Source organism: Oncorhynchus mykiss, chromosome 29 (genome assembly GCF_057628025.1).
Source record: "Oncorhynchus mykiss isolate SJ-2025 chromosome 29, ASM5762802v1, whole genome shotgun sequence".
In the NCBI taxonomy this organism is placed as follows: domain Eukaryota; kingdom Metazoa; phylum Chordata; class Actinopteri; order Salmoniformes; family Salmonidae; genus Oncorhynchus; species Oncorhynchus mykiss.
The window spans coordinates 41,293,951-41,354,898 of NC_143050.1; the positions used below are offsets into that span (position 1 = coordinate 41,293,951).

General features: G+C 42.0%; 2 protein-coding genes and 1 non-coding gene across 5 annotated transcripts in view; 2 read left to right on the top strand and 1 right to left on the bottom strand.

Moving 5' to 3' along the window:
- Positions 1-14,276, bottom strand: part of LOC110509567 (SWI/SNF-related matrix-associated actin-dependent regulator of chromatin subfamily A member 2) — a 19,381-nt gene extending 5,105 nt beyond the window's left edge. The window contains exons 1-3 of one of the 3 annotated variants that reach the window (XM_090227207.1): positions 14,013-14,276; positions 13,757-13,824; positions 218-453 (exon numbers count right to left, since the gene is read on the bottom strand). In XM_090227207.1, the coding sequence (XP_090083333.1) occupies positions 218-453; positions 13,757-13,824; positions 14,013-14,142 (434 nt within the window). In that variant the 5' untranslated portion in view covers positions 14,143-14,276. Of the gene's footprint in view, positions 1-217; positions 454-2,403; positions 2,498-13,756 lie in introns of those variants that run through there. The other 2 variants (XM_036968116.2, XM_021590524.3) reach the window with 2 other exon arrangements.
- Positions 14,277-39,371: 25,095 nt separating this feature from the next.
- LOC110509566 (dnaJ homolog subfamily B member 5-like) lies at positions 39,372-43,676 on the top strand. The gene is made up of 4 exons (XM_021590520.3): positions 39,372-39,838; positions 40,828-41,080; positions 41,390-41,952; positions 42,779-43,676. Exons 1-4 carry the CDS (start codon positions 39,740-39,742, stop codon positions 43,010-43,012), a joined length of 1,149 nt encoding a protein of 382 aa, XP_021446195.1. The 5' UTR covers positions 39,372-39,739; the 3' UTR covers positions 43,013-43,676.
- A 3,883-nt stretch (positions 43,677-47,559) lies between these two features.
- On the top strand, positions 47,560-54,195 carry LOC110509564 (protein huluwa). The gene is made up of 3 exons (XR_016493395.1): positions 47,560-48,163; positions 48,251-48,458; positions 53,714-54,195. It is a non-coding gene; the product is annotated as a protein huluwa (transcript).
- Positions 54,196-60,948: the final 6,753 nt, after the last annotated feature.

Genomic DNA, 60,948 nt, shown 5'->3' on the forward strand with positions numbered 1-60,948 from the left:
GATTAGATGGATAGATGGATAGATGGATAGATGGATAGATGGATGAAATATACTTGTGCGGAAAAATTCCAGAACTGAAGGTGGCAGTGTGCACCCTTCTAGTTTGTTTACCAACTCATAGAAATAGTAGAATAAGTAAATGGACTATCTCAAAATATATATATTTTTAAATATATATATATATATATATTTTTACATCTAAGTAATTTAATCTCACCCATCTTTGTAGTTGATGACCATATCCACCAGTGTGCTCAGCTGCTTGGTGAGCTCGGGGGGGTTGGGGAGCAGCTTCTCCGCCGGAGGTCGTCCCCGGCGCTTCTTGACCTTTTCTCCTTCAGCCTCCTGGCCGGAGTCTCGTGACTCTAAGTCTTTGTTGCCGTGGTGATCACCTTTCCGTTTCTTCAGGCTGATGTCCTCTTCCATGTCCTCCAAGACCCCGTTCTCCTCCACCTTGAGGAGGAGGAAGATGTTCTTCAGAAATCAAAGATGACTGCAATATACTTATACACTAAAACTGAAAATAGTTCACAAATAGTAAAATAAATCATTGGTGTATAGGTCTATTGAGGTCATCTTTGACTTCTGGGACTTTATTTTTGTCAAAATCTGTTTGTGTAAACAATTTAAATCTCATTTGGTACTTGCTCCCAGACAAACGAAACAACTTCTTTGCTTGCATTGAGGTCAATACAGTGCCACCGACATGGCCCGCTACCAAAAGCTGCGGGCTCTCCTTCACCGCAGCCAACGTGAGTAAAAAATGTAAATGTGTTAACCCTCGCAAGGCTGCCGGGCCAGATGGCATCCATACAGCATCCATACGGCATCCCTAGCCGCGTCCTCAGAGCATCCACAGACAAGCAGGCTGGTGTGTTTACGGACCTATTCAATCATTCCCTATCCCAGTCTGCTGTTCCCACATGCTTCAAGAGGGTCACCATTGTTCCTGTTCCCAAGAAAGCAAAGGTAACTGAGCTAAACGACTATCTGTAGCCCCGTAGCACTCATTTCTGTCATCATGAAGTGTTTTGAGAGACTAGTCAAGGATCATATCACCTCCACTCTACCTGACACCCTAGACCCACTCCAATTTGCTTACTGCCCCAATAGGTCAACAGACAACAAAATCTCAATCACAATGCTCACTGCCCTAACCCATCTGGACAAGAGGAATACCTATGCAAGAATGCTGTTCATCGACCACAGCTCAGCATTTAACACCATAGTACCCTCCAAACTTGTCATTAAGCTCGAGTCCCTGGGTCTCGACCCCGCCCTGTGCAACTGGGTCCTGGACTTTCTGATGGGACGCCCCCAGGTGGTAAGGGCAGGAAACAACATCTCCACCCCGCTGATCCTCAACACTGGGGCCCCACAAGGGTGCGTTCTCAGCCCTCTCCTGTACTCCCTGTTCACCCATGACTGTGTGGCCATACACACCTCCAACTCAATCATCAAGTTTGCAGACGACACTACAGTGGTAGGCTTGATTACCAACAACGACGAGACGGTCTACAGGGAGGAGGTGAGGGCTCTCGGGGTGTGGTGTCAGGAAAATAACCTCACACTCACATCTCAACAATACAAAGAAGATGATCATGGCCTTCAGGAAACAGCAGAGGGAGCACCCCCCTATTCATGTCGATGGAACAGTAGCGGAGAAGATGGAAAGTTTTAATTTCCTTGGCGTACACATCACGGACAAACTGAAATGGTCCACCCACACAGACAGCGTGGTGAATAAAGGGGAGGCTTGCAAGCCGAAGAACACCATCCCACCCGTGAAGCACGGGGGTGGCAGCAACATGCTGTGGGGGTGCTTTACTGCATAAGGGACTGGTGCACTTCACAAAACAGATGGCATCATGAAGAATTGAAAATTATGTGGATATATTGAAGCAACATCTCAAGACATCAGTTAAAGCTTGGTTGCAAATGGGTCAAATAAGTGCACCAGTCCCTCCTGCTGCAAAGCACCCACACAACATGATGCAACTACCCCCGTGCTTCACGGTTGGGATGGTGTTCTTCGGCATGCAAGCCTGCCCCTTTTTCCTCCAAACATAACGACGGTCATTATGGCCTAACAGTTCTATTTTTGTTTCATCAGACCAGAGAAAATTTCTCCAAAATGTACGATCTTTGTCCCCATGTGCAGTTCCAAACCATAGTTTGGCTTTTTTATGGTGGTTTTGGAGCAGTGGCTTCCTCATTGCTGAGCGGCCTTTCAGGTTATGTCAATATAGGACTCGTTTTACAGTGGATATAGATAATTTTGTACTTGTTTCCTCCTTCATCTCTAGGAGACAGAACGCGTCTCCTTCCTGAGCAGTATGATGGCTGCGTGGTCCCATGGTGTTTATACTTGTGTACTATTGTTTGTAAAGATGAACGTGGTACCTTCATGCATTTGGAAATTGCTCCCAAGGATGAACCAGACTTGTAGAGGTCTACAATTTTTTTTCTTAGGTCTTGGCTGATTTCTGTTGATTTTCCCATAATGTCAAGCAAAGAGGCACTGAGTTTGAAGGTAGACCTTAAAATACATCCACAGGTACACCTCCAATTGACTCAAATGATGTCAATTAGCCTATCAGAAGCTTCTAAAGCCATGCCATCACTTTCTGGAATTTTCCAAGCTATTTAAAGGCACAGTCAACATAGTGTATGTAAACTTCTGACCCACTGGAATTGTGATACAGTGAATTAAATGTGAAATTATCTGTCTGTTTATTTATTTTTTATTTCACCTTTATTTAACCAGGTAGGCAAGTTGAGAACAAGTTCTCATTTACAATTGCGACCTGGCCAAGATAAAGCAAAGCAGTTCGACACATACAACAACACAAAGTTACACATGGAGTAAAACAAACATACAGTCAATAATACAGTACAGAAATAAGTCTATATACAAAGTGAGCAAATGGGGTGAGATAAGGGAGGTAAAGGCAAAAAAACACTGTAATGTAAGTAAAGTAAAACACTGGAATGGTAGATTTGCAGTGGAAGAATATGAAAAGTAGAGATAGAAATAATGGTGTGCAAAGGAGCAAAATAAATAAATAAATAAATTCAGTAGGGGGAGAGGTAGTTTTTTGGGCTAAATTATAGATGGGCTACGTACAGGTGCAGTAATCTGTGAGCTGCTCTGACAGCTGGTGCTTAAAGCTAGTGAGGGAGATACAGTGGGACAAAAAAGTATTTAGTCAGCCACCAATTGTGCAAGTTCTCCCACTTAAAAAGATGAGAGGCCTGTAATTTTCATCATAGGTACACTTCAATTATGAAAGACACAATGACAAAAATCACATTGTAGGATTTTTAATTAATTTATTTGCAAATTATGGTGGAAAATAAGTATTTGGTCAATAACAAAAGTTTATCTCAATACTTTGTTATTTACCCTTGTTGGCAATGACAGAGGTCAAACATTTTCTGTAAGTCTTCACAAGATTTTCACACTGTTGCTGGTATTTTGGCCCATTCCTCCATGCAGATCTCCTCTAGAGCAGTGATATTTTGGGGCTGTTGCTGGGCAACACAGACTTTCAACTCCCTCCAAAGATTTTCTATGGGGTTGAGATCTGGAGACTGGCTAGGCCACTGCTATGGTGACCAGCGAGCTGATATAAGAGGGGACTTTACCTAGCAGGGTCTTGTAGATGACCCGGAGCCAGTGGGTTTGGCGACAAGTATGAAGCGAGGGCCAGCCAACGAGAGCGTACAGGTCGCAGTGGTGGGTAGTATATGGGGCTTTGGTGACAAAACGGATGGCACTGTAATAGACTGCATCCAATTTATTGAGTAGGATATTGGAAGCTATTTTGTAAATGACATTGCCGAAGTCGAGGATCGGAAGGATGGTCAATTTTACAAGGGTATATTTGGCAGCATGAGTGAAGGATGCTTTGTTGCGAAATAGGAAGCCAATTCTAGATTTAACTTTGGATTGGAGATGTTTGATGTGAGTCTGGAAGGAGGGTTTACAGTCTAACCAGACACCTAGGTAAACAATTGTTGTAATGATTACTTGTGTCATGCACAAAGTCGATGTCCTAACCGATTTGTCAAAGCTAGTTTCTTAACAAGATACTTGTGGAGTGGTTAAAAAATGAGTTTTAATGACTCCAACCTAAGTGTATGTAAACCTCCGACTTCAACTGTACATTTGCTGAAGCATTATGATAACTCAGTGACACAATGGTAAGCATTAACTGAGCTGGGCTTGTCTCAATGGAGCCTTAAAACGCTTTGAAAGGATCCATGAACCCAAATGATTCTGGTGGGTCCAATCCTCCCTATAAAACATATTTTGTTTCCAAAAGGTATCGAAATTGTCAACAAACGTTGCACACATTAAGCTGCAATAATCACATAGCCAGTTGTGAAGAGAAAGAATCCTGCAATAGCGTTCAATGCCACGATTCAGAGAGGGCACAGGGCCAGATGTGGTCTTTTATTAGTGTCTATCAGAGAATCAATCAGCTCTTTAAAATTCAGTTTCAACTGTTCAGAGCTGCCCTTCATAAGGACTTTAAAACCCACATGCACTAAGATAGAATCGATTTCCTTGTCCTGGCCTAGAACATTCGGGAGCAGCTTAGTAATGTAATTTACTCAAGCTCCAGGATAGGACATTGTTTTTGCACCAGGAACAGTGACATTTCTTACCCTTGAGCGGCCCAAAATCACGGCTGGTGAGAAGGACAAGGAAATCCACCCACTCCCACGCTTCACAGGGTTCTGAGAACCCTTTAAGGATGGGCGAGAGACAGGATAACTTGAGCCCGCGGCTTCTGGTGCAGGCCTCCGACAGATGGAGAAGCCCCGCTCGATTTTCCGCAGGGACAGATACCTCCAGAGACAAAGGTGCAGGAAGATCAGGCTCCAGGGCGGTGAAACTATTTGTTGTTTGTATCTGCTCCGGGCCTCTCGTTGTTGATGGTCGCATCCTCCTCTTGCTGTGCTCCTTCAACTCTACTATTAGATGGGGGAGGAGAGGCAAGAGATGGCTCCCCTGGCAAACAAACTCCAGGCAACACCGGCCAGTCAGACAACGACAAGGCAGAGATGCATCCAACAAGTGAGAATGGCCTCTAGCCACCACTCTGCGTTTTCCTAAGTTTCTTACGTTGCGACTTGCTTGATCAAGGAAGTTCAATCTTATAATCCTCCGCAAGCAAACAATTGCCATATTGGAACTCTGAGTGATCCAGTTTGTCCCGAAACAAAATGTAGTAGAATCAGCTTATACAGCACTGGAACCATTAATTTACTTCTCCAGACAAAAAGGAATCCATTGCAAACTCCTCTGGGACTAACTTCGTTAGCTTGTTGGCTAGTAGCTAGCTAGCTAAGGTTAGGTTAATCATGTTAAACACTCTTATTGTACACAGAGGGAGTCCATGCAATGTATTATGTGATGTGTTAAGCACATTTTTACTCTTCAACTTATTTAGGCTTGCCATAACAAAGGGGTTGAATACTTATTGACTCAAGATATTTCAGCTTTTCATTTTTTATTCATATCTAAACATTTCGAAAAACATAATTCCACTCTGACATTATGTGCAGGCCAGTGATACAAAACATCTCAATTTAACCAGTTTTAAATTCAGGCTGTAACACATCAAAATGTGCAAAACGTTCCGAAGGCACTGTATATAAAACACAGACAAATAGCATTTTTGACTGCACTGGGCCTTTAACTTACTTTGAGCTAAGGGATAGGTCAAAAGATGGCTGAGTTATTGACAACAAAAAAAAGATTTTACTTGTCCAATTAAACTACTGTAAATTCACTACACAGTGGCCTATCAACTTGAAACTAGAAGGCTTCACGGAATCACCTGTACCCAAATACCTGAGGTCCAATCCAGGACCCGGATCCAGAATTCTAAATAATGTCACGGGTCTGGGTTGGTTCTGATATGATTGTCACGGGTCTCTGGTATGTGTAATTTTAACTGACTTGTCCGGAAGGACCCATATAAATCTGAACGTGACCGCTGCCGTAGAGCGAGAGAAATTGTATAATTTATGTTGCTGCACTTTGCTTTTCACGAGTGGCGTGTGTAGCTTGTTGTTGTTGTTGGCCAATCGTAAGTCATCAAAGCGGCAATAGGCTACAGTCAAAGAGCCTCCATGTGAGGCAACAGTTAGGAGATATCAAATCAATGGAAGATGGAATTAAAATAATGGAATTAAAGTTAATTTAACCTCTTGAAGCTAGGGGGCACTATTTTTATGTTTGGAAAAATAACGTTCTCAAAGTAAACGGCCTATTTCTCAGGACTAGATGCTAGAATATGCATATAATTGACAGATTAGGATAGAAAACACTCTAAAGTTTCCAAAACTGTCAAAATATTGTCTGTGAGTATAACAGAACTGATATTGCATGCGAAACCCAATCAGGAAGTGCCTCTTATTTTGAAACCCTTCTGTTCCTTTGCATGCCTATCCTCCATTTAAAGGGATATCAACCAGATTCATTTTTCTCTGGCTTCCCTAAGGTGTCTACAGTCTTTAGACATAGTTTCAGGCTTTTATTTTTAAAAATGAGCGTGAAAGATCACATTGCGTAAGTGGTGGGGGCTCTCAAAGTGAGTCTTTGCACTACAGAGTAAAGCCGCCATTGTTCCTCCTGCTGTTATTGAAAAACCTACACACTCGGTTGATATATTATCAAATATATATTTTAAAAACTACCTGAGGAATGATTATAAAAACGTTTGACATGTTTCTGTGGACATTATGAAGACTATTTGGAATTTCCGTCTGCTTGGTCGTGACCGCTCTTTCCTGGGTATAAAAATAATCTTTATGGAACAAAAGGAACAATTGTTGTGTCTCGTGAGTGAAAACATCTGAAGATCATCAAAGGTAAACGGTTAATTTGATTGCTTTTCTGATTTTCGTGACCAAGCTTCCTGATGCTAAGTGTACATAATGCGATGCTAGGCTATCGATAAACTTACACAAACGCTTGGATTGCTTTTGCTGTAAAGCATAATTTCAAAATCTGAGACGACAGGTGGATTAACAAAAGGCTAAACTGTGTTTTGCAATATTGCACTTCTGATTTCATGAATATGAATATTTTTTAGTAATTTTATTTGACTGTTGCGCTATGCTATTCAGCGGTTGCTGACGAAAATGATCCCGCGACAGGGATTGGTAGCGTCAAGAAGTTAAAGGAGAAGGATAGGATACAGTGACCAAGAGCCAACAGGTAGGCTACTTCATATTCTGAAATAAGTTGTTGTTTGTAACTGTATAGGATGAGAAAGCGCATAAAGCCTCAATTAGCCTAGGTTGGTTGCTGTGTCTCATCTCCACTCACTCCTCCCTGTTCCCCATGTCACTCGCACGCACTAACAGTAGCCTACACACACAGCAAGGCCCCTGCTAGAGCATTACCTCTACCTCCCCTCCATCGTGCTTTATCAGCTCCGGTTATTAAAGTAGCTTAAAAATAAACTTTTATATAAAATATTTATAGTTACTCCAGATGTTGTATTTAGACTCATTAATGAGGCAGGTAGCCTAGTAGTTAGAGCGTTGGGTCAGTAACTGAAAGATCAAATCCCTAAGCTGACAAGATAGTTAACCCACTCTTCCACAGTTGGCCATCATTGTAAATAAGTGTAAATTTGTTCTTAAATGACTTGCCTAGTTAAATAAATGTAAAACTTTTTTTTTTAAATGCACTGTACCTATTTTTGCAGGTTAGCACATATGCTAATGATACAATCTTCTTCTCATGAACCATAAGTCAGATTGACTCCAGATGTGGTATTCAATGAATTCGCCTCTAATGAATTTGAGAGTGATTAGTTCCTGCATTCAAAATCGGCCATGCTACACCACTAGATGGCACCATATGACACCAAGGCTATAATAACTGAACCGATGGATATGGGGCCTTGAAATGTTGGAAATCTGACCTGTTGCCTCCAATGCTTCCCACAGTTAAAACCCAGCAACATTGCAGTTCTTGACACAAACCAGTGTGCCAAAGCACCTACTACCATACCCCAATTGAAAGGCACTTAAATATTTTGTCTTGTCCATTCTTTAGAGCATAGGTATAACTATTGCAACTAATACCTATAGAAAATAAATATTGATCAAGTGGACTTTGTCTCATGCAAATGAATGATAGCTTTTAATCATGCAGACAGACAATGTGAAATATCGCTGAAAATATTTCACAAATCTTGACATAAACCATTAGTCAAAATACCAACCCCAGAATTGGTATTTCAACTGAATACATTAAGTAATAACATTAAGAGTGATTACCAGCTGCATTCAAAGGTAACCAACCTACAACACTAGACTACAGTCATCCTTGTTGTATTGATAGATAAACATGGTAATGATTTCACTGATTGCACATAAAGACAGCTCCTAAATGATAAAGTGCTTGCTTTGTTATCCAACTGAGCTTGTGTCCTTTCTGTCATCCTGTGAACCCCGTTATTTGCTGCTTGCAGCTATATTATAAATAAAATCTGGATGTATTGAATGTTCCATGTGGTCAATATTAAAAGGGCAGTTCATTTAATATAACAGGCTTTTAAAATATAATGTTGGTGCACAATTTCCACTTAAAATATTAAAAGATATGCAAAAGGGACTCATTTTCGTGGAACAACCCAAATATCAATATCTTTAGAAGAGAAAAAGTTAAAAAAGGTTAGAATGTAAAAATAAAAGAGTGTGAGTGTGTGAGTCTTATGTGTATAAATGTGTGAGTGTTTGCGTGTGCACGCTCATATGCGTGTGGTTTCTGTGCAGCAGGGTTGCCTGTGTGTTTTTATCTCTCATAGCTGCAAATGTCTGCAGCAAGCAACTGCTGTATTTTACACAAAGGCAATTAAAGCCTAGATGTATGCATGCAGCAGCGCTTGTCTGGGCTGGAGGGGAGAGTGAGAGAAGAAGAGAGAGCGAGGAGAGAGAAAGGGGGAGTGAATATGTATTCACATTGGGGGAATTCAGACCCGAGTTCCACGTGCTTTATAATGGAACAATATTCCCTTTTTATGCACTTCTCTCTCTATGTGTATTCTCACCTTGAACACAAAAGCATGAGGAAACGCATGTGACAGCCAGCTATTCGTTTGGGGTGGAGATCATAGAAATGGAGGTGTGGCTACAGATATGCCTTATTCTGACCTCGGCTTAATTCCCTAATAATACCACAACCTTTTGACCCACTGGAATGGTGATACAGTGAATTATAAGTGAATAAACAGTCTGTAAACAATTGTTGGAAAAATTACTTGTGTCATGCACAACGAAGATGTCCTAACTGACTTGCCAAAAGTTTGTTAAAGGACATGGCAGATTTACGCCCCCTTTGGAGAAATTGGGTACCCCTAGTAAACTGAATTTTTTTTTTTCAAAAATTGCTAATATATGCATATAATTATTATTATTGGATAGAAAACACTCTAAAGCTTCTAAAACCGTTGGAATTATGTCTGTAAGTATAGCAGAACTCACAGGGCATGCATTCTTCCAAACAAGTTTTGTGGTCATGAAAGTTGGAGCAACTTTGACGTCATCGCCCCCACCCTTCCCAACCACTTATGGATCTGGGGACACTTTCCATCTCTTCCACTAGATGTCCTCATTCTGTAGAGCGTTTAATCGTTCAAATCGCGCGAGAATTGGCCCTATGGGAGTGATTTGAGTAAGTGCCGCGAGAAAAAACCTGTGCGTTAGGGCGCGAATTGGTCACAGCCATTCCTTTGTTCCAGCACTCCTGGGAAGAGCAAACGATGCCCGGTTGAATTGAAATTTGTTTTGTGTGTTAAAAACATCATAAAGCTTGCTTCTGCACTTAGTTTGACCTGTTTAGTCGACATATAATATGTAATTTTGAAGTTTTGATGCGCAACTTTTCCGGACCAGAGGACATTTTGGGTGCATTTCAGCTGATGTTATTAGCAGTAGCTAATACAAAGACGCAAGACTTGAAACCAAACGATGTATTGGGTAAGTATGAACCCTTCCAGAACATTCTGAACGAAGACCATCGAAGGTAAGGGAATATTTATGCTTAAATCTGTTTCTGTTGACTCCAACATTACGGAGAAATGTAGCTTGTATCTGAGCGCCGTCTCAGCATATTGAATAGTGTGCGATTTCTGTAACGTTAAAAATAAATGTAACAAAGCGGTTGCATAAAGAAGCAGTGTATCTTTCTAACTATATGTAGAACATGTATATTTAGCCAAAGTTTATGATGTCTATTTACGTTATCTTGCTGCGCTACCTAGATTTCCTGCGGACATTTTTGAGTAATTTCTGAACATGAGCTCATTGTAAATGGACATTTATGGATATATATGGCATATTATTGAAAAAAAAAATGTACTGTGTAACATGTCCTATTACTGTCATCTGATGAAGATTTTCAAAAGGTTAGTGAATGATTTATTTTTTAATCCTGCTTTTATAATTTTATATTTTCTGGGACAAAATGGCTGCCGCTTGTCTTGGTTTCGGTGGTGGTCTAATATAAATATGTGGTGTGTTTTCGCCGTAAAACATTTAAAAAATCTGACATGCTGGGTAGATGAACAAGGTGTTTATCTTTCATTTGAGCTATTGGACTTGTTAATGTGTGGAGGTTAAATATTTCTAAGAATATTTTTGCGTTCCATGCGCCACGGTTTGAGCTGAACGGGGGGGAGGAGTTCCTCTAGAGGAACTCCTGGCATCAACAGGTTTTAACTTCTTAGAACTACCCCTCCCGGGTTCCGGGAGATTTGTCATCAACTACACTAATTAGCATAACGCAACGAACAAAAAAATCTTACTAGAAAATATTCATATTCATGAAATCACAAGTGAAATATAGTGAAACACACTTTGTTAATCACCCTGTCATCTCAGATTTTTTAATTATGCTTTTACAGCCAAAGCAAGACAAGCATTTGTGTAAGTTTATTGATAGTCTAGCATAGCATTATGTCCAGCTAGCAGCAGGAAGCTTGTTCACGAAAATCAGAAAAGCAATCAAATTAAATCGTTTACCTTTGATGAGCTTCGGATGTTTTCACTCACGAGACTCCCAGTTAGACAGCAAATGTTCATTTTGTTCCATAAAGATTATTTTTATAGCCGAAATACCTCCTTTTCTTGTTCACGTTTTGTTGAGAAATCCACCGGAAATTGCGGTCACGGCAACGCTGAAAAAAAATACAAATTAGATCCATAATATCGACAGAAACATTGCAAACGTTTTTTATAATCAATCCTCAAGGTGTTTTTCAAATATCTATTCGATAATATATCAACCAGGACAATTGGCTTTTCACTAGGAGCGAGAGGAACAATGGCAGCCTTTGTCTATTACGCACAAATCAGAGAGAGCCATCACCTGACCACTGACGCAATGTTGTCGTTCACGCTCATTTTTCAAAATAAAAGCCTGAAACTATGTCTTGCGACTGTAGACACATTAGGGAAGCAATAGAAAAATAAATCTGGTTGATATCCCTTTCAATGGTCAATAAGGATGCACAGGAACGCAGAGGTTTCAAAATAAGAGTCACTTTCTGATTGGATTTTTCTCAGGCTTGCAGGCCTGCAATATCAGTTATGCTATACTCACAGACAATATTGTTACAGTTTTGGGAACTTTAGAGTGTTTTCTATCCTAAGCTGTCAATTATATGCATATTCTATTATCTAGTCCTGAGAAATAGCCCGTTTACTTTGGAAACGTTATTTTTCCAAAAATGAAAATAGTGCCCCCTAGCCATAAGAGGTTTTAATAAGACATTTGTGGAGTGGTTGAAAAACTAGTTTTAGTCATTCCAACCTAAATGTATGTAAACTTCTGACTTCAAATGTACATTTTCTAAGTCTGAATTAGGCCCATTCAGCAGAGAATGAGGAATGCATTGCAGGCAAGAGGAGAAAGAGTGCCCCCTCTTCTTGAAGCCACAAAGTTCAAGGCCGAATGCGGTACTGCAGGCATTGTTTGCAGAAAACAGGATCCCTATTATCGTGAATGAGAAAATGGCAATCTTTGTGGTCAATCTTCATGTAAAATAAATGCATAATCGAAGACTATGTTACCAATAATAGCTTCTATCACACCAGATGTATGTCCTTGAATCAATTTATTTTAACATCTCACACAGAATAAGTTATAATGATGATTTAGTTGTTAATGCCAGCCAGCAGTACCCAAGGTCGGCCTTCAACTTGAGATATTCAATGAGAGAGGGCAACACTAGGCTAGCCTGCAACGTAACTACAGGGACTAGCTCAAACTGCACGTTGTGTATCAGTGAGAGTATCCATGAGACGCCATCTTAACCAAATTCCTTGGCTTCAAATGCTCTATTGTAATCTTCACAGAAGGAATGAATGGTATCACGTAAGTGTACAAGCACTATGTTTTTTGACATAGACTGACCATGTGAATCCTATGATCCCTTACTGATGTCACTTGTTAAATCCCCTTCAATCAGTGTAGATGAAGGCGAGGAGACAGGTTAAAGAAGGATTGTTAAGCCTTGAGGCAATTGAGACTTGGATTGTGTATGTGTGTCATTTAGAGGGTGTATGGGCAAGACAAAATATTTAAGTGTATGGTAGTAGGTGCCAGGCACACCGATTTGTGTCAAGAAGTTTCCCATGTGTATCAAGAATGGCCAACCCCTGCTGCTTGCTTGACATCCAGCCAACTTGATCCAACTGTAGGAAGCATTGGAGTCAACATGCGCCAGCATCCCTGTGGACCGCTTTGGACACCTTGTAGAGTCCATGCACCGACAAATTGAGGTTGTTCTGAGGGGGTGCAACTCAATATTAGGAAGGTGTTCTTAATGTTTTGTACACTCAGTCATTGATGTAGGCTGGCCAATCTAACGAAAATATTGATGTATGAAATGAGTCATACAGCCACGCAGGCATGTAGACACATAGACACAGCACACCCACATGATATTATACTGTCTTAGCACATATCTACAACGACACAAAGATGAATGCGCATGTAACTGTATATTCATGCAGATATGTCGTCTGTGCTTATGAATACACATTCATATTTGGTCAACCGACACACACACACACACACACACACACACAGACGACCACAGTGGCCTAATAACCATTATCAATGGCGAAAAATCTGAATGACATTCCGACAGTGGAATATGCATGTACGTACACTGATACACATGCACACACACAGTGAAAGCGAGAAAAGCTGCATAGAACAGAAATTATAGAGAGTGTCAAGAACAGTACAAAGGACAACAAAAGACATCATGCTGATAATCTGTCAGCTTTAAATGGTCATCTTTATAAAGCCTGGCAAACATTTCTCTACCGGGCTACAGTGGAATGCACAGGGATACAGAGTAATCCTGAAAGACGGGCATAACAGCTAAACACTGCCTTTGTATGCAAGTGTGAGTGTGTGTACAGTATTTGTTGCTCCATGCCTGTACCATCATCACCAAAAAAGCCTGCCTCTTCCTTCCCCTCCTCGACTGGAAAACGATACCCCCTCATCCGTTACAGCTCACACCTACACACCCACACCCTCTACCTCTCACACACTCACACAGGCACCGTGCACACCTACACAGACGGACAGACACGCACACTCTCTCGTCTCCCTCTGTGCCGATCTGTGCGATGCAGCAGAATCCTATCCTGAGAATAAAGAGAGGGAGAGTGAAGAAAGAGAGTGAAAGAAGGAATAAATATTTACCTGGCTGCAGTCTGCAGTCTGTCTCTGTGGATCAGGATGGGTTGTAGCTGGATCGGCTGCAGCTGCAGCTGGAGGGGAGAGAATTAGCAAGCCAGCATAGCGGCGAGCTGCTAGCCTCTTCATCAGCTGATCACTCAAAGAGCAGGAACCCAGAAGGGGGGCAAGCATGCAGAAGAAAAAGAAAAGCACTAGGTTTTCATACACAAATCAATGGGTAGCTGAGCAGGGGAAATAACTATAATAGTAGTCATCTCACTCTGGCTCAGTGTGGCGGGCTGCAGTAAGCATTTCTCTCCCTGTCCTCTCGCCTCTGCTGCAGTCTCATTCCTCTCAGTAAGGCCCCAAGCTCGTCTGCCTCTGCATGTTTTAATATCGACTGTCGCCATACGCCTTTTTTTCCAGATCCTGTTAAAGTTATCGGGTCCAGTTTTTTTTTATGAATGATTTTTGCATTGCTTTTCAGCGTAGGGATAAGACTCTGTGAAGGGTGGGGTGAGGGATAGATGAGATTCTAATGTGAATGTTACACACACACACGGCTCAGACTGCACACAAATAACTCAAGCTCAGTGCTGCCACGATGATGTCATGCTAGTGGTAATTTAGGTTTTTGGTCGCGTGTCCACGTGTGTGTAGAAACTATTTATTCTGTAGCTCTAATTCCTCTGCGGAACTCCACTGAGAAACCTGATGCCAACGTAGCTACAGAAAAAAATTAAAACAAGGGCTGGTGACCATTTACATAAAACATAAATTACCTTGTGGCCATGATGCTTGCAAAAAAGGTTCAAAGTCTGTCCGAACAGAAGGACCTGTTGATATGAACTCTGCAAAGTTCAGACATGGAAATATTTTGATTTTGATCGGACTTACATTTCTCAGCAAAATCTTCATCATAATCATTGTCTTCACATTCAACAGCATGTGTCCTGATCCAGGAAGCTGCTATTCCAGACTGTCTGTGTCTGTGCTGCATAGAGCATTACATCATTTGGCCAATACGCCACTTTCAGGCTACTGGTCTTATTATTGCTCCATCTTGAAATTAGATATATATTTTTTATATATTTTTTTGTGTGGTCATAGTCCCCTTACGTGGTCCTGTCCTCACCTTGAAAACAGGGGCGATTAAACAGGAAAAAGGAATTTGATGTGAGCAAGACGATCAATATCAAATCAATGTTGTGAAGAGTTGGTTTTATATCAAATATCGATTTGTGTGTATGAGTAACGTCGTCTAGACGTGTTCATTCCAGTGAGACAGAGATATCATTTTATTTTTATCTCCCTGAGATCACCACTTGCTCAAAACAACATTTTCCACTGCTGCTTGTTACCATAGCAACATCACATTTTGATTATGGACCTCATAGGCACTAATGTATTCCATCACTGAGCTGGGGAATCACACGCTCAAGGAGGCCTGAAGACAACCATAAAAGAACCAAATGTACATGATTTCAGACAACGATAATATTACATGGTTCACACACATTTGGGATCTGAGAAGACACACACACACACACACACACACACACACACACACACACACAAGCACTCACACACACACACAAGCACTCACACACACACACAAGCACTCACACACAAGCACTCACACACACACACACACACACACACAGATACACACACAAACACAGACACACACAAGTCAATCACAACCAATTACAGATCTTCTCTCACCACACTCCCTAGACCCCCTCAAACACCTCACCCTAAAGGCTTCAAAACGTTAAGAGTTTACAAAGTCATCAAGGATCAGAGGAAGTTCACGTGAAAGTTTCATAGAGAGATTTTTTTTCTTCTGAAGGAAAACTCTACAGACAGAAGTGGATGGAATGGGGGTCTGGTCCCCCTGGAGGACGGGGAGGATTGGGTAGCATGTAGTATTAGGCGGAGATGTAGAGCTGAGTCCTAAACGGTGTGCGTCCCTATGTAGTGCACTTCTTTTAATCAGAACCGTATGGGCTACATAGTTTTGTACTATATTCCTAATACTGTATATATGGAATAGGGTGCCATTTGGGACATAGCCTAGGATGGAGATGAATGAGGAGTATCTGCTTCATCTAATTGAATCCCTCAGTTTTAACGATGGGAAACTGTATATCCCCCTCACTTATTTCCAAATGTTCAGACACATTTCACTGTTAGGGTGACACATTTCTCAGCATTTTGGAGAACAGTGGAAGGGATTGAATATGTCCTAGTGGGGGGGTCAGGCTGTCAGTTCTGGAGGAGGGATGGCGGGGCATGAGCTCACAGGCATAAGAGAATGTTTTGGAGAGGAAATTAGTCCCTGGAAATTGCGTACTGTGTCACATATGTGCAGATATGTGCACCACGTCACCGCTCTCTCGCTCTCTGCTGTGTGTGCATGATGTGCCTCTTGCTAGCTGTCACTCAATTGAAGAGGGACTGAAGCTCATTGGTTGAATTTGAATCGCTAGGGGGCTGGCCCAAGTGGGGGAAAATATAGAGAAAATGGAGCAGCGCATCCAGAAAAACTGTTGCTTTCAAACTAGGGATTTCGTGGCAAATTTGAAAAAAATACTTAGTAGTCGCCAAAGTTTCGGAGCATGTCTTTAAGAAATGCTGGAGGCCATGACTGAATTAAACCTGATTTGGTTTCGTGGGGTGTGGTTTGATGTGGGTACCTCGTGTATGTGTTCCAAGGTGGTAAGAGATGGCCAAATATTTTAGCTAATTAGCTACAGCCGGGTGATGTGCAACTGTGGCGAAGCTGGTTTGACTTTGGACAGCCTATCTCTGGGGATCGTTAGGGGCCGTCAATAAGTTACACAATGTAAATGGGACAATATTTTCATCTTAGTTGTCTCATTAAATGCTTTCAAAATTTGTATATGAATTTCTACAATTTATAGTTGTTTTTAAGATTTTTAAGTCATTGACATTTTGAGCTATTGCCCTTTTAGAATATTAGCCCATTTACATTGGGTAATTTACTGATGGTCCCTAAGTAGCTCCATAGGGATATCTAATGTCAAACCAAATTGACCATGGGCATTATGATTGGGTCAAGTGCAGCTGCACTCCGAATTGATAATTACATGTACCTGGGTGCTGCCAGCTGTGGGCAGGAATGAAAATAAACCCTGGGAAAACAGTTGCCGTACCCTTGATTCATTCATAACGTGACATACCATTATTTCCTATCATCTCACAAATCTCCATTTTGGATGAGACTGATTTTATGACCAAAATTATCCTATTTACACGTTGTAGTACATTTTTACACTAGAATAAAAGTTTGACTCATATCGATGCCACATAGGCCATTTTCAAAATTAGAAGGTGTTTTTTTTAGGGGCAGTCGCTCTTTAAAGCTAAAATCCTTAATTGAAACAATAGTAAAGCAGTCATCCCGTCTGTGTTTTGGCAAAAAGTTGAGGGATGGGCCTGATACAGAGCTATGGATGCAAGAACTGAATTGTTTTAACTATGTTTTGAGGCTATTCAGTGTTTGTTTACGAATATTGGAGTAAAACAAGCTTGTATTTTGGGTTCTGATGGCATTTATAAGTCATATTCTTCAAGAATCAATAGGTTTACAGTATATCATTAATGAGTCCAAAAATGTATGTAGCAACTAAGGATTCCAAATTTAAGCGATCCATTCGTTGTCAGGGGTATGAGAGGGTAACAAGGTAGTCTAATTGGCTCCCCTGTGTTAACCGTGATTAGTTGACGTCAATGGGAGGTTTGCTTAAAAGTTAGTGTTGCATTCTTACTTCAAGTTACATTGCTACAGAGTTGCCCTCAATCTCTATTAGCTTCTGAAGGAGAGAAACCAATTTAGACAACGACGATTAGGTGAGGGCTCCAGATTAATTGTTTGTTGTAGACAATACTACGGTACTCATTGGAAAACTTCTGTGAAAACCTACAACTGAGAGAAATGCTATGAGGAACATTCACAAAATATGATTGTTTGCTATGACTACTTCCTCACCTTCGAACCAAGGTGCATGAGCAAACGGAAGAGAAGAAAATATTCAACCTTCCTAGGAGGACAAAGGAATGGAATTCAAAAATGTGTTGGTTTTAATTAAAGAGAACCAGTTTTGAATTCCCCTGCCGTTGTACTCCAAGAGGGGCTGAAAGTTTTGCTCACGAGGACCATTCACCAGCAGGAGAAAACTTAACGGAGTTCTGTTCCTCACACAGTGTGTTCCTCTGAATATGTTCAACCAGAAAGCTCCAGCAGGTGGCGCCAGGTACAAATATATCAACTTTACCCAGACCTGTCGGTCATGATGTACTGTATGTTACAGTCTTAATCTAAAATGGATGAAATTGTTATTTTCCATCAATCTACACACAATAGCCCATAATGACCAAAGGTTTATTAAAAATAAAAAACTGAAATATCACATAAGTATTCAGACCCTTTACTCAATACTTTGTTGAAGTACCTTTGGCAGCGATTACAGCCTCGAGTACTCTTGGGTATGATGCTACAAGCTTGGCACACCTGTAGGGATGGTGCCTGGTTTCCTCCTGACGTGACTCTTGGCATTCAGGCCAAAGAGTTAAATCTTGGTTTCGTCAGACCAGAGAATCTTGTTTCTCATGGTCTGAGAGTCCTTTAGGTGCCGTTTGGCAAACTCCAAGCAGGCTGTCATGTGCCTTTTACTGAGGAATGGCTTCTGTCTGGCCACTCTACCATAAAGGCCTGATTGGTGGAGTGCTGCAGAGATGGTTGTCCTTCTGGAAAGTTCTCCCATCTCCACAGAAGAACTCTTGAGCTCTGTCAGTGAACATCGGGTTCTTGGTCACCTCCCTGACCAAGGCCCTTCTCCCACTCGATTGCTCAGTTTGGCCGGGCGGCCAGCTCTAGGAAAAGTCTTGTTGGTTCCAAAGTTCTTCCATTTAACAATGATCGAGGCCACTGTATTCTTGGGGACCTTCAATGCTGCAGACATTTTTTTGGCACCCTTCCCCAGATCTGTGCCTTGACACAATCTTGTCTCGGAGCTCTACGGACAATTCCTTCAACCTCATGGCTTGGTTTTTGCTTTGACATTCACTGTCAACTGTGGGACCTTATGTAGACAGATGTGTGCCTTTCCAAATAATGTCCATTCAATTGAATTTACTACAGGTCTATTCCAATCAAGTTGTAGAAACATCATGGATGATCAATGGAAACAGAATGCACCTGAGCTCAATTTTGAGTCTCATAGCAAAGGGTCTGAATATTTCTGTAAATAAGTTCTGTTTTTATTTTTAAGACATTTGCAAAAACGTCAACAATTATTTTTTTCACTTTGTCGTTATTGGTCATTGTTCGTAGATTGATGAGGAACATTTTTTTATTGAATGCATTTTAGAATAAAGCTGTAACGTAAGAAAATGTGAAATAAACTTAAATCAAATGTTTGTCACATGCGCCGAATACAACAGTGAAATTACAGTGAAATGCTGACTTACAAGCCGTTAACCAACAAATAAGTGTTAAGTAAAAAAATAGATAAGTAAAAAATAACAAGTAAAAGTAACAAATAATTAAAGAGCAGCAGTAAAATAACAATAGCAGGGCTATATACAGGGGTACAGAGTCAATGTGTGGGGGCACCGGTTAGTCGAGGTAATTGACGTAATATGTACATGTAGGTAGGGTTAAAGTGACTATGCATAGATAATAAATAGAGAAGCCTCTTGGACCTAGACTTGGAGCTCTGGTACCGCTTGCTGTGCAGTATCAGAGAGAACAGTCTATGACTAGGGTGACTGGAGACTTTGACAATTTATCAGGCCTTCCTCTGATACCGCCTGGTATTGAGGTCCTGGATGGCAGGAAACTTGGCCCCAGTGATGTACTGAGCCGTACGCACTACCCTCTGTAGTGCCTTGCGTTCAGAGGCCGAGCAGTTGCCATACCAGGCAGTGATGCAACCAGTCAGGATGTTCTCGAAGGTGCAGCTGTAGAACTTTTTGAGGATCTGAGGACCCATGCCAAATCTTTTCAGTCTCCTGAGGGGGAATAAGTTTTGTCGTGCCCTCTTCACAACTGTCTTGGTGTGTTTGGACCATGATAGTTTATTGGTGATGTGGACACCAAGGAACTCTCAACCTGCTCCACTATAGCCCCGTAGATGAGAATGGGAGTGTGCTCGGTCCTCCTTTTCCTGTAGTCCATAGTCATCTCCTTTGTCTTGATCAAGCTTCCTGCCACATAATTACCTCAACTATGTACATAATTACCTCAACTACATTGACACCAGTGCCCCCACACACTGACACATTGACTCTGAACCGGTATCCCCTGTACATAGCCTCGTTATTGTTATTTACTGCTGCTCTTTAATTATTTGTTTTTCTTATCTTTTTCTTATGTCTTATTTATTTGTATTATTTTAGGTATTTTCTTAAAACTGCATTGTTGGTTAAGGGCTTGTAGTAAGCATTTCACTGTAAGGTCTACCTACACCTGTTGTATTCGGCGCATGTGACAAATACAATTTGATTTGATTTAAACGGTGGTGTTTTTGCGGAAATTAATGTAGTATACTATAGAATTCCCTGTAGTGTTTTTGGGTGCTCCCTCTGCTGTTTCCTGAAGTCCACGATCAAATCCTTTGTTTTGTTGACGTTGGGTGAGAGGTTATTTTTCCGGCACCACACACCCAGGGACCTCACCTCCTCCCTGTAGGCTGTCTCGTCATTGTTGGTAATCATGCCTAATACTGTTGTGTCGTCTGCAAACTTGATGATTGAGTTGGAGGCGTGCGAGGCCACGCAGTCATGGGTGAACAGGGAGTACAGGAGGGGGCTGAGCACGCATCCTTGTGCGGCCCCAGTGTTGAGTATCAGCGAAGTGGAGGTGTTTTTCCCTACCTTCACCACCTGGGGGCAGCCTGTCAGGAAGTTCAGGACCCAGTTGCACAGGGTAGGGTTCCGACCCAGGGCCTCAAGCTTAATGATGAGCTTGGAGGGTACTATGGTGTTGAATGCTGAGCTATAGTCAATAAACAGCATTGTTACATAGGTATTCGGCCACGGTGTCTCCCAACCCTTCCTGTCTCATTCTCCAGTATTTATGCTGCAATAGTTTGTGTCGTGGGGCTAGGGTCAGTCTGTTATATCTGGAGTATTTCTCATGTCTATCCGGTGTCCTGTGTGAATTTAAGTATGCTCTCTCTAATTCTCTCTCTTTTTCTCTTTCTTTCTTTCTTTCTCTCTCTCTCTGAGAACCACCTGAGCCCTAGGACCATGCCTCAGGACTACCTGGCCTGATGACTCCTTTCTGTCCACCAGTCCACATGGTTGTGCTGCTGATCCCGTTTCAACTGTTCTGCCTGCGGCTATGGAACCCTGACCTGTTCACCGGACGGGCTGCCTGTCCCAGACCTGCTGTTTTCAACTCTCTAGAGATAGCAGGAGCGGTAGAGATACTCTGAATGATCGGCTATGAAAAGCCAACTTACATTTACTCCTGTGACGCTGACCTGTTGCACCCTCTTGCAACCACTGTGATTATTATTATTTGACCCTGCTGGTCATCTATGAACATTTGAACGTCTTGGCCATGTTCTGTTATAATCTCCAAGCCCGAAGAGGACTGGCCACCCCTCAGCCTGGTTCCTCTCTAGGTTTCTTCCTAGGTTCTGGCCTTTCTGGGGAGTTCTGTACAGCACTTTGTGACATCAGCTGATGTAAGAATGGCTTTATAGATGCATTTGATTGAAATTTGATTGATTGTCCAGATGGGATTTACTGCTAACCTACAAAGCATTGCATGGGCTTGCTTCTACCTATCTTTCCGATTTGGTCCTGCCGTACATACCTACATGTACGCTACGGTCACAGACGCAGGCCTCCTTACTGTCCCTAGAATTTCTAAGCAAACAGCTGGAGACAGGGCTTTCTCCTATAAAGCTCCAATTTTATGGAATGGTCTGCCTATCCTGCTGCTTTCATCCCTCACCATCTGCCTGCACGCTGTACTGTGCTCTACTGTTGGCGTGGTCTCCGGTAAGAGAATTCCTCTCATAGAAAAGTGTACACCTGACCTTTAACCCTAGCCCAGACGACTGTGGAAGTGGTGATTGAGATACAACAGACAAAGCTTGGTTTTAATGGCTAAACCAATGAGCAATCGCAATGGATATTCTCTTTAGTGATATAATTCATGGTCTAATAACAGTTACATCACAGAAAAACTAGGAGCTGTACTTCTAAAAGAATGTTTCCACTGTGGAGTCGAAACGTTGTCTCGTGGGCTGCACAAGCAGCCAATTCTTTTTTTTCACTAATTGGTCTTTTGACAAATCATAACAACTCTAAAAAAAAGAGCTGATGTGAAAAGATCTGATGGGATTAGTCAAAAGACCAATTAGTGGAAAAGATATCAGAATCAGAATGTAATGTACTGCTGTCACATTATGAATGCAGTGTACAGTTGAAGTTGGAAGTTTACATACACCTTAGCCAAATACATTTAAACTCAGTTTTTCACAATTCCTGACATTTAATCCCAGTAAAAATTCCCTGTTTTAGGTTAGATCACCACTTTATTTTAAGAAGTTGAAATGTCAGAATAATAGTAGACAATGTTTTAGTTCAGCTTTATTTTTGTCATCACATTCCCAGTGGGTCAGAAGTTTACATACACTCAATTAGTATTTGGTAGCATTGCCTTTAAATTGTTTAACTTGGGTCAAACGTTTCAGGTAGCCTTCCACAAGCTTCCCACAATAAGTTGGGTGAATGTTGGCCCATTCCTCCCAACAGAGCTGGTTAGCATTAACATCTGCTAACCATGTGTATGTGACAAATAAAATTTGATTTGATTTAACTGAGTCAGGTTTGGTGGCCTCCTTCCTCGCACACGCTTTTTCAGTTCTGCCCACAAATTTTCTATAGGACTGAGGTCAGAGCTTTGTGATGGCCACTCCAATACCATGACTTTGTTGTCCTTAAGCTGTTTTTCCACAACTTTGGAAGTATGCTTGGGGTCATTGTCCATTTATAAGACCCATTTGCGACCAAGCTTTCACTTCCTGACTGATGTCTTGAGATGTTGCTTCAATATATCCACATAATTTTCCTGACTCATGATGCCATCCATTTTGTGAAGTGCACCAGTCCCTCCTGCTGCAAAGCACTCCCACAACATGATGCTGTCACCCCCGTGCTTCAAGGTTGGGATAGTGTTCTTTGGCTTGCAAGCCTCCCCCTTATTCCTCCAAACATTATGTCCAAACAGTTCTATTTTTGTTTCATCAGACCAGAGAACATTTCTCCAAAAAGATAAATGCTTTTTATGGCAGTTTTGGAGCAGTGGCTTCTTCCTTGCTGGGCTGCCTTTCAGGTTTTGTCGATATAGGACTTGTTTTTCTGTGGATATAGATACTTTTGTACCAGTTTCCTCCAGCATCTTCACAAGGTCCTTTGCTGTTGTTCTGGGATTGATTTGCACTTTTCGCACCAAAGTTCGTTAATCTCTAGGAGACAGAAAAATTATCTTTTCAGAGCGGTATGATGGCTGCATGGTCCCATGGTGTTTATACTTGCATACTATTGTTTATACAGATGAATGTGGTACCTTCAGGCATTTGGAAATTGCTCCGAAGGATGAACCAGATATGTGGAGGTTTTTTCTGAGGTCTTGGCTGATTTCTGTTGATTTTCCCATGATGTCAAGCAAATAGGCACTGAGTTTGAAGGTAGGCCTTGAAATACATCCACAGGTACACCTCCAATTGAATCAAATGATGTCAATTAGCCTATCAGAAGCTTCTAAAGCCATGACATCATTTTCTGGAATTTTCCATGCTGTTTAAAGGCACAGTCAACTTAGTGTATGTAAACTTCTGATCCACTGGAATTGTGATACAGTGAATTATAAGTGAAATTATCGGTCTGTAAACAATTGTTGGAAAAATGACTTGTCAAAGTAGATGTCTTAACCGACTTGCAAAAACTATAGTTTGTTAACAATACATTTTTGGAGTGGTTGAAAAATAGTTTTAATGACTCCAACCTAGTGTATGTAAACTTCCGACTTCAACTGTAGGTGTCTACTAAGTTACAAAAAAGAGCATTTCATCCTAAACATTAGGGAATTTTAAAAAAGACAGTTGAATATTATTGATTGTTTAGTTATTCTTCTGGCATTTATTCCGAGCTTTTGGTTACATAATGCAGTACAAGCAGCCGACTCCATACCATAATTAGCTGCAGTGGTACTTCTGAATGAATCTGTGAAAACCCTTATCTAACCAGGTCCTTTTCTGAAGTGAGTCTGTTACATCACAGAGTAAAAAAAATCAACAATACCTAGGGCCGTACTCATCATGCGTCTCAAAGTAGGAATGCCAGAAAAACTGATCCTATATCATAAACTCCTATTCTGATATGCATGATGCATATGGCCCCTGATCTGGAATCTGCTCTTAACTCCCCTTTTCCATATCTGTTTTCAGTTTGGTATACCAGCATGCACCTGGCCTTTATGCCTGTCCGCTCTCACCTTCCACCACAGACACCACAGCCATCCACAGACTGCCTCGGTTGGCGGTGACCTATTCCGAGGAGAACAGGCACTTCTACAGAGAGAGGAGAGGCTGTTCGAAAGTAGCACATCAGGAAAGACTGCTGGAGGAGTGAAGATACGGTCGCATATCAAAAATTATAGGAAAATGTTAGCGATTGATAGTAAAGTCTACTCTGGAGTTTGGCATTTCAAAAACATATTGGCTTGGATATCAATAGCTATTTGGCTAGTGTTACAGTCAACGAGACCTCAGACTTCATTCATTTCAGCTTCCTCTACTGTTCTCAATAGCATACAGAAGTTTTCCCACCAGAGGGGTATCCTACGAAACAGGTTTCAGGAGTTAGAGCTAACTTTGGTCAACCGAGTACAACTCAGGATAACCGGTCATACAAAAGTGTCTCACCTTTTAGCCAGGTAAATTTCTATGGCAATGAATCCTTCTGAACTAACCTGCTCCGAGTTGAGGACCAATGACATTAGATTTCCTCCTCAGATTTCCCCCTCTTGCAAAGACAGCGTCATCATCATCTTCATTTGAGGAAGGCAACACGCAATGTATTAGTGAGAAAAAATGATTTTTCTTTGATAAGCACACTAAAGACTGCAATAACGATAAATTAATTGAAAAAATATATCCACGCAACATGCAACAATTTCAAAAGGTTTTACTGAGTTACAGTTCGTATAAGGAAATCAATCAGTGAAATAAATTAATTAGGCCCTAATCTCTGGATTTTACATGACTGGGAATACAGATATGCATCTGTTGGTCACAGATACACTACAATGCACATCATTTGAGAAAAATAAGCTTTTTGTTTGTATGGAACATTTCTGGGATCTCTTATTTCAGATCATGAAACATGGGACCAACACTTTACATGTTGAGTTTATATTTTTGTTCAGTATAAAACAATCTGTAGATTACCTTACTAGACTACCTGGCTTCGTATTATGTTTCTTAGATTAGATGAGATTTGGAGAGGAATTTACAATGCAGGAGATCATCACAGCAGTTCAGGCAGTGAGTTGTTAAAGGGTGCTCTCATATAGTCCTCTTCCAGCGAAAACAGGCTATTTTAGGTACTGTACATCACTGGCTTCTCCTCCTCTGCACTCGGCGGTAGATTCCTATCATCGGAGAAGCTGTACTTTTGTATACTTTTTAGCCATTAGATCTGAATATAGCGCCCTCGAGACAAAAATGGTCCCCAAAAATTGGGTACTATGTCACAAATGTGCACCATGCCAGCTCTCTCTCTCGCTCTCTTTCACTGAGGGGCTGAAATTCAAATTGGTAGGGGGCTGGCCCACATGGGGGTAAATGTAAGGAAAATGGCACTGCACAACTTCCAGAAAACAGTCGCTTTTAAACTAGGGATTTTGTGGCTAATTGAGGTAAAACAGTAATTCTGAACATAGATTATGGATGTATGAACTACACCTTGACACATCCGGCCGAAAGTAGAATGTTTTTAAAAAAAAATTACCAGTCTCCAAAGTACCATGTCATGCTCAGTGATTTTTTTGTTGTTATCAACATTCAGAAAGTTTGCATAGAAAATAGATGTGACAATTGCCTGCTACAGTGGGTTTCCATTTAACTATCTTGTGTTGATTAAAACCAGCTGGACGTAATGACGTCACCAAAAGAAAAACGACGTTGCAAAAACATAGTGTCAAATAAAAATAAATTGGTTGAAGTGTTTCCATTACCCATTTAGGCATTCATAAATTAGCAACAGCCTTTACTAATATTTGCCATATTATAATAATTCTCATGTGCCAAGGTATCACCATGGTCCGTGCCATGGTGAGACTTGCACTTCTGTATATCTGAACTAATCGGATGGTGAAACTTGAATCTAGCTAACCAGAAAAACTAGGCAAAGTAATTCAGGCATTTTTGAAAGTCAAGACAATCCTTGTCCTGCAATGAAAATGTTTTTAACACTTTACTTGACACCCAGCGTCATAAGACGTTATAACACAGTCATAACAATGTCATAACAGTTGACAACTTGTCATAACCTGTCATAATATGGTCATAACACTCATGACACATTTAGACCTGTTGTCACATTTATAGCATTATTTTATGGCTGGTTATGACACCTAAATAAAAGGGTCTCAAAACCCACAAAACCTACCACACAAGGCAAAACATTCCATTACGCCATAGCCTACTCGTTTGTTATAACGTTTTCTGAAATTGATCATTTTAAATTATCATTGTAACTGCACACAAATTGATGTCAGACATGCACCTGCCCCAATGCTATGTGGCTGATGAAGAGGCTGAAAGCAGGAGCAGATTTCAGGAGCAGGACAAAACATCTTCAAAACATATTTTTGACTGATGACTGACATAAGGGCATGCATGTGATAGGCCTATCAGATTGCCAAGCGTGTGCAATGCTGTCATCAACGCAAAGGGTGGCTACTTTGAAGAAACTCAAATATATTTGTATTTGTTTTAAACTTTTTTAGTTACTACATCATTCCATGTGTTATTTCATAGTTTTGATGTCTTCACTATTATTCTACAATGTATAAAATAGTAAAAATAAAGAAAAAACCCTGGAATGAGTAGGTGTCCAAACTTTTGACAGGTAGTGTAAGTATTCAGACCCTTTACTCAGTACATTGTTGAAGCACCTTTGGCATCGAATTTTCTTGGGTATGATGCTCGCTGCTTGGCACACCTGTATTTGGGTAGTTTCTCCCATTCTTCTCTGCAGATCCTCTCAAAATGTGTCAAGTTGGATGGAGAGCATCGCTGCACAGCTATTTTCAAGTTTCTCCAGAGATTTTTGATTGGGTTCAAGTTCGGGCTCTGGCTGGGCCACTCAAGGACATTCAGAGACTTGTCCCGAAGCCACTCTTGTGTTGACATCCTTCCTGTTTGGCCCTGTCCGGGGGTGTCCTCGGATGGGGCCACAGTGTCTCCTGACCCCTCCTGTCTCAGCCTCCAGTATTTATGCTGCAGTAGTTTATGTGTCGGGGGGCTAGGGTCAGGTTGTTATATCTGGAGTACTTCTCCTGTCCTATTCGGTGTCCTGTGTGAATCTAAGTGTGCGTTCTCTAATTCTCTCCTTCTCTCTTTCTTTCTCTCTCTCGGAGGACCTGAGCCCTAGGACCATACCCCAGGAATACCTGACATGATGACTCCTTGCTGTCCCCAGTCCACCTGGCCGTGCTGCTGCTCCAGTTTAAACTGTTCTGCCTTATTATTATTCGACCATGCTGGTCATTTATGAACATTTGAACATCTTGGCCATGTTCTGTTATAATCTCCACCCGGCACAGCCAGAAGAGGACTGGCCACCCCACATAGCATGGTTCCTCTCTAGGTTTCTTCCTAGGTTTTGGCCTTTCTAGGGAGTTTTTCCTAGCCACCGCGCTTCTACATCTGCATTGCTTGCTGTTTGGGGTTTTAGGCTGGGTTTCTGTACAGCACTTTGAGATATCAGCTGATGTACGAAGGGCTATATAAATAAATTTGATTTGATTTGATTTTGACTTGGCTGTGTGCTTGGGGTCATTGTCCTGCTGGAAGGTGAATCTTCGCCCCAGTCTAAGGTCCTGAGTGCTCTGGAGCAGGTTTTCATCAAGGATCTCTCTGTACTTTGCTCCGTTCATCTTTCTCTCAATCCTGACTAGTCTCCCAGTCCCTGTCGCTGAAAAACATCCCCACAGCATGATGCTTCACGGTAGTGATGGTGCCAGGTTTCCCCCAGAGATGAAGCTTGGTATTTGCTCTGACATGCACTGTCAACTGTGGGAACTTATATAGACATGTGTGTCTTTCCAAATCATGTCCAATCAATTGAATTTACCACCGGTGGACTCAAATCAAGTTATAGAAATCAAGTTGTAGATTTTTAATACATTAGCAAAAATGTCTAAAACCTGTTTTCACTTTGTCATTATGGGGTATTGTGTGTAGATTAATTAAATATAATTTTCCATCAATTTCAGAAAAAGGCTGTAACGTAACAAATTGTGGAAAAAGTCAAGGGGTTTGAATACTTTTCAAATGCACTGTATGTAAGCCATAAAATAACGCAATATGTCACAACAGGTGTAAATGGGTCATGAGTGTTAAGACCAGTGTTAAGTTATCTTATGTTATGATAAGTCTGCTGTTATGACATTGACATGGTTATGACTAACGTTCCCTCCAAGCTGCATGCAGCTCCCAGGACTGCCGTGCAGAGCAAAAAATAAATATCAGCCCATGGAGAGAAGCACGAGATTGAACTTCACAATTTCTAGAGTTTTCCCTGTTAACACTATCAACGTTTCCCTTATCAACATTTCCCATGGCAATAGTGAAAGAATCAACGCAATATTAGCCACTTTCAGTGCAACATACCGAAACAAAACGAACTATGCAAGAGATGTTGTTGTAGGCAGAACTAATTTGAGTAGGACTCTATTGTTCATAACTCAGACCAAACCATACTCTACACTGACCGGTGAGGCATAATCAATCAGAGCTGCAGTAGGCCTACATGCAAATAGACCATTGCCATTTATGGATCTGTGCCATTTATTTTGAACTGGACTGTGTTTACAGATATGGTCATGAGTAGATGACTTGTTTCGAGATCAAAGCAAGAGCTGCATGTAGCCACGTACAATTTTTGTAATATATTTTGCCAGTTAGTGAGTTATTAGCCCAGTTTTAATCATTTGTAGTCAGCAATAGAGGAGTGATTTCTTCCTACAAGAGCACAAAACATGCATTTCTAGACATCATTGAAAAGCAAGTCAGTTAAAAAGCTTTTTATTGCCTTAAAGGGGCAGTGTTGTATTTTGAGACAGGCTTGAATAAGGTAAGTAGCCAATAGGCTGAGGGTAGCATCATTTTTCAGATTCTTTGTAATAAATGCATTTTATTTTGTAAAGTGGTTTCTTGTATCAAACAACTTTTCAGTTACCTCCTTGTCTGAAGGACAAGTGGATAAACAGGTTAATGTCAAGCCCAATATAGGCCTACATTGAACACCACACAGTGGCTGCTACTGTAGGCTGAATGATAGAACAGCAGTTTCCATGTTAAAATGTTATGGGATGCATTTTCTACATTGTTTTTCATGGTAAGCCACTCTGGTAGGCCTACATTATGATCAAATAGCCACAGTAGCCTACTTGGCCACTGTTAAAACTGACTTAAAGTGGGTACAGCCTCAGTGTTCACAGTAAACGCGTTGCACAGAATTTTTACAAAGATCAAGTTTGCGCTCAGAGGACCTGAAATTTGCTCAGTGCTGAAAAAATGAGGGAACATTAGTTCTGACTGTGTCATAACCTGCTATGACACTGGGTGTCAAGTGTTACCCAATTTTCTTAGTAAATAAAAATTATTTCACAAGCAGTAGGCATTTAGAATTGAATGTGCAGTGAATCTTTATAGCCCCCAGTACCTTAATTATTTATTTATTATGAACCCCTTCAGTTTGTGCCGTGGGGGAGATCTTCCTGGGCTAAACTCGGTACGGTCTCAGGATGGTAAGTTGGTGGTTGAAGATATCCTTCTAGTGGTGTGGGGGCTGTGTTTTGGCAAAGTGGGTGGGGTTATATCCTGCCTGTTTGGCCCTGTCCGGGGGTATCGCCAGACAGCGCCACAGTGTCTCCCGACCCCTCCCATCTCAGCCTCCAGTATTTATGCTGCAATAGTTTATGTGTCGGGGGACTAGGGTCAGTCTGTTATATCTGGAGTATTTCTCCTGTCTTATCCGGTGTCCTGTGCGAATTGAAGACTTCTCTCAACCTCGACCTGAGCCCTAGGACTACTTGGCCTGTTGACTCCTTGCTGTCCCCAGTCCACCTGGCCGTGCTGCTGCTCCAGTTTCAACTGTTCTGCCTGCGGCTCTGGAACACTGACCTGTTCGCCGGACGTGCTACCTTGTCCCAGACCTGCTGTTTTCAACTCTCTAGAGACAGCAGGAACAGTAGAGATATGAAAAGCCAACTGACATTTACTCCTGAGGTGCTGACCTGTTGCACCCTCTACAACCACTGTGATTATTATTATTTGACCCTGCTGGTCCTCTATGAACATTTGAACATCGGCCACGTTCTGTTAGAAGAGAAGAGGACTGGCCACCCCTGATAGCCTGGTTCCTCTCTAGATTCCGGCCTTTCTAGGGAGTTTTTCCTAGCCACATTGCTTCTACACCTGCATTGCTTGCTGTTTGGGGTTTTAGGCTGGGTTTCTGTACAGCACTGTGTGACATCAGCTGATGTAAGACGGGCTTTATAAATACATTTGAATGAAATTTGAATAAATTATTTGGCAATCATTTATTCAAAAAAACAGTTTCCATCATCATTTATCGCAATAAAGAAAGTTAGGCAAAATAAAAATCCACCCTTCGATCGGATAAAAATGTTGTCGATCTTTAGATTTTACATTTATCTGCCATTTTCATTATGTGTCTTTTTGCTTTTGTTGAATAAACCTGGGTCCATGGAAACCTGCCTAGTGATGTAAATACACATTTGTAAGAGATTCTCTGAAACGTGTCCACAATCTTCTCTTTGTTGCACCATTTCTCCTCCCACTATCAGACGTGATGTGACTGCATGAACTATGCAAATCTGCGTGTGTCTGTGTTGAACTTTGATACATTTTCAAACGGTCCAGCTGCTGTGACAGAGTCACACTCCCAGACGTGTGAGAGCTGAAGGAGACTGGGAAAAAAGGTGAGAGATGGGAGGGGGATGGGGAGGAAAGGAGACAAGCGGTTGGACGAGGAAAGAAAAAAGGATTACTCAACAAAAAATTCACAGCCATTTCTTGCTAGTCCTCTTCCTCACATCCTCAACACTCTCCCCATTGCCTGAACTTCACACTCATTAAAAACATGCCTGGGGGACTATTTCAAACACACAGTCTCTAGGGACGGGTAGTTCTGATCTGATTCTTCAGGGAACACAGTGTCTGCTGCTTTCATTCTCACACGTGACAAACATCAGCAACTGATTTAGACTGGGAAAACCAGATGAACTCTCTGCATTCAATCTATCAAATGTATTTTATCAAGCCCTTTTTTTACATCAGCAGTTGTCACAAAGTGATTTACAGATGACCAGCCTAAAACCCCAAAGAGCAAGCAATGCAAGGCAGAAGCACAGTGACTAGGAAAAACTCAATGATATCAACTGATGAACAGGGTAAAGAGAGAACCCAGCAGATACTGCAGGATTAGTTGTCAAACCCTGCTCTACTCCATTCTACACACTACTGATCGACACCACATTACACTGGACTCTAACCTTTCAGTGACTGAATAGACTGACAGACACTCTGTGATAGTGGGATGAAGTGTCACTTCCTTTGTGAATGTACTGTCAGCAATGTGACTCTCCACCTCAAGGATCCAGCATTACCTACTACTCCCACATTAGCATGGGGGAAGGTGGTGGACTGAGCTGAACCTGTGAAGGATAGCACTTGCCACACACACACAAACAAACACACACACACACACACACACGGGACTCCCTTTAAACCTGCTATTTTGATACAGAAATGACTTTTCGTAGGATAGGAGAATTTACACAGCAGGTTAGGAGAATTAGGTTAAGGGTTGGGGTTAGCAAAAATGCTCACCTAACCTACTATGAAAAGTCACTTGTATCGAAGTACTGTGTTTTTTTAGGGGGACACGCACACACCATAATCTGTTAATCTGTCACAGGTCTAAACATTGATCAGAGGAAGAAATATTAACTCCTGGGATTTTGATATTCATATTCACGTTTTCAGTTTCTCATTAGCCATGAGTCATGATAACTGTATCTTTGTCACATGCTTCACAAACTGGTGTAGACTAAATTAAATGTTTACTTACAACAACGCAGAGGCAAATTTAAAAATAGAAAAATAATAACGCAAGGACTAAATACACAATGAGTAACAATAACTTGGCTGTATTCATAGGTACCAGTGTCGAGACGATGATCTAAAGTCAGGCATTTTAGAAAAATGTAATACGAGTGATATCATTTTGGTAGGCACCGTTAAGAGCGCTGTGGTGACTCATTCCACAGCGAGTCTGATGTAAACAACAAGCAAATAGTGTTGATTTGAGATTTTCAGAACCATGGACAGCGATCGTCTCAGGCGAAGCTGAAATATCACTGGGAAAATAAAACATTTATGGGAGAGGAGGCCTAACAGGAAACAAAAACCCTAAAGTAGGCTCCTCACCAACGCTACGCTAGACTGTTCAGCCATATTGATTTCAATTGTTAACCCTTTAGAATTGTGGTAGGCTTAATTACCAACAACGACGAGACGGCCTACAGGGAGAAGGTGAGGGCCTGCGGAGTGTGTTGTCAGGAAAATAACCTCACACTCAACGTCAACAAAACAAAGGAGATGATTGTGGACTTCAGGAAACAGCAGAGGGAGCACCCCCCCTATCCACATCGATGGGACAGTAGTGGAGAGGGTAGTAAGTTTTAAGTTCCTTGGCGTACACATCACGGACAAACTGAATTGGTCCACCCACACAGACAGCGTCGTGAAGAAGGCACAGCAGCGCCTCTTCAACCTCAGGAGGCTGGAGAAATTCAGGTTGTCACCAAAAGCACTCATAAACTTCTACAGATGCACAATCGAGAGCATCCTGTCGGGCTGTATCACCGCCTGGTACGGTAACTGCTCGGCCCACAACCATAAGGCTCTCCAGAGGGTAGTGAGGTCTGCACAACGCATCACAGGGGGCAAACTACCTGCCCTCTAGGACACCTACACCACCCGATGTCACAGGAAGGCCATAAAGATCATCAAGGACAACAACCACCCGAGCCACTGCCTGTTCACCCCGCTATCATCTAGAAGGCGAGGTCAGTACAGGTGCATCAAAGCAGGGACCGAGAGACTGAAAAACAGCTTCTATCTCAAGGCCATCAGACTGTTAAACGGCCACCACTAACATTGAGTGGCTGCTGCCAACACACTGACACACTCAACTCCAGCCACTTTAATAATGGGAATTGATGGAAATTTATGTAAAATATATCACTAGCCACTTTAAACAATGCTAATTAATATAATGTTTACATACCCTACATTACTCATCTCATATGTATTTGTATATACTGTACTCTATATCATCTACTGCATCTTTATGTAATACATGTATCACTAGCCACTTTAAACTATGCCACTTTGTTTACATACCCTACATTACTCATCTCATATGTATATACTGTACTCGATACCATCTACTGCATTTTGCCTATGCCGTTCTGTACCATCACTCATTCATATATCTTTATGTACATATTCTTTATCCCTTTACACTTGTGTGTATAAGGTAGTAGTTTTGTAATTGTTAGGTTAGATTACTCGTTGGTTATTACTGAGTTGTTGGAACTAGAAGCACAAGCATTTCGCTACACTCGCATTAACATCTGTTAACCATGTGTATGTGACAAATACATGTGGAAGGACCACCAGAGGGCAGGCTGGGCTCATGGATAGTAGCCCAACAAGGCATGGGAGACAAGGTAACCAGAGGCAATTAAGCACAGCTGCGGGTACTAATGACATACTCTCCTTCCCCTATAAGAGAGAGAATGGAACCAGCAGAGAGGGGGGGAAACTATCTCTGGAAGATGGCCACCGAGAGAGAGGAGCTATCCAGGAAGAACCACTAAGACGGTGACAATCCCGTGACTTTTTGTTGTAGTTTAAAGATAAGCCTATTGTGTTCCTGTTTCATCTGGAGAAGAAGATGTATGTTTTTCCTTGGAAGATTTTCATTGATTATGTTGGAATGTTTGTGTTAACCAAATGCCCTCAATAGAGAACTGTGTTCAATCAAGAAAACCTACTCCTGACTCGTTTATTCCACCTTCCCGCTTTAGAGTGACGCCCAATTACTTGGTCCGCTCACATTGGTGGAGGATGCGGGCATTAGGTGGACGAGTGACACAAGGATAAGTGAGTAAATCAAGATTCTTCCAGTAGACCCAGAGGAACCATCCAAGAACGATGGATAACAACAATTCATCACGGCACAGCAGACAACCATAGAACTCCTGCAACAACGGCTGAGCCGACGAGAAGAACCTAGAGTTATGCCAAGAGCGGCTGCTCACGCCATCTTACCTTGTCTCTCCAAGGAGGATGACATTGAGGCCTTCCTCATGACCTTTGAAAGAATGGGCGAGCGCATTAGCCCCTCTTTTGACCGGGGTGGCTCAGGAAGCCTACTTTGACCTGGATTCCCGCGAAGCTGCGGACTATGGGCGACTATGGGCGACGAAACAGTGGCTAGAACCTGGAAAGGGAGTAGGACATGTGATAGAGACTCTCGTAGTGGACAAGATATTGAGAGAATTACCCAGTGACTTAAAAAGGGTTGTGGGGCAAGCCAACCCGTTGTCAGCCGACGACATAGCCCAGGCGGTGGAAACATATCGGTCTACAGGGGAGTTGTTAAAAAGTGACAAGGAGGAACGGAAGGAGTCTTCCAATCCCGTACCACGACTCACCCCGGCGCGCCTGCCACCGAAACAGCAGGGTCGGTGTTATAAATGTCAGTCTCCCAACCATTATGCCTCACAATGCCCTAGCAAGGATGAGCCCATGGTTACGGATTCATCACTGCCTACCCCCACACATCCCGTTCAACATCTCCCTCACCTCTTTCTTAGTGATGACTCGGCGAGCCTCAGGAATCCTGTAAGGGCGTATATGCACCTTCTTGCCGGGTTCAGTGTGGATATGGTGGAACAGGACATCTGTTTGTCCTGGGAATGGAGAGAATATTCGACGGGGATATTGGCAAGTGCCGGTGGCTCCGGAGGATCGCCCAAAGACTGCCTTCGCCACCCCAGAGGGGCTTTTCCAGTATGTGAGGATGCCCTTCGGACTGCACGGTGCCGCTGCAACCTTCCAACGCCTCATGGATGCCATTCTACGGCCCCATCAAGAGTATGCAGCGGCGTGCATAGACGATGTGGTCATCCACAGCGAGGACTGGGATAGTCACCTCCTGCGATTACGGGCGGTGCTCGTGAGTTTGGAAGCCACAGGGTTGACAGCCAATCCAAATAAATGCTGCCTGGGCCTGTCCGAAGCAGAATACCTGGGGTACACCGTGGGGAATGGGAAAATACGCCCACAGGCAGAGAAGACCAGGGCAATTCGTGACTGGCCTCGACCCCCGACCAAGCGAGACGTTCGGGCCTTCTTAGGGATAACAGGATATTATCGCCGTTTTATCCCGGGATATGCAACCATTGCCAACCCCCTCACAACCCTCATCAGGAAAAACCTGCCAAACAAGGTAGAGTGGAAAGACGAGACGGAAGAGGCCTTTCAATTGCTAAAAGATGGCCTGTGTTCTGATCCCGTTCTACAGGCTCCGGACTTCTCACAAGAGTTCATTGTGCAGGTTGACGCCTCGGATACAGGGCTCGGGGCCGTACTAGCTCAGGGTAAAGGTGAAGGAGAGAAGCCGATTCTCTTCATTAGTAGGAAGCTCAGCGATCGGGAACAGAGGTATGCGACCGTAGAGAAAGAGGCCTTAGCCATCAAGTGGGCCCTCGATTATCTCCGGTACTACCTACTGGGTCGGAGGTTTGCATTAGTTACTAACCATGCACCCCTCACGTGGATGGCTGGTAAGAGAAACAATAACAACAGAATAGCCAGATGGTTTTTGTCTTTACAACCGTTCTCTTTCCATGTCATCCACAGGGCCGGATCGAGGAACGGGAATGCAGACGCGCTGTCCCGACGCGACCAAGACTGTCTGGCGCCCGACCCTCCGGTTCGGTCCTGGGGGGGAAGGTATGTGGAAGGACCACCAGAGGGCAGGCTGGGCTCATGGATAGTAGCCCAACAAGGCATGGGAGACAAGGTAACCAGAGGCAATTAAGCACAGCTGACGGTACTAATGACATACTCTCCTTCCCCTATAAGAGAGAGAATGGAACCAGCAGAGAGGGGGGGAAACTATCTCTGGAAGATGGCCACCGAGAGAGAGGAGCTATCCAGGAAGAACCACTAAGACGGTGACAATCCCATGACTTTTTGTTGTAGTTTAAAGATAAGCCTATTGTGTTCCTGTTTCATCTGGAGAAGAAGATGTATGTTTTTCCTTGGAAGATTTTCATTGATTATGTTGGAATGTTTGTGTTAACCAAATGCCCTCAATAGAGAACTGTGTTCAATCAAGAAAACCTACTCCTGACTCGTTTATTCCACCTTCCCGCTTTAGAGTGACGCCCAATTACTTGGTCCGCTCACATACATTTGATTTGATAAATATTAAGGAATACATCTGAAAAAAAAGGATTATTTGAAAATGCATACAGGTGCCTCGACAACAATTGAACATCGACAGGACACATCGGCCCTCAGGCAAATCACAGACTAGAATAAAGGTGTACAATAATTCTGTGTTGTACAACAATGTGTTTGTGCATGATAGTCTTTGTATCATGAACACATGTTCGGCTCCATAGCCCATAAGTAGACCTGTGACAATTCAGCCCCTAGCATGCGATAATGACAATGCTTAATTGGATATAAATAAAGTACTGAAGTGAGACTGCATGTGAGTGTATGAATTCTGTACGTTTGTCTGTGTGTATTGTTGGTACACTTTGGCATGTTAGCTGTCCCCCCTGCCGTCCCCCTCCGGCCATAGTCTCAGTGTGTTAGGACAGGCATTAATAACTGTGATTTCCTCTGTGTGGAGAGCAAGAAAGGCGAGAGAAATAGTGAGCTCAAAGTCCCACCAGTCCCAATGTCCCCGTGGGCGGATGGGAGAGTGAGAAGGCTGAGAATACTGTGAATAGAACATAATCTTCTGATTCACTTCATTCTAGAACCATCTCTCTCTGTTGTAGTGGAGCTCTACTCCAGCCAGAGCCAGTGACGCTGCTGACTCCCCATGTTCAGACCAAATTTGTCTCCCATTTCCTGTTGGGAGTGACTGGGAGAATCCACTGGAAGATGGAGAATCCATCTCTCCCATTGGCTGTCATAGAAGTGGAAGCATTGCCATGTGTGTCCGCTTTTTGTTCCATAACCATACACTGGTGTACACAAGGCAGGTCCTCACTTCAACTGTAGTGGATGTCCACGCTATACAATGCATACTGCTAGACAAAACAAGTCTCGCAGGAGGCTCCCTCACAAAAGGTTATCTTGAATCTATCAACAGTCCATTTCTATTCCATAATGTGTTCTTATCAAATCTAACCAGATAACAGCCAGAGGAGCATCCTCAAATAAAACACTGCTCCCCCAACAAATATAATTTTAAAAAATAAGTCATTAAGGAGATGCTTTTCTCTAAAGTGACTTACAGTCATGTGTGTACATGATACTGATATTTCCCCACAGGGACAATAGATAAAGTATTGCATACATTTTAAGAACAGATGGTCCTGGGAATCGAACCCACTAACCTGGTGCTCTACCAACTGAGCTTCAGAGGACTAATATATTTAAGCAATAAGGCCCGAGGAGGTGTGGTATATGGCCAATATACCACGGTTAAGGATTGTTCTTATGCACGACACAATCCATTATAAAAATACATTATATAGACATTACACATTTCTTTTAGACTCACATTTAGTTTTCAACGGTGGAGATTTGTGTAAACCATGCTGTCTCTCTCTCTCTCCGACATGTGCAACATTGTTTCAATATTCAAATTTGATCTCCTGCTGTCCCATCTTAATGAAGTGGGAGTTGGGACGAGACAGAAAGGCAGGCACCGTTTCTCAACCGGTCAAAACCTTAATCAGCTGGCATCATTTTTATGGATATATACAAAGAAATGTCAAATGAAAAAAAGGTGAAACGAAACGAAGTGCAGTGAGTTTGTAGTCTTTCCAGCTTCAGTTTAAAAAGATTGTGATAGATGTGTTATTGGCTAGCTCCTCTGAACAACCGTGTCCTGACGAGAGAGCACATTTTCAATGCCTGGCAAAATCGCTCCTCTTTAGCTCATTGTTATGTATAATCCAAATAAATGTCACTAGAAAACAGCTTAAACAAATGCAAATGCCGCTACTGTTGTTATTCTGGCTGCATTATTTGACGTGACTGTAAGTTAGCCATAGTTGGCTAGCTAGCAAGCAAGGGATACGAACATTTAGAACGAACGACTGGGTCGCGTCCATAGATACAGAACAAAAATACTGAAAGACTGGGTCTTGTCTCTGGCAACCGAACCGATAGAAGGAACGACCAGCCGGCTTGGGTAGCAACCCTAGATTTGTGTCAGGATGAAACATTATGAATAAATTCATCAAAATAACTTTCATGAAAATATGTAAATCATTATTTGAATATGTTGGTGACCAGTTGAATAAAAGTGATAATGACCTCGAAGCCAGTGTTTGGAGGACTTCGTCTCGGACCTAACAACACCTGTGCGAATATATCCTCCAAACACCGGCTTCTCTGGCATTATCACTTAAATATATATGAGTAATTGATTAAAAAAACAATGAAGATGGATTTCTCTGATGAATGGATCACATGCATAGCCTTTGAATTTCTCAACTCCACGATTTGCAAGTACAATGGAGTGATTTTATCGACTTGATCGAAATGTCAGTTGATAAAACATGTCAATTTAATGCTTCCCTTGTACCTATATTTGTCCTGTGTTAACGTGAGCTTTTCTTAGGGTGCTGAAATCCGTAGCATTTGCAACCTTTGCAAAGGTAGCCATTGTTTGTTAATGGAGATAGAACAGCGGATGTTTTTATTTTGGCAGGGCATGCACAGAATGCTCTTTTTTAAACTTTAGCTTTCAAATCCAACTGATAACTCTATAACAATCAGGAGAAGCACAGGTACAGTTTCAAAACTACGGACAAGCTCGCATTTACACAGGACAAACAAGGAAAGGAAAGCATAAACATTGAAATCTTGACTGACAGCAACTCGATGTAGTCAGGGGTGCAGTCCATCCACGTGTCACTCAACTCCATTTTACATCGTGGAGTTGAGAAACTCCGCTACAGAGTCTCTAGGGATGTCTAAATGTCAGGTCTTCAATCGGCAAACCTAGACGGTTCTGAGGATTCAACTCACTGGTCGTGACTGCTCGTGAGCTTTCTGCTTAGAATCCCGGAAACGAGTCTCAACAAGGAGAAGGAGGCGGTTACATCCGCATGATCATGAAGCGAACGCCAATGGTCTCGCGGAGGAATCGGTAGCCACGGTATTCCCTCTTGTGCGTAGGAAAATGGGCGGTTTTGGGGAAAGCTCGGTCACGCTGCGTGGGTGTTGAGTGTATAGTAAAGGGCTGCCACGGCAGTATTTAGCACAGTCTGCAGTCAGCCGCTCAGTCAACCAACAGCCCAATCACAGCTAAAACAGCCAAGAGCTTTTCAGCACCAAAAAACAGCGGACAGCTCCTCAATAAGCGAACACTATGGTTCTGATCTGGACCCAGTTTGGAGTGAAAACCAAAAATGGCAAGTGCAAGGTCCGCGTTATGAACAGGAATGACAGCTCGGGCTCTTCATCAGGGGTAAGTTATATTTTTGAAATGTGTCTAAATTTCAGTAATTTATAGATTGTTATGTATTATATCAAATGCAAGTAGCCCATGTCCGTTAAACTCATGTATGTCATAAATTGTGCCTAATGGTTGTGTCATTAAAAGGTTGACAGTGAGTTTAAAGACTAGTGGTTTAATTGCTGAGAATATATAAATATTTAATGTTCCTTTTATTGTAAATGAGAATGTATTGTCAGTCAACTCATCTGGTAAAATAAGGAATTATATATTTTTTAAAAGCTTATACACACTGTGTGTGAGCAGTTTGCACAATGTCAACGGGTTCTCCAGTAGCCTACTATATATGCTTTATACCCCTAATTTCAATGCAGACAGTGTAGCGTAGTTGAGCCAATCAGGGCTCAGCTGGCATCTGTGGTGGGAGGTGCAGTCTGCCTCAAGATGCTCATACACATGAGTTCCCCCTATAGTCACGTTGCCTGCATTTAGATGCACAGACAGATCTGCATTACAGTCTAGAAGACTTAACTGGCCTGAATTGCATTTGCCATGGGCTAGTTTTCATACAATACTATTTTCACAGGCTGAATGTAATAATAAATAATAAGTTGTGGTAATTTGTATTCAAAGGACTGACAGGTGACAATTCCAAGTATGTGTCCTCTGAAACTGGTACTAGCACAGAAGGCTTGCTGACAATCATAGTCTACTTGTCTGGGTCATTCTCAATCAATTGTTGAATGTCACACCTGCTGGGTGTCATAAAGCTGCCTGGTGCTTGGAAATGCATTATTATGGGCATGGGAGTGAGAGCGCTATAAGGAGTGGTTGAAGTTTATAGCCCACAGCCCAGGGAGTTAGTTCTCTTTCTATGACATCTTATCCAGCTCTGGCTTTCGATGGCTTCATTGAGGCAAAGACATTTGTCCTTTTAAAACTTGGCTATTCTGTGTGCAGTAGAGCTCTAACGTGTTTCTTCTCCCACCCTGTTTCTCCAGGAGAACCAGAAGGACCAAGAGGTTCCCGTTCTGTCCAGGCCTGTGGGGAAGGATTTCTACAAGGTCCTGGGTGTCGAGTCTGACTCCAATGAAGATGAAATCAAGAAGGCATACAGGAAGATGGCCCTGAAGTTTCACCCCGACAAGAACAGCGCTGCGGATGCCGCGGACAAGTTTAAGGAGATTGCAGAAGCTTATGAGATTCTGACCGACTCCAAGAAAAGGGTCATCTATGATCAGTTTGGAGAAGAAGGTGAGAGCCTTTCCTTCTTTCCCTTTGTCAATTGGCCGGCAAGTGCTGTTGTATGTAGCAAAAATCTACAGCACCTGGTCCCCCTGAGAGCCAGCCCATTAGTCAGCCAGCGACAAGAAAGTGTTTGTCAAACTTCAAAGTGCCACTATATAAATTTAGTAAGCCATCCAGAAGTGTTGAGCTAAATATACGAGTAAGAACTTTGTCTCAGAGTGGGAGAAGAATACAAGATTAGACAAGATGGAAGGTCACACTTCTGCCTGAGTGAACTGTACTAACTGAAGTTGTCTTTTTTCTTTTGTGTCTCAGGTCTCAAGAACGGAGGCGGGGTGTCCATGGCAGGCAAAGAGAACAACCCCCATCACTATAGTTACCACGGCGATGCCCACGAGACCTTCTCAACATTCTTCCAGGGCTCCGACCACTTCGACATCTTCTTCGGGCCCGACGGCGAGGAGGAGCTTTTCAATCCCTTTAACCGTTTCACCTTCAGCAAAGGTGATGGTTACCATGGTAACTACGGCCCCAACGGTGAGAAACTTCGTCGCGGGCGACGGCAGGGCGTGGCGGTGGTGCACGACCTCCTGGTGACCCTAGAAGAGGTGTTCCATGGCTGCTCTAAGCACATGAAGATCACGCGGCACCGCCTCAACCCAGACGGCCGCAGCTTTCGCACTGAGGACAAGGTCCTGAACGTGGTGGTGAAAAAGGGATGGAAGGAGGGTACCAAGATCACCTTTCCCAGAGAGGGTGACGAGACGGCCAATAGCAAACCCGCTGACGTGGCCTTCATCCTCAAGGACAAGAAACACCCCCACTACAAGAGGGACGGGTCCAACATAGTCTATACGGCAAAGATCACCCTCAAAGAAGTACGTTTGTGTTCATGTGAACTTGTGTGTCAACTTAAAATTGATAGTGGTTATATAATGCAGTTAGTATTAGCAGATGTACAGCACTGCCATACTTTCAGTGTAACATAATGCTTCAACGCATAGCTGAAGTATGCCACTTCTGTACTTTAGATAATGGCTCAAATTGGTGGCTGTAGGGAGAACACTTTGTTCTATTCAGAGCCCCTCTCAGCTAACCCCTACTGCTCCAACCTTGTCCTTAGCCCAGCTAACAACCCCCCAATAACACACAGTGCCCACCAACACCTCCCCTCACTTACCTCATCGGCCCCTACAGAGAACAGCATCAGCAGTAGCTAAATATAGCCTCTGTCAGCCGCCCCCTCACACTGCTTTCACTTTGCTCCCCCACTGACTCCTCTGCTCTGTGCCAGCCTTTAGCTTCCTCTCTCTCTGGCTTACAATCACTCACTCCCACATCCCAGGCTCCTCAGATTAGCATGGTAGTGTTCACAGACATTGCAGGCTCTTCAACAAGCGCCTCTTCATCTTGCCCTGGCCCCACTCAGTCACTCTGTTGAGTACCGACACCCACAGCCAGAATAGAGAGAACATTACTGGTATAGCATTTGTAACACTTATCGTTGCATAACAGAGCAAAGCATCGCCTTTGGGGGTAAATTGCTCCACATTTGAGTCTGATATAACACTCACTTAAGAAAATTGCCCTGGTAGGTTTCATACATTATGTTATGGGGTCGACTGCTTCCACTGTTATGTAACCAAACGCTCTCAACATAAAAGGGGGAAGATTAACAAATACTGTCTTCCTCGCTCTTTCCAGGCTCTATGTGGATGCACAGTCAACGTCCCCACCCTCGACAACAGGACGATGCCACTACCGTGCAGTGACGTCATCAAGCCCGGCGCCATTCGGCGGCTGAGGGGCGAGGGGCTGCCCCATGCCAAGACCCCCACCACACGTGGCGACCTGGTGGTGGAGTTCCAGGTGGCCTTCCCTGACAGGATCCCTCCCCAGTCCAAAGAGATCATCAAACACAGCCTCATTGGGTGCTAACATGCTATCGTGCTAACGACCACAACAGCTAGCCGATACAATCACAGCCTTGCTAGGTGCTATGACAATCCAGCACAGCTTCTCTCTGTGCTTGGTTAAGAGACAATGGCAGGAATGGAATCTTTAAAAACATATATACCTTTTTGATTATAGGCACTATTCATCATCTACAATGCCACAGGGGAAAAGGTTTACAGTTTAACAGGCCAATGGACTCCTGAGTGTCTGGGCACGTTTTCTGACTGACTGACTAGCCTTTCTCTTGAATGAAAAATGGTAGAGGTACTCTTACTGTGTTGCCTATATCAAGAATTTGGTATGCCAATAGAGTCATTCGACTCATTAGAGAAGCCTGAGGTAGTTGATTGTCACGTGGCAAAATTATTCTACCAGTTGTATGGTGTTCATATGTCTGCACTTTTACATTGATTTATTACAATAAATAAACAAATATGTACTTGTGTACAAGACTGTACTAATGTACAAATATAGTTATAACTGTCTCTAAAAGAGATGAATTTGTCAAATGTTCAACTGAATCATTTGAAACATTTGTATATATTTGTGCTTTAACTTATACCAGATGTTAATGTTTTATTCTAAATTGACAAATGGACAAAGAAAAGCATGTTAAATAAATGAAAATACCTGAATTTTAAAAAAAGGTTGTGTTTTATTGTTTTATTCAAATGTTCAACACTGGTCATGAACTATGATTCAGGATAAGAATAAGCATGTCCATATCACAAAAGGAAATGTGAAATACACTGAACAAAACAAAAAATACATTCAGCATGCAATTTCAACCATTTTACTGAGTTACAGTTCATATAAGGAAAACAGTCAATGGAAATAAATTCATGAAGCCCTAATCTATTGATTTCACATGACTGTGAATACAGATGTGCATCTGTTGGTCACAGGATACCTTAAAAAAGGTACAGGCATGGATCAGAAAGCCAGTCAGTATCTGGTGTGACCAACATTTGCCTCATGCAGCGCAGCACATCTCCTTCGCATAGAGTTGATCAGGCTGTTGATTGTGGCCTGAGGAATGTTGTCCTGCTCTTCAATGGCTGTGTGAAGTTGCTGGATATTGGAACACGCTGTTGAACACGTCGATCCAGAGCATCCCAAACATGCAGGCTATGGAAGAACTGGGACATTTTCAGCTTCCAGGAATTCTGTGCAGATCCTTGTGACATGGGGCTATGCATTATTATTATCATGATTCCAAGTGTTATTTCAATGTGTTGATGTCTTCACTAGTATTCTAAAATGTTCAAAATAGTATAAATAAAGAAAAACCCTTGAATGAGTAGGTGTGTCCAAAATTAGTACTGTATCTCTCTCTCATTCATATTCACTGAACAAAAATATAAGTGCAGCATGTAAAGTGTTGGTCCCATGTTTTCTGAGCTGAAATAAAAGATCCCAGAAATGTTTCATGCGCAAAGTTCATTTCTCTCAAATTTGTTTAAAAATATAAATATATAAATGCAACATGTAATCTGTTGGTCCCATGTTTCATGAGCTGAAATAAAAAAAAAACTCAGAAATGTTGGTTTTCCCTACCTTTGTTTAAGGTATCTGTGACCTACAGATACATATCTGTATTCCCAGTCTGTGAAATCCATAAATTATAGCCTAATCAATTTATTCCAATTTACTGATTTCCTTACATGAACTGTAACTCAGAAAAATCGATGAAATTGTTGCATTTACATTTTTGTTCAATGTACTATGAAGACTTAACTTCATAATAAAGTAAATTAGATAAACCTCACATTAATCCTGACTACAAACAATCTTGATTATGTGAAGAGTTGAAGAGAACTCTTGGGCGAGGCAATGCCTCCTGCAATTGCCATCTTACAACAGAATTGAGGAAGACTAATGAGGCCTGAGAGCTATCTTACTACCTCCAAGTGCAGATCAGCCAGTTGACCCAGAGTAATGAGTACATAAGCTGTTCAAGATCATCAGTGGTGTCAGTAGGTTTTGAGCAGTACTGTTGGTTGAAAGTGTCAGTATTGCGTCATAGACAGGTTAGCTGACAACCTCACGAAAGCAATCTGCGTGCTTCAAAGGAGCTGAAGGCTGCGTTATGGTTCTTGATGGCCAGATAGCTAGCAATAATGACAAGATACTGCCATGTGGGGAATCGTAAGTGGCTCGTTTTTGCTAATTTGATATTGATCTTGACACCATGTCTCATTTTGAGGTGTTTTGAATGATATGCTAATATGGCAAAACATTTGCTAGCTAGCTAACCAACAACAGTAACAACGTATTTGAGAGACAAGTGCTCAATGTGCAACTTTATGTTTTCAATAAACATTGTTAATAAAATGTCAACTATATTTCATATCCAATTTAAGCCAACCCCGTCTGTTTTGCCCCATTGTCGCGCACATGTCGGTTCAGTTAACTACTGCCACCTAGTGTTAAATGCTACTAAAATGACTCCGAATATGGTTTCTAGGGCCCATAGGTGCATCCCAATATGCTAAAAAAAAAGCTTCCTTTCCTGACTCCTTTCTTTTCATCTGCATTGAGCTAAACACAGGGTAGGTGAAAGCAATGTGTACTACTATGGGGCATATATATTTTCCTATCCAACTCTTTCACATCAGTGCAGTTGAGGGAAAGGAGAGAGAAGAAGCTACTCTACACTATTGAGATGCAGCCCCATTCGCAATCATGTAATCTTTCCTTCACTGTCATCACTTCTTAGGGTAGGAAAAAATTGAACACTAACTTAGTTCATGTTTTAAAGTTGGAGTTGAAAATTCTAAAAAACAGATGGTACAATGGACAGCAATACTTTCAAACAAACTAGAAAAAGGAAGCAGGAAATATTTTTAAGGCAAGACTCAAAAGAGCGCTCCCCTGTGGACTGTTGAGAGATTTCCACTCCTCCATGGTTGATGCAGGGTTTTCAGCCAGGTCAGCTGTGATAGAAGTCAGTATTCAACGTCTATCCATATCTGAGGATATCGGGATGAGGTGGAAACCGGCTACTAGGGGCAACATTGAGCACTTTTACCGTCAAATAGGCCTCTGAAGCCAAAGGTTGCAAGTTCGAATCCAGTGATAGAAAGTTGTTTTGAGATTTTTGTTTTAAGCCCATCCCAAACTTTAACCATTAACATTCAGAGTTAATGCCTAAACTTAACCTTAAACACTTTGAAATGTGACGTTTGTAAAGCATGGAGACCGAGCTAGTTGAGGTTTTACACAACATAGAAAATTGCCACCACAGCCACCGACTTGAGAGTCAGTCTTTCCCTGATAAATAGACTGAGACAGTGAGACAGACATTGACAAATGGTTTGAGATGGGAAGGCAAAACGTCACAAAATGCTTATCAATAAAATTTAACCAAACATGAAGCATCATCCTCATCTCACAAGAGTGTTGTTGATTCTGAAGTGTTAAGTCTTGTCTGCTTCTGTCCTTGTAGACTTACCACTATGTGTATTTGTGTGCCAAATAGGACAACGTGATCACAGAGAATTTTGTATTATTCTGAATCTTAATCCGATACACTCCTTTTGGAATTATATGTTACATTCCGTATGGTATGTATCAATTTGTGCATGTCCATCACCCATTTCGTTTGATATGTTACTAATTACAATTTGTATTATATGTGAATCTGAAAAACATGTAATATGTTAAGAATTTGCAATGACTACTATATGCTACGAATTCTAGTTAGGTGGCTAATGTTAGCTAGTTTAAAGGGTTAGGGTAAGAGTTAGCTAAAAGGGATAAGGTTAGGATCAGCTAACATGCTAAGTAGTTACAAAGTAGCTAAAAAGTACTAAGTAGTTGAAAAGTTAATAATTAGCTGAAATGCTAAAGCTGTCGGTGTTGAGTTTTGAACTTGCATCCCTTGGGTTGCTTGACCTTCACGTATCCATCTATCTTATGCAACCATACCAAATGTAACATTCCGTAATAATTTGATTCTCCTGGATGTATGTTTACTATGTAACGTCTTGTCTATTAGACCAGGCTGAATATGAAGGTTTCCTGTAAATATATGCCAACGACCATAAAACCGCGTGTTTGGGCCAATTCGTTATGCTGTAATTCCAAATCCTTGGTTTATTCAATGTGCCATAATATTTACACACCTGTACGTCACCGGCAGCCTGGATATGAGAGCGAGATCTGGGTGATGTGATTGACTATTTGTCACCTATTCTACAGGACAGACAAGCGTCAAGCAAGCGGACATTAAACTCGTCACCTGCGTTTGGGGTTATTATTTCATGCCTATACGCACATTTTCGAGTAGGCCTTCTTTCGGCTGTCCGTACATAAAAATGAATTGTCCACGTAAATACTTAATTTGGGGTAAAATAGCTATGCACACGGGGTTCGCCAAGTACAAAATCCAAGCAGTCATTCTGCAGAGTTCAATCACGGACCCTGGATAGTGAAATTGATTGGTCCCACAAAACACCTGCGCTCTCACAGAGAAAAATCACATTTTTTTGCGTCCTGGAATTGGATCCTATAAACTATATGACGAAATGTCGCAAATAGGCCCTTCAACACCACTCTCAAATCTGAGTGAAGGTTTGTCAATTATAAGTTTAAGACTACTTCTTATTTTACTCATACCGTGCGTGGTTCTTCTGCTGCTGTTGAACTGTTTGTTCCTGGGTTACAAGTTACACATTTTTTCAAAGAAGAACAGAAAAAAAGACAACGAAACTATTTTACAGTCTACTCTTTCGACGCGCCAGAGAATGACCATAATATCAGAGGCGCCATTTGTCCCAAATCAAGATGGGAAAGGTTATATCTCTGTTTCAGAGCCTATTTTGGCGCAGGCCTTGAGCTCTCCACGTTCCTCTTCAAATGACAAGGCAGCAGAGTATCCGATTCGTCCATCTGGTTGGGGCCACAGGCGATGGTGGTTCGAAGTCCCTGGGGGCTCCGAGCGCCATATTGGCGACAACAGCCGATACCAACTCCAGGATCGACCAGCCCCGTAGGTCAAGCGTGTACAGTAGGAATAAAATAGGGTGGCGCAGAAGCGCCCCTGTCCTACCGCAGTCAAGTGATTCAGAGGCAGAACAGCCTAACCTTGTGCCACCCAATTCACCTGCTCTAAATTCTACACACTCAAGGGTAAATTCATGGTTCCAGCCTAATATTAGCCACAGTAACCATTGAACTCTGTCTTGGATGTGATGTGTGACTGTTTTATGCACGCAGGTAACACCTGATCAGAGGCACATGCGTCGGTGCAGCACCATGGAGCTGCAATATGTATTGAACAACACAGAGGAACACAAGTTTGATATGGTTGAATTCGAATGTGAATATGCCAGTAGCATACCTCCAGAGACTTCATGCTTTGTTGCATCTGACAACTCTTCCACAATGGGACCTGGATTGGACAGCGACTTTGGAGCAAGCGCTGGTGAGTTGACATCAAATCAAATCAAATGTAGTGAAATGCTTACATACAAGCCCTTAACCAACAGTGCTAAGAAAAATAAGTGTTAAGTAGAAAATAGAAAATAACATTTACAAATAATTAAACAGCGGCAGTAAAATAACAAGCGAGGCTATATACAGGGGGTACCAGTACAGAGTCAATGCGTGGGGGCACTGGTTAGTCGAGGTAATTGAGGTACTATGTACATGTAGGTAGAGTTAGTGACTATGCATAGATTATAAACAGAGAGTAGCAGCAGCGTAAAAGAGGGGTCTGGGTAGCCCTTTGATTAGTTGTTCAGGATTCTTATGACTTGGGGATAGAAGCCTTTGGGACCTCGACTTGGCACTACGGTACGGCATACTAGACCAGTGGTTCTCAAACTTCCTTGCATTTAAACAGCTTGCACACTTGATACAACTTGTCAAATAATAATCAAGCCCTTGAATAGGTGAATCAGGTGAGCTAGTTCAGTGCTACAACAAAACTATGACGTATGGGGGACCCCAAGGAGAGGTTTGCTAAACACTGTACTAGACCATATATAGCTGTTGTGTAAACGTACTAGACCATATATAGTACTGTTCAAAAGTTGTGTCACTTAGAAATGTCCTTGTTTTTGAAAGAAAAGCACATTAAAATAACATAAAATCGATCAGAAATACAGTGCAGACATTGTTAATGTTGTAAATGACTGTTGTTGCTGGAAACGGCTGATTTAAAAATAAAAAATTTACATTTTTAAAAATGGAATATCTACATAGGCCCATTATCAGCAAACATCACTCCTGTGTTCCAATGACACATTGTGTTAGCTAATCCAAGTTTATAATTTTAAAAGGCTAATTGATCATTAGAAAACCCTTTTACAATTATGTTAGTACAGCTGAACACTGTTGTTCTGATTAAAGAAGCAATAAAAACTGTCCTTCTTTAGACTAGTTGAGTATCTGGAGCATCAGCATCTGTGGGTTCGATTACAGGCTCAAAATGTCCAGAAACAAAATAACTTTATTCTAAAAATGTATATATATATATATATATTTATCCTCAACAATCTACACACAGTACCCCATAATGACAAAACAAACAGGTTTTTACAAATGTTTGCAAATTTAAAAAACATACCTTATTTATATAAGTATTCAGACCCTTTGCTATAAGACTCGAAATTGAGCTCAGATGCATCCTGTTTCCATTGATTATCCTCAATGTTTCTAAAAGTTGATGAGTCCACCTGTGGTAAATTCAATTGATTTGGAAAGGCACACCTGTCTATATAAGGTCCCACATTTGACAGTGCATGTCAGAGCAAAAACCAAGCCATGAGGTTTAAGGAATTGTCCGTAGAGCTCCGAGACAGGATTGTGTCAAGGCACAGATCTGGGCAAGGGTAAAAACATATTTCTGCAGCATTGAAGGTCCCCAAGAACACAGTGGCCTCCATCATTCTTACATTTAAGAAGTTTGGAACCACCAAGACTCTTCCGAGAGCTGGCCGTCCGGCCAAACTGAGCAATCGGGTGAAAAGAGCCTTGGTCAGGGAGGTGACCAAGAACCCGATGTTCACTCTGACAGAGCTCTAGAGTTCCTCTGTGAAGATGGGAGAAGCTTCCAGAAGGACAACCATCTCTGCAGCACTCCACCAATCAGGCCTTTGTGGTAGAGTGGCCAGACGGAAGCCACTCCTCAGTAAAATAGGTTTTGTTGTGCCCTCTTCACGACTGTCTTGGTGTGCTTGGGCCATGTTAGTTTGATGGTGATGTGGACGCCAAGGAACTTGGCTCTCAACCTGCTCCATTATAGCCCTTTGGTGATAATGGGGGCATGCTCGGTTCTCCTTCTCCTGTAGTCCATAATCATCTCCTTTGTCTTGATCACATTGAGGGAGAGGTTGTTGTCCTTGCACCACTCGGTCAGGTCTCTGACCTCCCTGTAGGCTGTCTCATCATTGTCGGTGATCAGGCCTACCACTGTTGTGTCATTGGCAAACTTAATGATGGTGTTGGAGTTGTGCCTGGCCGTGCAGTCATGAGTGGAGAGTAGAGGGGACTGAGCATGCACCCCTGAGGGGCCCCTGTGTGGAGGATCAGCGTGGCAGATGTGTTGTTACCTACCCTTACCACCTGGGGATGGCCCGTCATGAAGTCTAGGATCCAATTGCAGTGGGGGGTGTTTAGTCCCAGGGTCCTTAGTGCCTTCAAAAGCTCATCACTAAGCTATGGTGTTGAACGCTGAGCTGTAGTCAATGAATAGCATTCTCATATAGGTGTTCCTTTTGTCCAGTTGGGAAAGTGCAGTGTGGACTGCAATAGAGATTGCATCATCTGTGGATCTGTTGGGGCGGTATGCAAATTGGAGTGGGTTTAGGGTTTCTGGGATAATGGTGTTGTGAGCCATGACCAGCCTTTCAAAGCACATCATGGCTACAGATGTGAGTGCTACGGGTCAGTAGTCATTTAGGGAAAGATGAACGGAGCAAAGTACAGAGATCCTTGATGAAAGCCTGCTCCAGAACACTCAGGACCTCAGACTGGGGGCGAAGTGTCACCTTCCAACAGGACAACAGCTCTAATCACACAGCAAAGACAATGCTGGAGTGGCTTCAGGAAAAGTCTCTGAATGGCCTTGAGTGGCCCAGCCAGAGCCCGGACTTGAACCCGATCAAACATCTCTGGAGAGACCTTAATAGCTGTGCAGCAATGCTCCTCATCAAATCTGACAGAGCTTGAGAGGATCTGCAGAGAAGAATTGGAGAAACTCCCCAAATACAGGTGTGTCAAGCATGTATTGTCATACCCAAGAAGACTCGATGCTGTAATCGCTGCCAAAGGTGCTTCAACAAAGTACTGAGTAAAGGGTCTGAATACTTATGTAAACGTTATCAGTTTTTAAATGTTTTATATATTTGCAAAAATTACAAAGTATTTTTGCTTTGTCATTATGGGGTATTGTGTGTAGATTGATGTGAGGGGGGAAAAAACAAATACATTTTGGAATATGGCTTTAACGTAGGAATATTCAATGTTGCCTTGGTATGCAACTCCAGTGTAATTTTGGCCTTGTTTTAGGCTATTGTCCTGCTGAATGGTAAATGTCTCCCAGGGTGTTTCTCAAAATCCATACGGCCTTGCTCAGAGCACACAAATTGGAGCACGGGATTATAGTAGGAGTTCAAATCAAAGTATGCGAAATGGAGCACGGAGGGCACTTCTCCTACGCGCAAGCTTCAACAGAAAGTAAAAAATTACAATCAAAATTTCTTCAAATCAATGATGGCCATTATTTGAGCTGAAATGAGAGAAAATGCAATCAATCAATCAAAAGTATTTATAAAGCTCTTTTTATATCAGCCGATGTCAACGTACTATACAGAAACCCAGCCTAAAACCCCAAACAGCAAGCAACGCAGATGTAGAAGCACGGTGGCTAGGAAAAACTCAATAGAAAGGCAGGAACCTAGGAAGAAACCTAGAGAGGAACCAGGCTCTGAGGGTTGGCCAGTCCTCTTCTGACTGTGCTGGGTGGAGATTAACAGTACATGGCCAAGATGTTCAAATGTTTATGACCAGCAGGGTCAAATAATAATAATCACAGTGGTTGTAGAGGGTGCAACAGGCCAGCACCTCAGGAGTAAATGTCAGTTGCTTTGTCTTGGCTGAGCGTTCAGAGTTTGAGATAGCAGGTGCGGTAGAGAGAGTTGAAAACAGCAGGTCCGGGACAAGGTAGCACACGTTGGTGAACAGGTCAGGGTTCCATAGCCACAGGCAGAACAGTTGAAACTGGAGCAGCAGCACGACCAGGTGGACTGGAGACGGCAAGGAATCAGGCCAGGTAGTCCTGAGGTATGGCCCCAGGGCTCAGGTCCTCCGGAAGGGGAGAGAGAATTAGAGGGAGCATATTTAATGTTTAATTTTGTCTGTACATGGGGAATGATGTAATCAAGTCCTAGGTATGAGGTTGTTGTTTAAAGAGTAACAAATCACGGTAAGTGACAACGGTTAAATCAGCCCCCTTAATAGGGTCAGAGGCAGAGAATCCCAGTGAAGATAGCGGAACCGGCCAGGCAGAGACGGCAAGAGCAGTTCGTCGCTCCAGTGCCTTTCCGTTCACCTTCCCCCCCCTGGGCCAGACTACATTCAATCATAGGACGTACTGGAGAGATGAGTCTTCAACAAAGACTTAAAGGTTGAGACCGAGTCTGTGTCTCTCACATGGATAGGCAGACCATGCCATAAAAATTGGAGCTCTATTGGATAATGCCAGGTATTCGAAGGTGAGCATTTTCCCACTGAAGTCAGTTACGATGCCAAACTGCAGTCAGGTTAAGTCCCTGGTGAGGGCGACGTGCATGCAGATGAGCTTTCCTGTGATGGTGGTCCAAACCCACTGTTTCATCAGCTGTCCAGGTGGCTGTTATCAGACGATCCCACATGTGAAGAAGCTCTGATGGACATTCCTGCAGTCAGCATGATAATTTCTCACTCCCTCAGAACTTGAGACATCGGTGGCATTGTGTTGTCACAAAACTACACATTTTAGAAGGACCTTTTCTCCCCAGCACAAGGTGGACCGGTCAAATTAAACCTGTGTAATGATCATGCTGTTTAATCAGCTTCTTGATATGTCACACCTGTCAGGTGGATAGATTCTTGGCAAAGAAGAAATGCTCACTAAACAGGGATGTAAACAAATTTGTGCACAGAGTGATTTTTTTTTTGTGCATATGAAACATTTCTGGCATTTTATTTCCGCTCATGAAACATGGAACTTCACGTTGCGTTTTTATATTTTTGTTCAGTATGTGTGAGGTACAGAGAGGGAATCATAATGTTAAACACTATTATTGCACACAGAGTCCATGCAACTTGTGAGCAACTTTTTATTTGAACTTTGGGGTTGAATACTTAAGACATTTCAGCTTTTCCTTTTTTGTACAAATATCTTAACATAATACCATGTGTGTAGGTCAGTGACACAATCTCATTTTAATCCAGGCTAACAAAATGTGGAAAAAGTCAAGGGGTGTGAATACTTTCTGAAGGCACTGTACAGCAATAGATATTGGTGGGCTATGTCAAGAATCCAGTATATAAACATGCGGTGTTTAAACAGTGTAACTTAAATGCAATGTAGTATAAATATTAGACATAGCTTGTCAAATACAGTATGGATATTACATTTTCTAATTTAAGGGATTCCCTTTCACATACCTAATTACGCATGTGCTTCTACAGGTGTCTCGCTCCGAATTCTGTCTGCAGACAGCGACGGTCTCACCAACAGAATGTGGGCTACAGGAATGGATTGGGACTATTATGACCCGTGCTACGTGAGGGAGAGACACATACCCAAACAAAAATATCACAAACCTGCATTACATACCAAGCATTATTGGGTGTGATGCCAGAGAATTACATGTTTTAATCTCATTTAGATTTTTTTTATATACTTTATTTACAATATCAGGCTATACATATTTTTCTCCAAATACTAAACAAATAAGAGCACTAAACAGATCACTTACCAAATGTAAAAACACTTTTTTAAAACCACCAGTTTAAGATGAGTTTAGTAAAGAATTGCTAATTCACTAATGTAAATCACATTTATTCCAAGACACTTACTTGTATGATTCACTTTTTTTGTAATGCATTCATTTCACACAACTTTCAATGTTTAAAAAATTGTTTGTGGTACACTTGAATAAGCACATTTTGATTGTGCACAAATGTCTTGTACTTTTCACTTAAATGCACTATTAAACATTCAATAAAGATTGTGTATTAGTTTCGTGGTTGAACTTCACCAGTTCATTTATTGTTTACATTTCATACAATTCAATTTTCACATGTCTTTAACATTATATATATTTATAAAAAAATGACAAGTCATAAGCAATCCCTCTCCTTTAATTACAGGCTAGTATTGAATCCTTCAATAGTGGCTAGTAAGAAGGCAGATGTACTCTACCAAATCCCCCACAGCCTTCTGTGTAAATCCTTACAAGGTTTGAAATTAATACATGTCTCCCAAAGCCAGAATACAGACAAGCTGCAACATGCGGTCTCTAACTATAAAAGGGTGGTGAGAGAGGTTTGTAAATAATATTAAATAGGCTTTTTTTAGTTTTAGTTGTGGTATTAGGTGTGTGTGTTGCGGCATTGTACAGCTTTGCCAGAATGTATGTGAGGAAACTTTGGTCCACCGAGTGGTTGTGTTTTGGTCCACAGTGCGGTTTAACCATAGAGGTCGTCGTCGTTGTCCTCATTGAAGACTGTACCACTGCTGCCACCAGCAGAGCTCTGGCTGGGCCCAGCGCCTGGCGCAGAGCTAGTGGGGAACCTGAGATGAGGAGAGGACGGGAAAGTAACTGTTTAGCTCAGTACAGTACATATCAAGGGGAGCCAGCTTGGTTGTGCCAGAACATTCCTCATGTAAACCTTATGGCAGGTTAGCTGTACTTTGTAAGAAGAAAAGTTCAATGAGTGATCCCACTGGGTGTATATAGGCTATAAATGATCTAGGATATATGAGAGCAGAAAAAGTCACCCAACAGAATTATTCAACATCATCATCCTCTACAGTGCCTTGCGAAAGTATTCGGCCCCCTTGAACTTTGCGACCTTTTGCCACATTTCAGGCTTCAAACATAAAGATAGAAAACTGTATTTTTTTGTGAAGAATCAACAACAAGTGTGACACAATCATGAAGTGGAACGACATTTATTGGATATTTCAAACTTTTTTAACAAATCAAAAACTGAAAAATTGGGCGTGCAAAATTATTCAGCCCCCTTAAGTTAATACTTTGTAGCGCCACCTTTTGCTGCGATTACAGCTGTAAGTCGCTTGGGGTATGTCTCTATCAGTTTTGCACATTGAGAGACTGACATTTTTTCCCATTCCTCCTTGCAAAACAGCTCGAGCTCAGTGAGGTTGGATGGAGAGCATTTGTGAACAGCAGTTTTCAGTTCTTTCCACAGATTCTCGATTGGATTCAGGTCTGGACTTTGACTTGGCCATTCTAACACCTGGATATGTTTATTTTTGAACCATTCCATTGTAGATTTTGCTTTATGTTTTGGATCATTGTCTTGTTGGAAGACAAATCTCCGTCCCAGTCTCAGGTCTTTTGCAGACTCCATCAGGTTTTCTTCCAGAATGGTCCTGTATTTGGCTCCATCCATCTTCCCATCAATTTTAACCATCTTCCCTGTCCCTGCTGAAGAAAAGCAGGCCCAAACCATGATGCTGCCACCACCATGTTTGACAGTGGGGATGGTGTGTTCAGCTGTGTTGCTTTTACGCCAAACATAACGTTTTGCATTGTTGCCAAAAAGTTCAATTTTGGTTTCATCTGACCAGAGCACCTTCTTCCACATGTTTGGTGTGTCTCCCAGGTGGCTTGTGGCAAACTTTAAACGACACTTTTTATGGATATCTTTAAGAAATGGCTTTCTTCTTGCCACTCTTCCATAAAGGCCAGATTTGTGCAATATACAACTGATTGTTGTCCTATGGACAGAGTCTCCCACCTCAGCTGTAGATCTCTGCAGTTCATCCAGAGTGATCATGGGCCTCTTGGCTGCATCTCTGATCAGTCTTCTCCTTGTATGAGCTGAAAGTTTAGAGGGACGGCCAGGTCTTGGTAGATTTGCAGTGGTCTGATACTCCTTCCATTTCAATATTATCGCTTGCACAGTGCTCCTTGGGATGTTTAAAGCTTGGGAAATCTTTTTGTATCCAAATCCGGCTTTAAACTTCTTCACAACAGTATCTCGGACCTGCCTGGTGTGTTCCTTGTTCTTCATGATGCTCTCTGCGCTTTTAACGGACCTCTGAGACTATCACAGTGCAGGTGCATTTATACGGAGACTTGATTACACACAGGTGGATTGTATTTATCATCATAAGTCATTTAGGTCAACATTGGATCATTCAGAGATCCTCACTGAACTTCTGGAGAGAGTTTGCTGCACTGAAAGTAAAGGGGCTGAATAATTTTGCACGCCCAATTTTTCCGTTTTTGATTTGTTAAAAAAGTTTGAAATATCCAATAAATGTCGTTCCACTTCATGATTGTGTCCCACTTGTTGTTGATTCTTCACAAAAAAAATACAGTTTTATATCTTTATGTTTGAAGCCTGAAATGTGGCGAAAGGTCGCAAAGTTCAAGGGGGCCGAATACTTTCGCAAGGCACTGTAAATACAATCCACCTGTGTGTAATCAAGTCTCCGTATAAATGCACCTGCACTGTGATAGTCTCAGAGGTCCGTTAAAAGCGCAGAGAGCATCATGAAGAACAAGGAACACACCAGGCAGGTCCGAGATACTGTTGTGAAGAAGTTTAAAGCCGGATTTGGATACAAAAATATTTCCCAAGCTTTAAACATCCCAAGGAGCACTGTGCAAGCGATAATATTGAAATGGAAGGAGTATCAGACCACTGCAAATCTACCAAGACCTGACCGTCCCTCTAAACTTTCAGCTCATACAAGGAGAAGACTGATCAGAGATGCAGCCAAGAGGCCCATGATCACTCTGGATGAACTGCAGAGATCTACAGTTGAGGTGGGAGACTGTCTATAGGACAACAATCAGTCGTATATTGCACAAATCTGGCCTTTATGGAAGAGTGGCAAAAAGAAAGCCATTTCTTAAAGATATCCATAAAAAGTGTTGTTTAAAGTTTGCCACAAGCCACCTGGGAGACACACCAAACATGTGGAAGAAGGTGCTCTGGTCAGATGAAACCAAAATTGAACTTTTTGGCAACAATGCAAAACGTTATGTTTGGCGTAAAAGCAACACAGCTGAACACACCATCCCCACTGTCAAACATGGTGGTGGCAGCATCATGGTTTGGGCCTGCTTTTCTTCAGCAGGGACAGGGAAGATGGTTAAAATTGATGGGAAGATGGATGGAGCCAAATACAGGACCATTCTGGAAGAAAACCTGATGGAGTCTGCAAAAGACCTGAGACTGGGACGGAGATTTGTCTTCCAACAAGACAATGATCCAAAACATAAAGCAAAATCTACAATGGAATGGTTCAAAAATAAACATATCCAGGTGTTAGAATGGCCAAGTCAAAGTCCAGACCTGAATCCAATCGAGAATCTGTGGAAAGAACTGAAAACTGCTGTTCACAAATGCTCTCCATCCAACCTCACTGAGCTCGAGCTGTTTTGCAAGGAGGAATGGGAAAAAATTTCAGTCTCTCAATGTGCAAAACTGATAGAGACATACCCCAAGCAACTTACAGCTGTAATCACAGCAAAAGGTGGCGCTACAAAGTATTAACTTAAGGGGGCTGAATAATTTTGCACGCCCAATTTTTCAGTTTTTGATTTGTTAAAAAAGTTAGAAATATCCAATAAATGTCGTTCCACTTCATGATTGTGTCCCACTTGTTGTTGATTCTTCACAAAAAAATACAGTTTTATATCTTTATGTTTGAAGCCTGAAATGTGACAAAAGGTCGCAAAGTTCAAGGGGGCCGAATACTTTCGCAAGGCACTGTATGTGTTATGCGTGTTCTTACCGGAAGCTGCCGAAGCCTCTGCTCTGCTGTAATGTCTGTGCGAACATCTCGTATTTGCGGATGTCGTTGTCGCTGACTGAGCGGCGGGCGAAACGCATGGCCTCCTCAAAGTGGTCTTTACGGATCTCTGGGACAGGGTCGTCCTCCTCAACCTCCTGTGGGGGCAAAGGCAATGGGGGGATAAATATCTAAAATAACATCACACTTTCTCTTCCTCCAGTATGTGTGTGAATTGTGTGGTAGCAGAATCAGAATTAGTTAGGTAACATTGATAAATAAGATGTTTTATTTACATAATAATGCTTATGTGAGATATTTGTCATTAGGATGTTTTCTTTTGGATAATACTGTTGGCAGTTATCCCTTCTCTGCTAGGGCTTACTCACTAGGGAACCAGAGAGGGGAGAGGTCAGGCTTGTGTTCATATGTCAAGGTATCTGTTAAACCATGTGATGCTATGAAGAATATCAGGAGGGGAGGAGGACAGAATGGAGGCTTGTCTTCTTATGGGAATGTGTCTAACTATTGTATGTCCCCTCTGAGGTTACCCTTATCTTGATTTAGTGTATGACCTAAGAGGCTCACTGTCTCGGTGAGCTTGTCCAGGAGGGGGTGTATTTGAGATGGGAGTATCTAGAATTGACAATTGATATATGCCATTGGATGAGGTAATGGTTTGGTACTGTGTTGTACCAAGAACGAGATAAGAACTTTGTTTAGAAGACCAAACTGAACGATAATTTATAGCTAATGCTGTCTGGCTATGGGATACTCCTCAAGTAAAGTCTTCCTTTGTAATGTTCCTAAGATCTGTTATTCGTCATGTGAGTTGAGGGTGTGTCTTGGCTATAAATGATACTAAGAATTGTTTTGTAAGCACTCAGAGAATTCATTTATAGACACTGAATTGATTTGAGAGTCACGGGGCTATGGTGAACTCATATAATTAAAGATGGACTTTATAATATAACTGACTTGTGTGTGGTTTGCTCTCTCAATGTTTAGTAATACAGGAAATGACCACAACAATTGGTTTAAGTTTCAATGCATTATCCCTACTCTTCTTCCTGTGTATAAATAATGTATAGAAATCTTTATGGTTTATCTGTCTGTTAAAGAAATGTGCAGGTTGATTTACTGAGTGATTTAATAATTAAGAGATTAAGACACCAAGACTGGCTTTGTAGCATCTCCAAACTCATCATTGAAGTGTCTTAAAGTATGTCCAAAATCTCAAATATAACATATATTTTGATTTGTTGAACACTTTTTTTGGTTACTACATGATTCCATGTGTTATTTCATAGTTTACAATGTAGAAAATAATAAAAAATAAAGATAAACCTTGAATGAATAGGTCTGTCCAAACTTTGGACTGGTACTGTATATAAACTCAGCAAAAAAAAAGAAACATCTCTTTTTCAGGACCCTGTCTTGCAAAGATAATTCGTAAAAATCCAAATACCTGCACAGATCTTCATTGTAAATGGTTTAAACACTGTTTCCCATGCTTGTTCAATGAACCATAAACAATTAATGAACATGCACATGTGGAACGGTCGTTAAGACACGAACAGCTTACAGACGGTAGGCAATTAAAGTCACAGTTATGAAAACTTAGGACACTAGAGGCCTTTCTACTGACTCTGAAAAACACCAAGAGAAAGATGCCCAGGGCCCCTGCTCACCTGCATGAATGTGCCTTAGGCATACTGCAAGCTGGCATGAGGACTGCAGATGTGGCCAGGGTAATAAATTGCAATGTCCATACTGTGAGACGCCCATGACTCTTGACCTTCGCTTCTCACCAGTCCATTGGGGAGTTGCAGCAATTGGGATACAAATGAATAACAAAATGCATTCCCTGGATATGTTAGATGAAATACCTCAGTTGTCGTACTTGTCCCTGGAAAAATAATTGTTTACTGGCTACTGTTGATTGTCTACAAAAAATAAAGCTGCAAAAAGACACCTAGCGTTAGTCTTGGCTAGCCTACTCTCTTTTGAAAAGCAGTCTGCCTTAAAGGTGCAACGTCTTATTTTGAGATGTACATATTTTCTTATGACAGACCTACTTTAGAAACAAAAATGTATACACTTCTAAAGAATAATGTCTTACATTACAAAATTATATCACACAGCTTTTTAACACATAATTAATGAATAACCAAATGTAGCCTATTACTAGCTCAAGAGCGAGAAAGAATGCACCCAATGCATTTCTAAACTGCCAGTGAGAAACACAATTAACGTTGAACCGTGACTAAATCTATCCAAATCAGTGTAAGAACAGAAGGGCATGTTAAAAGATGGCTAGTCATTATTAGCCTCGTTCTGTATGGAATGCAGGTAAATTATGGGACACAGGTCAGGCCATTATCGCTGAGCAGGGGAGAGAAATTTGTGCGACCAAATCATGTGCTGGTGCCATGAAATGAAAAAGTTGGTGGAAGAAGTTAGTCTATAGCCTTGCAGTGAGTAGTAGACCTTTACCATTACAGAGTGGTCTAGGAATGAAATGTGCTTCATTAAGGTTGGCTTTTTAGCACTCATTGCCATGGTTATCAACTGTACCGCAGAAATGGAACGTAAATTACAGACAATAGGTGTTGTGGTGAAATTTTACTGCAAAAGAGTAACATGGTGCGTTGAATGGTAGTGTCCCATCCACCCAGGCCGTCAGATAGGGTCTGGGTGTTTTTTAAAATTAGTGTAGGGTTAGTTGGTAGGGTACATTTCGTCCTTTTTGTATCACAACGTGTAATGGATTTAGTTGGTGACGGTAACGCACCTTTTGGTTGCCAAACACCATTTAAAAATTGGATGCTTCAGATTTACACATCAGGTGAAACAACAGCTCGTTGTTCTATCTGTGATAGCACTCTAGTCCGGTATTTTTTTACCTATGGGTGCAACACACAAA

Bases quoted from the DNA above. Each gene is read 5' to 3' on its own strand.
- LOC110509566 (XM_021590520.3), top strand. From the start codon at position 39,740: ATGGTTCTGATCTGGACCCAGTTTGGAGTGAAAACCAAAAATGGCAAG. The intron at 39,839-40,827 runs GTAAGTTATATT...CTGTTTCTCCAG, and splicing joins GCTCGGGCTCTTCATCAGGG to GAGAACCAGAAGGACCAAGA. The intron at 41,081-41,389 runs GTGAGAGCCTTT...TTTGTGTCTCAG, and splicing joins TGATCAGTTTGGAGAAGAAG to GTCTCAAGAACGGAGGCGGG.